Source organism: Quercus lobata, chromosome 11, assembly GCF_001633185.2.
Source record: "Quercus lobata isolate SW786 chromosome 11, ValleyOak3.0 Primary Assembly, whole genome shotgun sequence".
In the NCBI taxonomy this organism is placed as follows: domain Eukaryota; kingdom Viridiplantae; phylum Streptophyta; class Magnoliopsida; order Fagales; family Fagaceae; genus Quercus; species Quercus lobata.
In genome coordinates, this window is record NC_044914.1 from 19,212,295 (window position 1) to 19,281,675 (window position 69,381).

The 69,381-nt window shown below is 34.9% G+C and overlaps 3 protein-coding genes across 3 annotated transcripts; 1 reads left to right on the top strand and 2 right to left on the bottom strand.

The window, feature by feature from the left end:
* Window positions 1-29,867: 29,867 nt before the first annotated feature.
* LOC115967627 (mitogen-activated protein kinase kinase kinase 1-like) lies at window positions 29,868-44,692 on the top strand. Its single transcript, XM_031086768.1, has 8 exons — window positions 29,868-31,018; window positions 32,969-33,053; window positions 33,200-33,262; window positions 37,782-37,939; window positions 38,238-38,310; window positions 38,428-38,487; window positions 39,842-39,952; window positions 43,403-44,692. The coding sequence occupies exons 1-8, from the start codon at window positions 30,087-30,089 to the stop codon at window positions 43,607-43,609; spliced, it is 1,689 nt and encodes a 562-aa protein (XP_030942628.1). The 5' UTR covers window positions 29,868-30,086; the 3' UTR covers window positions 43,610-44,692.
* A 10,581-nt stretch (window positions 44,693-55,273) lies between these two features.
* LOC115969109 (NAC domain-containing protein 104-like) lies at window positions 55,274-56,796 on the bottom strand. Its single transcript, XM_031088678.1, has 3 exons — window positions 56,405-56,796; window positions 55,844-56,115; window positions 55,274-55,656 (listed from the first exon to the last, which is right to left on the bottom strand). The coding sequence occupies exons 1-3, from the start codon at window positions 56,565-56,567 to the stop codon at window positions 55,528-55,530; spliced, it is 564 nt and encodes a 187-aa protein (XP_030944538.1). The 5' UTR covers window positions 56,568-56,796; the 3' UTR covers window positions 55,274-55,527.
* Window positions 56,797-59,194: 2,398 nt separating this feature from the next.
* On the bottom strand, window positions 59,195-60,617 carry LOC115966529. The gene is made up of 2 exons (XM_031085747.1): window positions 59,594-60,617; window positions 59,195-59,292 (listed from the first exon to the last, which is right to left on the bottom strand). Exons 1-2 carry the CDS (start codon window positions 60,615-60,617, stop codon window positions 59,195-59,197), a joined length of 1,122 nt encoding a protein of 373 aa, XP_030941607.1.
* Window positions 60,618-69,381: the final 8,764 nt, after the last annotated feature.

Consider the following 69,381-nt stretch of genomic DNA (forward strand, 5'->3'; position numbering starts at 1 on the left):
GAGGCTTATGCACTTAAGTGTTCTCCAACACTGCCGATATATAAAGATACAAAGGCTCTGCATTTTAATGGTTTGATATTTTGCCAAAGCAAGAGTTGGCCTAAGATAGTATTTCAATATAATTGAACTCATGCAAGGAATTCTTATCATTTATTTATACAAAGAATGCAATCATAAGCCTACGCACAATACATGCCTGGGATTTTCTTTTGAGTTTTGGCTTCTGTATATATTGTGTTCATGCAGATTAATAAATTTGCTGTTCTGTGCTGAATTACTTTCTTATATTTAAGGATTAATTGTTTCAATGATGTAGCATATGTTGGAGGTAAGATTGAGTAGATGTAGCAGATGTTAAAACACCATGACTGTGAGATGGCTAAGACTTTTGACACTGACACACCTTTCTCAAATTTTACAGAACCAGAAATACCTATTAACACTCCAAATCTTCAAGGAAGCCAAATACAAGTACCCCAATTACTTGTGCGAATGTCCTGGAATCAGCTGCCATCTAATTGCAAAGATTGATGTCAAAGTTTTGAATCGAAGATTGCAAATTGTTTTATTCGGTTGTAAGTTTGCTGTGAGCTTTGAACATTGGTTCTAATGTGATATTGTGATGTACTTGTGTGGTTTGGAATACTTGTTTTAATTTGGAATTGTAATGTTTTTGGTTCATTAGAAGGTTGGTTGTATTGGCGGAAGTTAGTACTTAGTAGGTTAGTATTTGCAAATGATTTAGGGTTGATTTTGTTTTGATGTTTGGAATTTGAATTTCATTGTAAATTTTGTTTGTTTTGATATTAAAATTTCTCCTTTATCCAAATAAATAGGAAAAAGTTTGTCTATGGTTTATGTTGCCTGTAAAATGCTTTTAACAGGGCAGTTTGTCGTGACTGGTAATATCCTTAATTAGGACCTTAGCCATATTGGATTGTATTGAATATGGGTTCTGGGGATTAAAGCTAATTTGTGTTGTAAGTGAATAAGCTCCTATATATTATCCAATTTTGATGGATTCAAAGGAATAAGGTGCTAATTCATCTTGAAAATTAAAAAATAATTATAATAAAAACACTGTCATAGCAATGAAAACACCATAACATTAAAGTCATACATAAAGAATAAGGCTAGTGAATTGATTTGGCATTAAAAATATCACACTCACTTCACTAGCCTGTTATACAATGGGTAATGCGACATCAAAATTGTTCCTTTGAAGCAATTGCTCTATTGTTTATGATACTTTATGAACTTAAAGTTACATATTTTTTGGATTCTAGTTTATAGTTGTATTCCAATATTGTGATAGACTGATAATGTTTTCTGCAACTTTCATGGTTTTTTAAATTTTTATTTTTTATTTTTTTTTTATAATAATTTTATAAAAGCTTTCATAATAATTTGCTACAGGTTGTAATTAGCATTATATAGCTTAGCCACCAATTTGTCTGTAAACCATGGCTATGAGGTTTAAGGTTAATTGTACCTACTAACAGCATAGAAACAAGATCAGGTTAATATTGATTCACCACAAAGATACAGCTGTATTGAAAGAAAATCTTGGCATATATATTCACAACATTAATGCAACTCCATTAGACACTGCCACAACATTTTTTGAGAATTAGCAGCACAGTTACCACAGTACACTGCCACAATAAGTAATTTACCACTCATGATTTGTTTTAAAAGTATTGTGAAAAATGTTATGTATATCACTTTTTTTTCTTCATAATATCTTTATTTTTAGTTGTGATTGGTTTCAGTATGATATTTTATTATTTTATTTTGGCCTATAAGGAATTAACATCTCAACAATTATGAAAATATTGTGACAATTTGTTATGTTAATATTTTTTTTAGAGTAACAGTTCGTATGTACATTTAAAAAAAAATAAAATATAAAAAGCTTTTTCAATTGGTGATATTACACCAAAAAAAAAAAAAAAAAAGCCAATAAAAGAGTGAAAATTGAATGAACCAAACTTACTGTAGCTATGTCCCCCCCCCCCCCCCCCCCAAAAAAAAAAAAACCAGTAAAACAATGAAAATTGAATAAACCAAACTTACTGTAGCCATGTCCCTGTAGCTTTACGGATTGACTATTTTTAAGATAGAGTTTCTATTTGAAGAAGTATAAAATGCATGTCATGCATTGCTAATATCATTCCAATAAGAATTTTGATTACATACAAACTTAACGTAACTATTTAACATATGAATATCTATTTTAATACGACAGTTTTTTAAAAGCTATTTGACTAAAAAATTCTAAGAATGATAACAAATATCATCTTCCAACAATAAGCAACTGTGTTTTGCTAAGACATTATCATAATATTTGAATTTTCGTAATGAATGATATTAAGGAGAAAATTGAAACTCTTCATCAAATATCTACAACTATCCACAACAGAGATCTTTATTCATACTTCCTTCTTTATTGACTTACATTTTATGCATGTAACTATAGTGTTTAGCTTATTTAATTTTTAATAAACACCTTTTTAAGCAAGAAATATATATATAAATATATATATATATATTTTAAAGAAAAAAGAACAAGATAACAAAAGCCATATGTGTCGTCGAATTATATAAAATTATAAATTTAGAAATTTAAAACCTATTAAATTAGTGTTCTCTAAGTAACAAATAGAACACCCTATATAGTAGGGGTAGTTCAGACTATCATATAAAACTAAAAAATGTGAATGAAAATTTTGAGATATTAGTGGGGGTAGTTTAGATATTGCACACTGGAAATCATAACATTTCGTTAGGGTTTAATTGAAAGAGTAACCATAAAGGGTATTCGCTTGTTTCCAAAATATAAATAGAGAAATTGCTCAATTTTAAAGTTTAGGAGGAAAATTGTGAACTAGCTCAAACATAAAAGGGGAAAGTGGTTTTTTGGAGTAAAATTGTGTTGGTGCTTATTAAAATAAAACAAAAAGCCCGCCAAAGAAAACTGAGTAAAACATGCTTACCAAAATCGTCTAAACCAAAAACGTTTAGGGACATACCGAAATGTCAATATTTTCAAAAATAACTTTAATTTTAGTTGTGGTCAATCTCAGTTTGATAGTGTATTATTTTTATTTTTGATATATAAAAAGTAAAAACTTAGACCTCAGTAGTTTTGAAAATATGTGACAATAATAAAATGTCACAACATTTTCACAATACATTTATTTATAGTTGTGGGGGTTCCAATTTAATAATTTTTTATTTTATTTTATTTTGACCTATAAAAAACTTACACCACAGCCATTGTGAAAAAATTGTGGCAATAACAAAATTTCACATTTTCATAATACCTATATTTTAAGTTGTGGTGGTCCTGATATAATATTTTATTAATTTATTTTGACCTATAAGCTACTAATAGTCCTCAACAATTGTAAAAGTATTATAATAATAACAAAATCACCAACTACTCTTTTCCTTCATTGTCGAGAACTGCAAAGAAATGATAAAAACTGAATGCACAACAATAGTGCTAGTGCATATTTGCACAAGAACCATAGCTAAAATGCATTTTGCACAATAAATGCATAAACTGATGTAGGTGACTTTTGGGGTTGGTTGGGCAAAAATTGGCACTTCTGCCATTTTGTGTCAATAGATGAGAATATTTTGAAAATTTTACACTGTGAAAATATTATGACAATAACAAATGTCACATTTTTACAATTCCTTTATTTTAAGTTGGGGTACGTCTTCTCACCAAAAAAAAATATTTATCATCCATTGGAGCCTTTTGCTAGTAGTCTCATAACCAACAGCTGGCAACAGTTGGATGGCCAAAATGGGTAATTAGTCATAATTTTCTAACTATGTAGTTAGTAGTTCTAGTTTCTAAACTATATTTTTTACTAACATCTCGAGTCTAAGAGACTCGATTTAGGGTTTATAAATCGAGTTTTTGGAACTCGATTTTCATGGGTTGTTCACATCTAATGTGACACTTTTTCCACGTGGCATCTACATGGAAATCCAATCTTTAAACTCGATTTCTAACCCAAAAACAATATTATTAATGACCTAAAATGTAGAAATAGCAAAAAACGTAGAAAGAAAGAAAAAAAAGAAAAAAAGAGAAGAAGAAGAAATGGAGATGCAGCTCAGGCCGCGCAAGACCAGGTCGCGCCAAACCCAAGCTGCCGCGTGACCCAGGGCATCACGCGACCCAGGTTGCCGCGCGACCCCTATAATATCCCTGCAAGTCGAGGAATACATTTCATCCATCAAATATGCTATCCTTGAGGTATATTATCTATTCCTTTCTTTTGTTCCTTGAGGTAATTCAAGACATTGCATCTTAAATTACTAATGGACGAACCAAGCGATATTTTTCGGTGAACAGAACAACAATATTCAACCCCATGAAACCCTTGAGATCCATGGGCTTGTCTAATATAGGTGAAACTTCAAGAACCACAGAATACAAGTAAGAAGAAGATGTAGAAAGACGTTTGAAATAGGCGCTTCTCCTCCTATCAAAATCGCCATTGCCGTTGCCATCCTCTGTGTAGGAAGATTGAAGACTGAAGAAGTAGGCAGAATTTTTGATCTGCTAAATGGATAAGACCGCAGCAAGTTCATCCTCTAGAACTTCATTACATTCCCCCAAAAATTTCACTTCCAACATTCAGGCAGCCCTCAAACTACTGAACTAAAGATAATTTAAAAGCCTGAATAACCAAATGCTTGGTATAAGAGACTCGATTTAGGGTTTATAAATCGAGTTTTTGGAACTCGATTTTCATGGGTTGTTCACATCTAATGTGACACTTTTTCCACGTGGCATCTACATGGAAATCCAATCTTTAAACTCGATTTCTAACCCAAAAACAATATTATTAATGACCTAAAATGTAGAAATAGCAAAAAACGTAGAAAGAAAGAAAAAAAAGAAAGAAAGAGAAGAAGAAGAAATGGAGATGCAGCTCAGGCCGCGCAAGACCAGGTCGCGCCAAACCCAAGCTGCCGCGCGACCCAAGTCGCAGCGCGACCCAGGGCATCACGCGACCCAAGTTGCCGCGCGACCCCTGTAATATCCCTGCAAGTCGAGGCATACATTTCATCCGTCAAATATGCTATCCTTGAGGTATATTATCTATTCCTTTCTTTTGTTCCTTGAGGTAATTCAAGACATTGCATCTTAAATTACTAATGGACGAACCAAGCGATATTTTTCGGTGGACAGAACAACAATATTCAACCCCATGAAACCCTTGAGATCCATGGGCTTGTCTAATATAGGTGAAACTTCAAGAACCACAGAATACAAGTAAGAAGAAGATGTAGAAAGACGTTTGAAATAGGCGCTTCTCCTCCTATCAAAATCGCCATTGCCGTTGCCATCCTCTGTGTAGGAAGATTGAAGACTGAAGAAGTAGGCAGAATTTTTGATCTGCTAAATGGATAAGACCGCAGCAAGTTCATCCTCTAGAACTTCATTACATTCCCCCAAAAATTTCACTTCCAACATTCAGGCAGCCCTCAAACCACTGAACTAGAGATAATTTAAAAGCCTGAATAACCAAATGCTTGGTATAAGAGACTCGATTTAGGGTTTATAAATCGAGTTTTTGGAACTCGATTTTCATGGGTTGTTCACATCTAATGTGACACTTTTTCCACGTGGCATCTACATGGAAATCCAATCTTTAAACTCGATTTCTAACCCAAAAACAATATTATTAATGACCTAAAATGTAGAAATAGCAAAAAACGTAGAAAGAAAGAAAAAAAAGAAAGAAAGAGAAGAAGAAGAAATGGAGATGCAGCTCAAGCCGCGCAAGACCAGGTCGCGCCAAACCCAAGCTGCCGCGCGACCCAAGTCGCAGCGCGACCCAGGGCATCACGCGACCCAGGTTGCCGCGCGACCCCTGTAATATCCCTGCAAGTCGAGGCATACATTTCATCCATCAAATATGCTATCCTTGAGGTATATTATCTATTCCTTTCTTTTGTTCCTTGAGGTAATTCAAGACATTGCATCTTAAATTACTAATGGACGAACCAAGCGATATTTTTCGGTGGACAGAACAACAATATTCAACCCCATGAAACCCTTGAGATCCATGGGCTTGTCTAATATAGGTGAAACTTCAAGAACCACATAATACAAGTAAGAAGAAGATGTAGAAAGACGTTTGAAATAGGCGCTTCTCCTCCTATCAAAATCGCCATTGCCTTTGCCATCCTCTGTGTAGGAAGATTGAAGACTGAAGAAGTAGGCAGAATTTTTGATCTGCTAAATGGATAAGACCGCAGCAAGTTCATCCTCTAGAACTTCATTACATTCCCCCAAAAATTTCACTTCCAACATTCAGGCAGCCCTCAAACCACTGAACTAGAGATAATTTAAAAGCCTGAATAACCAAATGCTTGGTATAACAACCAACATGGTCAAAGGAAATCCTATACAACATGTCATCAACACTAATAGATTTAATCTTATGGGGTGCCAAATGAAAATCCACTTTAGATAGGTTGGACACAGGTGGAGCAGGAGACCAAATGCGGGTAAACATTTGGTAAATGTAAAAAAGAGAATCAACGTAGGAGGTAACAAGAATGTACCTGTTTTTAAGAAGGGCGGTCACCATCTCCCTAGGTTGATAGAATGGATTCATAAATGGAGGATTTGGGCTCATAAATGGAGGATTAGGCAAGGATTCCCAAGTTCCAATATCAGGGTCAAAAACCTCAATAAAAGCAGGTAATGGATATTTTGAACCATCTATAACATATAACTTACCAACCAGGACAATGATGTGAGGGGATTTTCTAGGATGCTTCATCCGCGGAGTGAGCTTCCAATCGCCATTGCCGGAGTTCTTGAACGTAAGTATTTTGTTGACTCCATCGTGAAAAATGACGATAGAAGTGCCCACTACCGCGAAGAAAGTTGTCGTTGGAAGTGTCAAGAACGCAAACGGAGAAAGAGTAGGAGGAGTATTTCTCTTTCGCTTTCTCAAAAGAGAAGATGATGAAGCAGAAGACAAAATACCCGAAGAAGGAGACAAAATACCCGAAGATGATGGTCCAGCACGGATCTCTGGAGCCAACATAGTAAACCAAGACATCATAGTCTTGCCATAATCATCATCTTTTGAGTAGACGAAAGGTTCATCACACATATGCCCACAGAAGAGGATCACTCGTTCATAAATAAATTTATTTCTTACCTATTATGTAATAAGGATATAATAGTCAATTTATATAAATTACTTTTTCTATCCTCCCACTTTTCTTTTCAACCAAATAAAAGAGTTTTCCATCCTCCCACTTTTCTATCCCTCCAACCAAATACACACGAGAGAAAACTAAATATTTTTCATCCTCTCACAATTTTCCATCCTCCCACTTTTCCACTCCTCCAACCAAACGGACCCTTAGGGCTTTTGGCTTTCGATTGAGAGGGAGAGCGGCGAGGGTTTAGGGACATACTGAAATGTCAATATTTTCAAAAATAACTTTAATTTTAGTTGTGGTCAATCTCAGTTTAATAGTGTATTATTTTTATTTTTGATATATAAAAGTAGAAACTTACTCCTCAGTAGTTTTGAAAATATGTGACAATAATAAAATATCACCACATTTTCACAATACATTTATTTATAGTTGTGGTGGGTTCCAATTTAATAATTTTTTATTTTAACCTATAAAAAACTTACACCTCAGCCATTGTGAAAATATTGTGCCAATAACAAAATGTCACATTTTCATAATACCTTTATTTTAAGTTGTGGTTGTCCCGATATAATATTTTATTAATTTATTTTGATCTATAAGCTACTAATAGTCCTCAACAATTGTAAAAATATTATGATAATAACAAAATCACCGACTACTCTTTTCCTTCATTGTCGAGAACTGCAAAGAAATAATAAAAACTGAATGCACAACAATAGTGCTTGTGCATATTTGCACAAGAACCATAGCTAAAATGCATTTTGCACAATAAATGCATAAACTGATGTAGGTGACTTTTGGGGTTGGTTGGGCAAAAATTGGCACTTATGCCATTTTGTATCAATAGATGAGAATGCTTTGAAAATTTTACACTGAAAATATTATGACCATAACAAATGTCACATTTTTACAATTCCTTTATTTTAAGTTGTGGTACGTCTTCTCACCCAAAAAAAAAAAAAAAAAAGGTTGTGGTACGACTTGATGTGGTAATTTATTATTTTATTTTGATTTATATACATCTAACACCTTAGTAATTGTAAAAAATTTTGTAACAACACCCAAATGTCATAATATTTTCACAAGAGCTTTATTTTCTGTTGTAATTAGTCTTGGTTTGATAGTTTATTATATTTTATTTTGATTTATAAAAAACTAATACCTCAACATTTGTAAAAATATTATTATGACAATTTATTGGCCGGTATAACAACTCCTAAAACCAAAATAATCTATCACCACATATAAATATTAAAAAAAAAAAAATGAAAACAAGCTCAAACGACACTTTTTATATAGTTAGTAGAAGTAGAAAATACAATTGACTCTTCTTCTAAATTTGTGTTTTCCACTCTAAATTCTGTTCAATTTCCATTCCCTTAATTCATTTCCTTATTTAACCATCCACTTTATAAAATGTTCTCAAACGTGACAAGGTTCCCACGATATCTTGACATCGGTTTCGGTTCCATGAAACTTGACTGTGTTTTTGGAATCCAACAGGTTTGTCAACTTGGAAGACACAAGTGCTCACCTAACCCTCACCAAGAATAGGATTGTGTTAAAATCTAATTAAGAAGTCTGAATACAAGAACACCATGCCTATCATAACAATTGCATGGCCCCTATCCTATCATAATAAATATGCATCTCGGCCCTGTCCTGTGCTATCATAATAAATGCATCCCGTGGCCCTATCCAGAAAATTACTGTGAAATGGTAAATGTTTTAAGATCCAGTTAATATGTGCCTTAAAGCTTTCTATTTTTGAAAATATTTTATCAATAATTGAAATTTTTTTTTTTAATTCTTCAAAAAATTATTTCCAAAAATAAAAATTAATGTGTGCCTGTAATAAAATCCAATGTTTTATGGGCTTTGTACTTGTCAACGCTGCAACACCTGTTAATGTGGTATAGAGCTGGATGTAAGTAGGAAAAAGCTGGATGTAACTTAGTGAGAGGGTCAATCAATTGCCTTGGAGGGGGCCGACTCTTCCAAAATTGCATAGGATTCTTAAATTTTACACAGTAGGGATGTACGCGGCTCTGCCTCGAGGGTATCATAGATACCAAGTTCAACAGGTGCAAACAACCATATATTATGTAAATCTGACTTGCTTCCTAAACTTTGATCAACAAGTACAAAGAAGCCTTTTGTTACGTGGACGCAGTGGCAGTTGCTAGAAAATGGCAGAATGGGATTGAACAGTGGCAGTTGCAGGAGGAATTGATCACGAAGTGAAAACCCAATCTGGAGAAATACTCTAGAGCCTAACCTAGGTCGCCAAATCTATTATAGAGAAAATGTGATATAAGCTAAGTTACAAGAATTCCAATACATGTAACTGTTGATTGAGCCCACATCTTCACAATAATTAGACACCACAAATCAATTGCCCACTGTAAAACCATATCTCTTGATTACTTCAAGGCTACCAGAAGATTTTTTTTGTCTTTATAGTTTCACAAAGCACTCCAATACACTAAGGATGTGATTTTAGTGTTTGGGTGGAAATTTCCTCTCAAGAATAGCCAACAAGTTCCATGAAAAACAAATTTGTTGTCTCACTTAAAAGTTCACTCAACTGAAAGAGAGGCAAACATAAGGCAAAATTATCTAGTGCAACTGATTTTCAAACTTGCTGATTTTACTCAACCGAGATGAAATTGGCTCTATCAAAATTCTTTAGACTTGCATATTGAACAACTTTTATCTGACTTGATCCTTAGTTATACCAAACAAATACAAGCAACATTAAAAATGAATAGATTGAAACTTTGTCATTACGAATGAAATTTTGTCAGGTAAATTAGCCAACACTAACTCAATCCTGACAGAGTAAACAATAAAACATTAGGCAAAAGACCTCTCCATTAAAAAATCAACATAGATTATGTTGTCTAAAAAATGAAAAAGACATAAATTATCAAACCATAAAAGACACTCTCATCTTTTCCTCCTTGTTAGGCAGCATAAGAAAGAAATAAAAGAGAGGATGATCCGACTACATTTTGGGAAAAGAGAAAAAAAAAAAATTAATGCAATAGATGACAATACTATAAGATAATAGAATGCAAAATATTGTTATGCTATTTTTTTTAAGGAGAAAACACTATTTTAGTCCCTATATTTTAGGGTTATAGTCAATTTGGTCTTTACATTTTGATAACAGTCAATTTGATCTATGTTATTTTCAACTTGCAGTCAATTTAGTCTCTACCGTTAATTCATTAATGGAAAATGCCCATGTGGCAAATGATGTGCATTGTTGTCATACTCGGAGCTTATGTGGCAACAAAAATAATAATAATAAATTTATATTAACATTAAACAATGACACATTAGCATCTGAATAATAAAAAAATAATTCATTTAATTTCAAAGAAAACAAAATCATGAATTCAGATTTGGTGTCTGGAACACATAGATCTTGAATATGAACTCAAAAAATATGAAACCCGAATCAAGCTTAGCAAATCATGAATTCCATTATTCAATCTTGGCCTATACTGACCACCGTGGCTTAACCATCTACAATTTCTCTTTGCTGTAATGGTACCAATTTCTCTTTCCCATCTCCATGTAGCAATCCACAGTCCAAAATCAACCATCTACAGTCTACAACCAGATAACCCCAAATCCAAAAATATTCAATCAAGTAATCAATCCTAAATGGGTGGGGAGAGAGAAACTAGCATATCTACTTCTATACAATTACACAAAGCCAAAACCTCAACATTGAAATTTAATTTTATCCATTAGCATATAACTGTTACCCACTCTAAGGTCTTGGTGCTTCTTGTTCTTGACCACCAACAGTAGCAGCTCCGAATATCATCAACGCTGTTGATGATGAAACTGATGAGGAAGAAGAGAGACCCATCAAGGCCTTAAAACTTTCTGTTGAGACCAAATTGACTATTACCAAAATGTAGTGACTAAAACGGTGTTTTCTTTTCTTTTCTTTTCTTTTCTTTTTTTATTAAATTCAATTTCTCAACTAAGCAATGAGATTAAAAACCTTTATTCAAAAGCTAATGCTTTGTGAGTATTGAAAAATAAATTTACTTAAAACATGCTGACTACCTTGATAAGTATGACTAATTTTTAGGGGATATGGATTAGACATTTTGTTTTTTGAGAGCAGAGTCGAGATTTTATGGGTCACTAATGTGTAACACTGTGCATATGCACGGGTACAATTAAAAACAATCACAATTACATGGTTCGAATTATACATTTTTTTAGAAGATATTATTCAAATTATACGTGATATTAGTTTACACATTTTTTAAATGATACATTTCTAAAATATGTAATGGTTTCTTATATATATATATATATGATTTAGAATTTGATTAGATTTGGACTCTTCAATTTTTATATTCAACTAGCATGTAACCTGTGCTTACGCACATGAATGATGAATTGTAGTGGTGTTATTAATGTTAGTTTTAGTTATTAAATATATAGGATATTAGTTCGACCAAGACATTTGGAGGTACTAAAATTATTTTTCCTTGCAATTTTAATGATATTAGTTATGCCAAGTTTCTCATTACACTGCTATTATGTATATAATTTTGAAAATTACTATTGGACATTACATATGTGGGGCCCAATAGCTTATGGGCCGGGCCCGTTTACTCATAGGGAGTCCGAAGGCCCAAACCGAAGAGAGCTATGGCCCAAGGCCAATAATGTAGAGTATAGGATAGTCTTAAGACACCGCCGAGGAGCGCTCAGTCCTCGGCAAACCCAAAGTCCCACCGAAGAGAGGGGCAAAAACGGTATAGGACTAACTTTGAAAGAAAATCTAAAATATCCGGGGAAAGCTGCCCTTACTGCCATTCAATGTTCTGTACCTGACAAAGCCGCATTCTTTGGCTTTTACAACCACCCCCAACGACTTTGGATATGGGCTGATGGGACAAGTATCAGTCTTGGAAAGTTTAACCCTACACGTGGACGAAGGACAGCGAACGCATGCCAGTATAAAAGGGAAAATAAGTTTCCTAGAGAAGAGGCTGGGAAAAATGGCCAGAAACAAGAGCCTCCCAGCCCGCCTCCAGGAAAAAGATTCCAGGGGTAAAGAAAACTTAACCATGTATGAACACCACGGAAAACCCACCGCCTGATGACCAAGGACTAGCCTTTCAAACCCACGCTCTACAAATGATATTGTATGGGCCTCCTTACGTACGAGCCCAACACCGGTACGGTTCGTCACGAATCGAGTCCTTACAATTGACGCCGTCTGTGGGGAAGGCTTGTGTGTTGGTATAGACGGTAGGTTGAGAGAGTTCCTTTACCATTTTTAACAACTGGTTATAGAGTTTTAGTGTAAAGCTCCGCTAAGGTCTATGATTCTTGACTAGGGGCTACGTTTATTAGCGTCGATCGCTTAGATAACTCTAGGGGCTTGGATGAGGAGCTGCCTCCCTTAAAGCCAGGGTCCCACGCAAAGAGAAAACTAGGTTTTGGACAAAACCAAGGCGTTGCATGGTTCTCGGACTCAAGCCTATGGGGAAACCAACTACCTGGATGATGAAAACTAGGTTTTGGACAGAACCAAGGCATTGCATAGTCCTCGGACTCAAGCCTATGGGGAAACCAACTACTTGGATGTGGAAAATTAGGTTTTGGACAGAACCAAGGCATTGCATAGTCCTCGGACTCAAGCCTACGAGGAAACCAACTACTAGGTTTTGGATAAAAGGTTTGCTAGGTTTTGCATGAAGCCTACCAACCCATATGGGGAAACCAACTACTTGCCTAAAGGGGGCATAGGTCGGTGGACCAGAACCAAGGCATTGCATGGTCTCGGACTCAAGCCTATGGGGAAACCAACTACTTGGATGAGGAAAACTAGGTTTTGGACAGAACCAAGGCATTGCATGGTCCTCGGACTCAAGCCTATGGGAAACCAACTACTTGGATGAGGAAAACTAGGTTTTGGACTAGACAGAACCAAGGCATTGCATGGTCCTCGGACTCAAGCCTATGGGGAAACCAACTACTTGGATGAGGAAAACTAGGTTTTGGACAGAACCAATGCATTGCATGGTCCTCGGACTCAAGCCTATGGGAAACCAACTACTTGGATGAGAAAAAGTTTGGGTTTCATAAGATTGGCTACTTGATAAAAATGCTAAGTTACTTAATCCTCGGCTTAAATACCGTAAAAGGTTAAGGCCAACAAAAGCGTAAGGAAGGTGGTGGAACACCCCAGTATTCAGTAGCCTAAGGGGGCTGGTCATTTGGTGGGTGATATGTCTTTAGATGGTTATTTCTCACCCGGCATCAAGCCTTCGGTTCTCACCTCGGCTAGTTTGGGGTAAGTATTATTTTTCACGGGTCGACCTTGTTATGCCAAGCAATTCTATTAAAGTTATGGTGATATCTTTTTCTTAGCGAATACTTCGGCCATGGTTGTTATTGATTCAAATGCTATATTATTGTGCCGAACAGCACTTGCAAATTCGTAAAGATGCCTTTTTCTTTGATAAGGGGGTAGGACCCCATGTATTGTGATCTAAGATCGGCGGTATTGTGCCCGGTCGACTCATTAAGCTCATTATAATGCCTTCTCTTTTCCAGTCTCATAAGAGTTTCAGCTTTGAATATTATTTGTTTAAGTCAGAATTATTAAGTCGGATTATTTTTGTAAGTACAGAGCAGGGTAGTATTTAACTGAATTATGGGTCTACGTATTGTGTCATCATTTCGGAGATAAAGAAATAGAACATGCGAAGTAAAGTAATGGCCATTTTTATTAATATGAAAATGTATTACAACATACAAAAAGGGGTTTAAACAAGCCTACACAAAAGATAAACTGTCGAAACAATAAAATAAAAAAAAAACAAAACCTCAACAATACAGATAGGTAAACAACCAGATGTCTTGTTAAAATTGTCTCCGAAGTCCTTTCAAAGTGCAAAAGGAAGCTTTGTGGGTTTCACTAGTTTGGTTTGACTCAACTTTCAACTTTGCCGTTCGTGGTTGTGGTCCTTTGGAGTTTGGAGAATGCACTACAGTTCAGCTGAATCTTAAATGAGATATATATATATATATATATATATATATTCATGGTTGTCTTTACTGATGAGTGATGACTCTTGATAGCCTTGGCCCTTGTGTAACGTGTTGTAGTAGGTAATTGGCATTGGCAAGCACAAAAGCTAGGCTAGCTAGCTCTTATCGGTACTTTTGATGATTTTTTTTTTCCTTGGTGATACTTTTGATGAATTAAATTGTCATTTTCTATAATATATTAATTATTAATTTTAGTACTTTATACTTTATGCACTTAGTATCAAAATGTAATTAAAATATTTTTTTAGTGAATTTTTATAACAGGTCAAGTCACGGGTTATCCGGATCAGGTCGGATTGACCCACAAAAAAATCGAATCATATCATAGGCCAACCTATTTTTGTTTTGGATAAAAAAAATGGATTCAGGTCGGATTAGGTCAGAAAATTCTGACCCGTATTTGACCGAAGAATTTTCTCTGGCTTATTGCAACAAACCTTCGTTATAATTCTGATCAACAGCGACGAAGTGACCTCACGGGTTCAGGTTGGGCAAATAGCCGAATAGGCACTCACAGGTTTGGGTAGGAGATGGGAGAAATGCCTCTGTGTAGCTCTTTTCAATTTATGTATAATCAGATGTCACGTCAAAAAAAAAATCGGCCACCTCATTGCCCCCATTAGCCAAGCACACACAAAAAATGAACAGAGCACAATAGAACGACCAAAAGTGCTCATTTTTTAAACAATAGGGACTAGAAGTGTTCAAAGTGCAAACTGCAGGAAGTAACGGTGTATTTGGCCTATACAGAACATAGAAAAATGATAGGCCTTCAATCTCTCCGGCATTTTCCTCCCATCCAAGTGATCGTAAAAACGCAGTCTCTTCCTCATCTAGATAAAGAGCCACATCAGGGCTTGAATGTTACTCTCTATTGCTTAAACATTTCAGAAACACATCACAGGCACTGCCATTGCGGTTCATCTCACCCCTACTTTCATTCAACAAGTCTGTAACTGGCTCATCTGATGAAATGGCATCCTCTGTATTCTGAAGAGTTATAGACGCGGTAGCGGCAGCTTCTGTGACTAATTTATCAGCATTCTCTGAAACGGGACAAGGAAGCTTGGCAAGGATCGGAAACAGCAGAAGGGAAGTTTGTAGGAGAGTTCTTCCTTGAAAGACTTTTGGAAGAAATCATTCCGGCTCTGGACTAGAGTTGATGGTTTCTTCTCCATAGTAGTCCGAAAAGCAGTTGGCCTGCGATCAGCAGTGGCAGCACTTAAATTGTTGCTTAACTTCCTCAAGGATGCAGACCCAGCACCTGATGGAGCGACACCAAGTGGACAATTAGCTAGTCTATACTTCCATTAGTAGGACTCAAGCCATCCTTAGCGGCTGAAGAGAAACCATTCAACACTCGCGACGGACTAAGGACATGGAGATTGCTCACAGATAACCTTGTAACATCAGATTTTGCAAAGACTTGGAGTTAGGGGCGACTCTGCTGCTCCTGTTTGCGGCAACTCCAGCTTTGACTCTACTGTTTAACCGCTGTGAATTTTTGTTTAAAACTTTGTGAAGGGACATGTTGTTTGTTGGGGGTAAAATAGGTTAATTGTACTTAATTTTTTTTAGTTTTATTATTGGTAATTTTTGTTATTGGACTAATGTTTTTAGCTTATATATTTTGTTTTAGATTTAATTTATTAATTTTTTATGACTTTTAAATTGTAGAAAATGTTAAAATTACAAAATTTTTACAAATTGTAAATGTGATAAATTGCTATTGGTAAGTGAAAAATGATGTAAGTATGTAAATTAATAAGAATTTATTACTTTAATAGTTTATAAAAATATTATAAAAAAGTTTGTGATTATAACACTATTTTCGAAAGAAGAGATGATATTATTAAAGAGGTAAAGTGTAATTTTGTTAAAAAAATGCTAAAATTTATAATTATTAATATACTAATTTTTTTTAAAAAAAATTGGGGAGCGGAAGTCAACATATAGCTCCGTCCATGTTTTGCAGGCCCTCCACGTGGACTGTTAAATTTTTTTTTTTTTTTTTGAAAGGCACGTGGACTGTTATTACCAAAGTGTGAAGATGAGAATGAATGCTGCTGTTGCCCAATTTTGGGTTTTGATTTCTCCGAAGGACTAGGCACCAGAATCAAATATAAATAACAACATTAAATTAATGTATCACATAAATACATGGGATCTCTCACACTTTGAAGCAGTGATTTTTAGGCTTTAGAATATTTAACCCCACAGCATGTACATTAACAAAGTTACGAGCGGTTAACTTTTCATATTGTTTAGAGAACAAAGTTTCTTTTCAAACTAGTTTGGAGAGAAACTCTTCAAACTTTTCATATATTTCTTTTTTGGGTGTGAATTTTGAAAATCTAACCGTTGAATTTCATGTTTCTTATGTTTTTAACATACATATCAAATTTCGTTCAAATTGGATATTATTTATTATTTGATCAATTAAGTTATTTTTTATATACAACTTTAGATCACAAAAACTTGAAATTATAACATTTATTTGATGACATAACAATTGATCTTTGATGTTCTTGAAATTTTGTAAGCATTAAGAATGTAATAAGAACATGCAATCTAACGGTTAAATTTTCAAAATTCACACTCAATATAAAGATATATGATGAGTTTGTAGGGTTTCTCTCCAAACTAGTTTTATATGTGTATAGATAGCAAAGTAACTATTCATTACACATTAACTTTTCATATTGTTTAGAATTTTGGTAATGTGTCATGAATAGTTACTTTGCTATCTATCCACATATAAAACAGTATCAATATGACCACCCTGTAAGCAAGCCAAGCCTCGTCCAAATAGTATATTAATAAAGTGGTCCAAGAAAACAATACAAGGATTTTCTCATTACCACCAGCATATATTTTCACTTTTCAGCTATGCTATCCTTGCAATGTTTTCACTTCAAATAAGAAACTCCATAGGTAAAAGTTCTCAGACGTTAGCGCTAGGGTTTCTACCTAGCTTGCATCTGTAGTAGTTCTGTTTCCTTTCTCTACGAGAAAGACGAATGAGTTCCCTATAGCAACAAGGTTACCACTAGGGCTTGGGTCCTGCCTTTGGGGGGTGGCGAAATAGTGAGAGTACAGGATGGATGAAATCGCATAAAGGTGCGATAACCTATCCCTGTCTGTAAGGGAGGAGAAAACAGTCATGTTATCAAAAAAGAGCCAGGTTGTGGAGTTCATATTAGCTGCAAAGTTCTGTACTAAGAGAGCTCTTAATGTGGAGGCAGTGGCTCGCACCTTTAGGCCTCTGTGGCACATCAAAGGTAACTTCCACATCACTAACGCCGAAAATAACACTGTTATTCAAATTTGAGTTAAAGATTGATGTGGATAAGGTCATCCCCGGTGAACCATGGCATATGATAGGCCCCTGGTAATCTTCCAACATTCTGGTGGAAGCAAAGCCTTGAAGGAAATAGAGTTTAAGTCCTGCTCTTTCTAGATACAAATACATGGTGTCCCTTTCAAGTTCCTGACATTGGAGATAGCGGTTGAGATTACGGAGACAATTGGGACGGTTAGCAAGCAGTGGGAAACCTCTGAAATAGTGGGGGGGGGGTGTGTTCTTAAGGGTGAGGGTAAATGTAGACATTTCAAGGCCTCTCTGCCAGGGAAGGAGAGTAACTTTCGACGAAGGGTTAGATAGGTGGGTATCATTCCAATATGAACGGCTCCCTAACATATGTTTTTGGCATGGAATGCTATTGCACGATGAAAAAGAATGTGAAGGTTGGTTAAAGAGTAAGGGCACGCTGTTTGGGGAACACAAACAGTTTGGGCATTAGATTAGGGCATCTCCATTTAGACTAGGTCGAAGACAAGTGATTGAGGTTAAGGGCTTCGATTCTTCGATGACACCACACTCCACTCTTAGGAGTGGTCAAACTAAGGGTGCTACTCAGGGGGACGAAGATACGACCCACCCTCCACGACTAGGCTATGATGAAGAGATGGGTGGAGAAGGGGGTGAGGATTAACCGACGACGGAATGGGCACAACAAACAGAGCAGACGCAGGAAAGGGGCACATTGAACCAAGGCGTGACTTATGGACCACCAAAGGAAGGAAAAAACCCTACAAACTTCGAAGCAAGCATAGTGGATATTGACAGAGAGTTAGCGAACACAAAACAAATCCCAAACCCTATAGTGAAGGGTATTATCCAAGAGATTATGGGTAATAGCTCAAAACCCAACAACCACAGGCCTTTAGATGACCTCACTAAGGGCTCAGAAGGTCAAACTGAGGAGCAGAAATCACAGAAAGGTGGCGCGTAGGCCTGGAAGAATGGGAAGAAGTGTTTTACGATGGGTTGGGTGGATAGTAGGGAGAAAAAGGAAGGCACGAAAGCTGGGAAAGGAAAGACTACAGAGGTGGCTGTTACCCAAGACAAAAGTGATGAGGAGCTTTCCTTAAATAAATAGAGGAAAAAGGGCCAATGGACCCAAGTAACAAATAGGTCCAATAAAGATATGAATGCGGACAACCTAGAGGAGGTGGAAGGCCCAAAACGAAGGAACAGGATGTGCAGTTAGGGAGAAGTGACTGCAGAAAAAGCAAAAAAGATGAAGGTAGATAACGAAACAAATAAATTAAGTGTACTTTTTGCGACACATTTGGGATTGGCGGAGTAGCCTCGTCAGGTCCAATGAGTCTCTTGAGTTGGAACTGTCGAGGACTTGGGAACCTTCAGACAGTAAATGCCTTAAAAAAGGTAATTAGGATAGAAGATTCCATAATTGTCTTTCTGATGGAAACTAAATCCAATGAAGACTGGATGAAAATGGTACGTGATCAATGTGGTTTTAAACAAAGCTTTGTGGTTCCTAATATTGGTCTTAGTGGCGGGTTGGCGTTGTTTGGAAGGACAGAATCAAAATGGAGATAAACAAATTAGCCCTGTCTTATATTGATGCAATAGTGAAAGGGGAAGGCAAATTTGTTCAATGGCACCTAACTAGGTTTTACGGTAACCTAGACATAGCTCAACGGGTCGAATCTTGGGAGTTGTTATTGGGCCTTAGTGGGCTTAACTCCTTACTGTGGCTCATTATAGGAGATTTTAATGAGATTCTATATGCTAATGAGAAGGAAGGGGGTGTTGTGAGGCCCATTAGACAGATGGCCTAGTTCAAAGAGGCCATTGATTTTTGTTGCCTAAGAGAGGTGGGTTTTTTGGGACCAAAATACACGTGTCTGTACCAGAAACATGATGGATCCCAAATTAGAGAAAGACTTGATAGGGTGCTAGCTACACAAGACTGGCTCACTTTGTTATCAGTGAAGCTATTCCACAAATCCTCCTCTGTCTCTGACCACAGCCCTCTATTTCTATCATTCCTTCACAAGCCGAAGAAGAAAAAGCAAAAGAAGCCCTTTAGATTCGAGTCCATGTGGCTGAAGGATGCTCGGTGTGATCAAGTGGTCTTCGACGCGTGGAATGAAAGGCTAATTTCAAGCGTCGACTTCCCAATAGTGCGATGTTTAGAGGAGTGCAAGGCGAAATTGGAAGATTGGAACCTTAATGTTTTCGGGCATGTGGGGAAAAAAATAGCTCAGTTGCAGAAGGAGCTCGAGTGGTTAGAGAGACAACCATAATCCCCAATTATAAACAAAAATCTCAGGGAGACAAGGGTAGAGCTTAATTGCTGGTTGGATAAAGAAAGCGCAATGTGGATATAGCGGGCTAGATCGAATTGGTTCTAGGCTGGAGACCACAACAGTGGGTTTTTCCACACCAAAGCTTCCTCATGGTTTCAAAAAAATTGGATTGAAGGGGTTTGTGACGCAAATGAGGTTTGGCAAGAAGAAGGTGAGAACATAGAAAAGGTGTTTGTGGATTATTATGAGGAGCTATTCACATCATCAAACCCATCGAATTTTTTTGAAGTAATGGAGGTAGTTCAACCAAAAGAATCTGAGGCTATAAATGCAAGGCTGATCAGGGAGTTTCAAGTGGAGGAGGTACACATGGCGCTCAAGCAAATGTACCCGTTAAAAGCTCCAGGCCTCAACGGTATGCCACCCCTTTTCTTTCAACATTTCTGGCCGGTGGTGGGTAGGACAATCACTAAAACTGCTTAAGAATTCTTAAACTTAGGGATCATTCCTTCGAAATTTAATGATACTCATATTGTATTGATTCCTAAGACTAAGAATCCTAGGAAAGTGACTGAATACAAGCCAATTAGCTTATGCAATATAGTTTATAAACTGGCATCTAAAACCTTGGCAAATAGGCTCAAAAAGATTCTGCCTTCCATTATTAGTGAATCCCAGAGTGCTTTTGTTAATGGAAGGCTTATCACAGACAATGTGTTTATGGCTTTTGAGACGATGCACCACATTAACCAGAAAAAAGGAGGGGTCAAAGGTGAGATGGTGCTGAAGCTCGACATGAGCAAAGCCTATGACAGGGTGGAATGGAGGTGTCTGGATAAGATCATGGAGAAACTAGGCTTTAACCCTAGATGGAAAAGTCTAATGTCATAATGTATATCCACGGTCACCTACTCTATCAGAATTAATGGCAAGCAGTATGGTGAAATTGCCCCAACTCATGGCATCCGTCAAGATGACCCCCTCTCTTCCTATTTCTTCCTATTGTGTGCTGAAGGTTTATCGGCAATGATTAAAAAAGCTGTGGAGATGGGTAAAATGGAAGGCATTTGCATTTGCCAAGGGGGGTCCTAGTGTCTCCTACCTTTTTTTCGCAAACGATAACGTCATTTTTGGCAAGGTGACCACTGAGGAATGTGATGCCCTACAGTGGATTCTGAATGTGTATGAGAATTCATCAAGTGATAAAACAGAACGAAAAGTACTTGGGGCTCCCCTATTTAATACGACAAAACAAAAAGAAGTCATTGAAAGAAATAAAAGAGAAGTTGGAGGGGAAGTTGATGGGATGTAAAGAAAAGCTATTTTCAAAAGCCGGGAAGGAAGCTTTGATTAAGGCAATAGCACAAGCTATTCCCCCATATGCCATGAGTTGATTCAAGATCCCTGATTCCCTTTGTGACTAGATGACCAGTCTGATAAAAAACTTTTGGTGGGGGCAGTGCAAAGAGGAGCGTAAGACTGCTTGGATCAATTGGGAAAAATTTTGTGTGCCTAAGGCCAGTGGAGGTATGGGATTCAAGCAACTTAAACAATTCAATTTGGCATTGCTGGCCAAGCAAGGATGGAGGCTGCAAATAGGCCGAGAATCTCTAATGTACAGGGTATTCAAAGCAAGATACTTCCCAAATTGTGACTTTGTTCATGTGGGCATGGGGTCCACTCCTTCCTTTGCTTGGAGAAGCTTGATGGCTACGCAGAAAGTGGTGAAAAAGGGGGTTAGATGGCAGGTGGGTAATGGCCAAGACATACGGATTTGGGAAGACAAATGGTTACCTTGTCAGTCTACTTATAAGGTAGTATCTCCACCCACAAACTTATCTTCAAATGCTACGGTGGATACACTAATTAATTCCGAAGAGGTGACTAAGAATACGGAGCTCATCCAATAATTATTTATGCCCCATGAAGTGGACATAATTCAAGGAATTGCTTTAAGCACCAAATTGTCAGAAGATAGGTTGGTATGGACCCTTACAAAAAATGGGATGTTCATAGTGAGGAGCGCATAAAAGATTGCTATGGAGATGCATGTGGGGGTTGCCTTAGGAACTGTGTTAGATGATAGCAATTTAAGGAAATTCTGGAAGTACATTTGGCAAGTAAACGTTCCACACAAAGTCTACCATTTCACTTGGAGATCATGTAGGAACATTTTGCCCACCAAGGACAACATAATGAGAAGAAAGATCGTGTCAGATAGTTGTTGTGAGGAATGTCAAGAGGATGTGAAGTCATCGGGACACTTGTTTTGGGAATGCATAAGGGCAAGAGAGATATGGGCATTATCAAACTTATTCCCTGCAACGAAGGACATCCAGTTTCACTCATTCATGGACTTACTGTGTTATTCAGTGATGGTGGCAAAATGGGATCGGGAGACTATTGAGAAAATAATTATGATCTCTTGGAAGCTTTGGATGCACAAGAACGAGGTTAGGAATGGTGGAGCGAGGAAAAATGGAAGGGCACTCATCGTAGGATCGCTGGACTACTTAGGGGAATACCAATCATGTGTGGCTGTCACGACAAGGCAAGAAGAGAAGAGGCAGGCCATATGGGCTTCACCCCCCCCCCCCAACAAACTTGTATAAAATCAATGTAGATAGGGCGGTCTTTGCTGCGCAGAGAGCAGCTGGTGCGGGGGTTCTCATACGCGATGCAAGTGGTAGCATGATTGGGGCTTATAGCAAGAAGTTCCTGGCACCTCTTGGAGCAATTGAGGCTGAAGCTAAAACTACTAAGCTGGCTATGCAAATGGCTAAGGACCTTCTTATCCAGGAATTCATTTTGGAATCAGACTCCCTGACCTTGGCAAATGCCCTAAAGGAGAGCTCGCCACCCCTATTGTTGTTGCTGCAGTGGTTTACAACTCTCTTGCTGCATCACATGAATTTTGCCATGTCGAATTTAACCATGTAGGGAGGCAGGGCAATAAGTCTGCACACTTACTAGCTAAACATGCCTTTGGCATTGAAGATTTTTCTGTATGGATCGAAGAGACTTCTTGCTTTATTGAGCAAGCTCTTCTCCATGATGTATCACTTGCTTTCAATTCGTTATAAAATCTTTCTGTAGTTTCCATTCAAAAAAAAGAAAAAAAAAAAAGAAAAAAAAAGAAAAGAAAGAAACTCCATAGGTGCTAGATAGCAATCATTGAAAAGGCCAACCTGTGCCAGCTTAACTCTTCCATACTTTTCTCTGACTTCAAAAGGCTACTAAAATGCTAATATCCTTAAGTAGGTGGTGGAATATACTCCACTTGACAAGGCAGCGTGAAGAATATAATCTCTTAATCAAAATGCCTACCTTGATGTCATGTCCCTCACCATGGGGTCCATGGTGAGAATTATACTAAATATTTCAATTTTTGCAAATTTTTATAGCCTATTAATGCTATCTTATAAGAGCACTAGCAATAATGGTGCTAAATAGCTATTTTTAGCACTATTAAAACTCCAATAGTGGAGCCAAAACAATATTTTTTGGCTCCATAGTTACAGTGCACATCTATTTTTGGCTGTACACTATAGTTGAAAGATAAATTTTATTTATTTATTTTGCGTTCATACTACTTTTCTTATTTTTTATTCTTTCTTCTCCATTTCATTTTGCATTCACACCATTTTTTCTCTTTGTGCAGTAATTTCTTTGCATATCATTTTACGTTCAGACTACTTTTCCTCTCTTCGTGTCTCAAAAGTAATATTGCTTTTGACCCTCCTTCATTATTCTTACACTTTTTTCTAAAATAATATGATGGAAAAATCATTTCTTGTTGGTGGTTAGAGGGCATGGTTTTACCTAGCAAACCAAGGTCATCCTCACCTGGGGTTTCCAAACCATGTCTACTATAAAAGGAATACCAAAGCATAGCAAAAGGACGAGAGAAAGAAAGAATAAAACAAGAGAGTCAAGGAGGAGGACTTCGTCCCATATCCTTGATATCCTTCAAAATATCATTTAGTCTCCAAAGAAACATATACAAAAGCATGCATACATCAGATATCACTCTCTCCCACAAAATCCTTCTCCCTTGACTGCCTTGGAAGGGAATGTTCAAGCAATGCTACTTGGACTTGAGTTCCAAATCACACAAGTCTTGTGCAAAAGCGCTAAGTCTGTGAGAATTAGGGCCAATGACCTTATAGCTAACTCATTTATATGAAGTTCATTTACATATATGTATATGCTTTAGAATGTATATCCTAACACAAGGAACTAACAATTATTTGAGGATACGTGTATTGTATAGTAGTTCTTATGCGGACCTATAGAGGTAAAGGGAAAAGGGAAAAAATTATTGCATATTAAGAATGGAGAAAAATCCTATGGTTGAAGGAACCAGCATTTTAGATTCCTAGATTAAAGGCCCCATGGTTCTAGGATCCACGAACCCATGTCCTGGGCCACTGGTAGAGGAACCACTGCAACATCATTTCCATGTCCTGAGAATCGCTGGTGGAGGAACTACTGCAACATCTTTCCCAAGGAATCATCATGGAGAAACCAAGTGAAGAAACTCTTTTTAAATATTCACACAATAAAAGATAAGCTTTAAATATTCTATTTTAATCTCTTTCTCATTATGAACATTATGAATAATTCTTTTACTCATCTCTTTGTCATCGTGAGCATCATGAATAATTATTTTACTCATTTCGTAAGAGCAAAAGGTCATTTTACGACATTAAAACACTTACAATGATATTTTATTATTTAAGTGAAAATCACATTTTTGTTTTGTGGAGCTCTATGTAACTTGCGCACAAACCGGTTCATATAAAGACCCCAATAAACCACGGAGAACTAGACCCAATCCAACCAACAATCAATCATCCATCTTTGGAGGCCGAAGATCCTTCGTCATCATTGGGCCTAGGTACCATCCAAGACAAGAACCTACACCAGTACAAGTGACTCAGAGCTCTTTTTTATGATCTTAGGGTATTTGGATGAAAAATGATGATGGTTGGCAACATTATGCTCATGTACTTGGTTTGTGCATTGACTTGGGAAAGAAAATGAGATTTCATACTCCTTAATTAAGACTTGGTTAATAAGGCTTGACCCATGGTTATCAGCTTAAGCAATTCAACGAATTTTTATAATCACTCTATAACTTGGAGCAATAAAGTTCCTCATGAATGTGCTAACTGCTAAGTTTATGTCAATTTCTATTTGTACTTTGGCTTAGATTTTTCTTTGGTAAACTTACAAGTTTGTAGCTAGTGGCAAGTAAACTTTTTTTTCTTTTTTGTTGAGAATCCTAGTGACAAGCAACTTACCTTCATTTCATTTGATGTCTACTGATAATTGGTTGAATAGCTTTGGAATTGTATATAATTGCCAAGGACCAAAGAAGACACTTACAAGTTACAAATATTTATTAAGGCACAACCATTTGTTCAATTAATTTCACATTACATTAACTTGTGTGATTGTAAGTAGTGGACATTTTTTGCTTACTGCTAATTATATGAACCCGCCACTTTTCACTAATTACTCACAAATCAGCATGTTGAGCAACTTAACTTGTTTGACAACCGCACACTTTTGGTGTAATAATCACTTTATAAGTAAAAATGCATGTGAGGTATGGGAGGAAATGGCTAGTATTCAAATCTCTAGAAAGAAGTTTCACATACATATACACTTAGGTTATACTATAATAGAATTTCTATCTTGTAAAAAAAAAAAAAAAAAAAAAAAAAACTTATTTGAACACTTAGGACGGTTTTCATTTTGAAAGATTATGTTCTTGAAGGATCAAAGTGCCTCTCCATCAACCAAAAAAAAAAAAGTTGTGCCTCTTGCTAAATCATTTGAGCGGCTAGTCATAGAAGTGTGACTATGTCTTCCACAGTATCCGTCCACGTGTCTCGGTATATACGCATGTTACTGGAATAGTCAACAGTAGTCAACCCATATCTATTATACAACATTTTGCAACATATTTATAAACTCACAGCACGTCAGCACCTAAAATAGAGCAGTAGCAGTGTCTTGAATTTCAAAGTGATATGAGCACAGCACAACTGGAGGCATGAGGAGTCTTTGAGTTTCAAGCTGTTGATAATGGGTTTGCAAATTGCAATGGCATTCAAATAGTAACTTCGTGGATTTTTTTTATTTTTATTTTGGCTCTTCCCACATAATCACCTCGCCTCCCCGTAGCACAACAGCTTTAGGGCAATTTGGTATGGCATTTTAAATAATAAATTTTCAGTTTTTAAATAGCATTAAACATATTTTTATATATTTTTCATCCACATGTATTTTTAAAAAATAAACAACATTACTAGAACAACATTACCAAACATGCCCTAATATTTATGTAGGTGCCAATTCCCAGTTCTCTCTTCTTTCTTTTTTAGTTTAGTGACAGTTCATCAAAACAATTGTCCAAGATTGCTAGATCAGCACGCGACGCGCATAGTCTTAAGTTCATTAAATTTCAACTTCCTTGCCTTCCCTTTTCAGGGATCTCCTTGTTCTCTTCCCAGGGATTAAAAGTAGGAAAACAAGAGAAGCGAAAACGGAAGATAAAACGAGCTTTGATGCTATGTATGAAAATTCTTAGGTATTTTTAGACTATAGAGAAATGATATTTTCTCGTCTCATTTATAATAGATTACACAATAAATTTAATGAATATATTTTACTATAAATGAGAGAAAAATAAACACTACTCTCCATAGTTTGAGAATACCTAAAAATTACTATTACGTATGCAACAAATTTTGTAACGTTTTCACAGCCATAAAAGTGTGTCAATTGCTGGCAAGTCGGAATAAAATAAATTAATATTAAACAAAAATTTTAATATTAATATTAAACAAATAAATAAATAAATAAACAAATGAGAACAAAAATATTATGATATTTTGTTATGTTACTTTCTCTTCAGATTACTATACCCAACGGCCAGCCCCTGACAATAAATTGATAAACCATAAGTTTTTTTCCTTTATTTTTTTTTTGTTTGTTTTTTTGGACTGAATGGAATTATATTTGTCAGACTGTCACAATTGGATTATTCGTGGGTACATTATTTGAACCTGTCTGGACTTGATTGTCTAATCCAACAATCCCACACGTTATCTATTCTGTCTCCCATGAACCTGCCAGGTGGCATTGCGTCGGTCTTTGCCTCTTCCCTTCTCGTCCTTTCCCCGTTTTCCAACTCGAATAAATACACAAATAATTATATTCTATTAAAGTTTTATATAGTTATAACTATTAACTATGCTTTTGCTAACTTAACAAATAATTCTTCTCAAAAAGAAAATAAAAATTAGTCCTCAAGTATTTTTATATAATTGATTCGGTTCAATTTTATCCTTTCCTCATCACACTAATATAATTTGTTGCAAGAGGTCCGATCAATCTAATTTAAGGCCTAAAGCAATAAATTTAAATGGAACATTTTATATTTAAATATTAATTAAATAAATTTTTTAACACTAACCAATCAAATTCAATTTGATGAATTACTATTAACTAACAAAGGTTAATTTCATATCCATAATAAATTTTCATTTAACAAACATAAATGAAAATTTATTATTATTATTATTATTTAAAAAAATATGTGCGCTTTATCTTAGATACAAGTTAATGCATGATTAAGTAAAATTATAATTTAGTTTTTTATTTTATATTTTAGTGTTAAGAGATTGAAAGAGATTGTTTGGTGTGCAACAAATGTTGACAATTTACCGTGTAGGATATTGACTTACGAAAATTTAAATCTGAACTTATTAAGGAAGATGATGATCTAGCACATTTTCAACAAATCTTTTTTTGCCAAACAATTTAGGGTTTCAATTAGGTTAGGTTTCTCTTAGTGTTCATTTAGGAACAGTTTATTTAGCTGAAATTGAAAATTTTTTACTGAAAGTACTATAGATAAAAGTAAAAGTTAACCGAATAGTATAGTGAAACCCATGAATAGTACCAAAAAGTATAGTGAGACCCATGAATAATAGCAAAAATAAATTGAAATTGCAAATAGGCTGAAATTTTCAGTTTGTCCTAAACGCACACTTAGTCTAGTATTTTGCAGCCCTTATTAGATATGAAAAACATAAAATGCTAAAGCTACTACAAAATATTTATAAATTAATGTGGTAATAATATGTGTGTGTATATATATTTAAAGTCAAAACTAAGAGAAACTCCAATTAGATTTTAAATTGGAGTCAAATTTTGTGCCAAGTGAGTTATTTGGTGCAAAAATCAATTAGTTCAAATTCAATTATATTTTAAATTGAATTTTAATTTGCTCCAATTTTGGCACATGTTCCATCTAATTTTTTAATTTTCATGGTAAATGAATTTTTGGCCTTTTTAGAATAGAGGTGAGGCCTCTTTTACGAAGGAGTAGATAAATTTTTTAGTGGGGACCTTAAGCCTAGGCATTAGGGGCTATTTGGTAGTCGATTTCAAGTATTGTTGTTCAAAATGATGTGAAAACTGTGGTCTAGAAAGTGTTGTAAAAATACATTTTTAAAGTACTCATAATGTAAAAAATTGTTTGGTACCATATTTCAAACAACATGTTTCGTTGTGAGTTGTGTGTTTGGTATGCATGTTTTTTATTAAAAAAAAAATGACAAAGTTGTATCATTTTATAAATTTTTATTTGAATACACTAAGTAAAGAGAGACTGATGTGGGAGAGAGGAGAAAATACATACTGTTTCTGTTGTATGTATCCTCCCCCTTACATGGGGGTGGACCCCACACGGAAACAACATATACAGCCTCCTCAGAGAGAGAGGGATATGTGGTGTTGTTACATCTATATGGGCTCAACGGATTTGCAATTATTTACGAACATGCCATTGGAGTACATTATTTAAAAGCTAAAAACAATTATGAGGAGCCCTCTCAAATTATATTTTAAACACCAATATTTAAGCAACTTTTTTTCTAACACACTTAAAAAAACCATTCTACCAAACATGTTTTTTTTTTGGAACAACAATTTTTGGTGTTTAAATATTGAAAACTGTTGTTTAAACTCACAAATCAAAGATCCCCTAGGTCAGCCTTGATTTGTTGATATGCCAAAAGGATTGCTTGTGAGTGTGTGTTTGGGTGTTGATGAAAAATGGAAATTATTTCACTATTTAGCTTAGTTTTGCTATTATTTATGGGTCTCACTGCATTTTTTGCCCCTGTTCATGACCCCACTGTATTATTTCAACTAACTTTTACCTTTATCTACAGTACTTTTAGTAATAATTTTTCAGTTTCAGCAAAATAAGCAATATCTTAACACACACTCAATTAAAAAAATGTTAAAATTACTACAAATTTTACTTCAAAAGATGCGATAATAAATATAATTGCTACCATTTAAACAAGACAATAAATGAGTCTTCAATTTTTTTTTTTTTTTTTGGTTATTGGGGAACATTAGTTTATTAAACTTATGCAATAAATTGTTTACCATCCTTAATATCACTTAAAAAAAAAAAGCCACCTCTGGCATTTATGATTCTATTTTTCTTTTGTTTCTTTTAATTTATTACTTTTTTTTTCTCTCACCAATGAACCTCCTCTCTCTCTCAATGTCGATAACATTAACATCTCCTGTTCTTCTTCTTCTTCTTCTTCCTTCGCAACATTTAACTTTGAATCCTCCACTCAACCATTACACAACCTTTGATTCAGAGAGGTTAGGGGGCTTGGCTGCAGGGCCATATGTCTTCTCAGACGAGTAGTGTTTTTTTTTTTCTTGCCAGATGTCTAAAAAAAGATTCTTCCTTCTAGTGTGATGAAGACATTTCTTTGTACTCGTGCCACGTATGTGTTTTAATACTCGTGCCAAGTATCAATCAACTTTAGTCCAAAAGACCAAAAGCAAAAAGGTTGTCAAAGAGCTGGAGAGAGAGAGAGAGAGAGAGAGAGAGAGAGAGAGATAGAGCTCACCACAATTCGTATGAATTCGTCCACGTAATAGTAGATCCTTCAGCGCTCGCAAACAAAGACCAATCTTAGTCAAGTCATGCCGACGCTTTTAAAATCTCTCTCCCTTTCTCTCCTCTCTCTATCTCCTTCGTCGTAGCAAGTAGCAACTCGCAACTTGCAAGCAAGTTAGCAAATAGAGGCAAACCGATTGAAATGGACGCAAAGCAAAAGCGAAACTCGAGGCCGAAGCTCGATCGCCGGAACGCCTTAAAGAACGTCGAATACAACGCTTCGTCCACCACCTCTTCTTCTTTACATCCTTCTTCCTCGTTCCACGTCGTCGCCTCCGCCGACGACGACGACAACGACGACTTGTTGTCTATAGGCGGCCCTCGAAGTCGCTCGCTCGACCTTCCTCCGTCTCTTCACAACCAAAAGAGCTTCAGAATCAAAGGCACAGACGGCGAATTCGACCTCATTTGTCGCTCCTTGGGCCTTTCCGGGATCGACGACTTCTCTATCCCCACCGCCGATTGGGAAGCCCACCGCTCCAACTCCGACCTCGCCACTCGCCTCCGCAACAATCTCGCTTCTTCTACTTCTGCTCCTGCTCCTTCGCGGCTCAAACCGGCTCAACCGGAAAAGCTCGATGAAGTTAGGGTTAGGGTGGGTTCTGTCACTGCGGGACCTAGTCAAGGAATCAAAGGTGCTCGGCCGCCGGTCCTCGCTCCGCCGCCTGTGGCGGGGCGGTCGGTGGCGTATGATCACAGCTCAACTTGGGAGCTTTTGAAGTCCTTTGCTCCACTTGAAGACGAAGTCGTAGCTCCTAACCCTACGCGTTTGGGAGGATACGCTGAAACGACAAGCTCTTCTTCTCCTTCTTCGGCTTCTTCGGAAGAAGAGGATAAGAAGCAGAACGAAGTTCCTTTGGAATCAACATCGAATCGTAATGAGAATGAGACTGAAAATGAGAACGAGAACGAGAACGAGATCGAGAATGATATCGGGATTGTTCGCGCAACGAATGTGATTCCGGTGTATAGTTTTTCGCCGAGAGGGAAATTGAGACGGAGTATTAGTTCGTGGCAAAAGGGTGAGCTTCTTGGAAGTGGCTCTTTCGGAACCGTCTATGAGGGCTACACTGAGTAAGCTATCTTTATATCAATTTTTATATTTTGATGAAAAAATTCACTGCATAAAATTAATTTGAGGTAATGAAAGTTGTTTATATATTTTACCTAACATATGTTGATCAACGTTTAAGGTTTTTTTTTTTTTTTGGATGGGTAATAATACTTTTATTGAATGAAATGAACACTCTGAACATGAGAGTATGTATATGTTTATTTAAGCAATTTTAAATAGTGTTGTTTAAAGTACTGTTATAGCTTCAAATTTTAAGCATACTATCAGTCTCAAGTACTGTCTTGTAGATACGGAAAATATTGGAGGGGACCAAATTTGAATGCTAAAAAGTGTGGAGGCTAGTGGGTATAATAAAGTCACTAGTATAAGATTCATCATGGTAATCATAGGGTACAGTGACATTGAACTGAGGATAATTGGAGTTGTGATGACTTATGTCTTTATTTGAAAGACCCTAACATGGGACCAACTTTGAATCTGCTAAGTGGAATCAAAGTAAGAAAATGATTGAGATAATGCTATCCAAGAAATAGTTTTAACTGAAATTTAGAAAAAACTTGTTACAGAGTTTATTTATTTATTATATTTTTATTTTTTGCCTATCAAAAAAAAGAAAAGTAATCAGTGCTGGAGTTTTGTTGTTGTAAGATATGGGATATTAGGTGCTTCCAAGTAGCTACGTCCCATATGGTCAATGAGCTCTAGAAATAGCACCTCCTTCCCTTGTAAGAGCGAGGTTGAGGTTGTGGGTTCAAGCACCCACTAGGGGTGTATGTAACTTACTATGTCTCTTATTATGATTAGTTACTTGAGATTATTTCGCCAACTTCCTGAAAAGAAAATTAGGACCTGTTATCTAAGAAATCTCCTTGAATAGATAATCCAAAATTGTTGGTGCTCGCCATTTTTTCTTGTTTTTCATTGATTGTTTTGCAAATGAATTTTCTTCTCCTCTGTTTCTAATGTTATTTTTTATTAGATACAACTTGTTACTAACAGAAAAGAATAAACTGCTTACAACTTTTTGAGGTTGCATGGACAACATCAGAAATTTTTAAAAAGATGGGGTATGGAGGGTTGAAAATAGGTCCAGCTGGAGTATTTCTAATCAACCATTATTCTTCATTTTTATTTTTTGGCAAAAAAACCATTTTGGTCCTCAAGTTTTCATACCTTTCATTTTGACCCATATATTTTTAAACTTGCTGTCAGTTTGTGGTGGGAATCAAGATCAATTGATTGAGAACTTGAACTAGAATTGCATTAAAATTAAGAATTAAAGCTGGAATTACAGAGAAACTGGAGAAACAAGTTTCTGTCCAGGTCTGAAACTGAATTATATTCACATCAAAAACTGATTTTACTCTTACATAGCTAGCCTATTTATAATCTTTAACTATTAGGAAATAAAGTAGCTAATAGTTACATAAGTCAAAGCTGTAGTTAATGAGCATACATAGCAGATATGAGAAGTCAAAATAAGGGGCTGCTGGCAGTCCTAAGAGGTCAGAAAGTTTGGCTGGCTGGTTGTCAGTCCTAATGGTAGAGGAGGGGTACATGGCAGATATGAGAAGTCAAAATAAGGGGCTGCTGGCAGTCCTAAGAGGCCAGAAAGGTTGGCTGGCTAGTTGTCAGTCCTAAGGATAGAGGGTGGCTGCATCAGTTTGGTCCCTTCCATCATCTCACTTACAGAAAACATTATTTTTAAACTAGCAGTGTAGTCCATTAGCCATGTAGGGTTTTCCATTAGTGGGATGATGGCATGGTCCAAAATGATAAGAAGTTTAAAAATATAAGGACCAAAAAATGAAAGCTATGAAAACTTGAGGACCAAATTGAGAATAGGGCCAGGATATCGGGACCAAAAAGGTGTTTCTGCCTTAATTTTTTCTCCTGCTCTCTCTCTGTGTGTCTGTTTGTCTTTAATGTCTTTGTTTTTTTTTCTGCAGGGATGGCTACTTTTTTGCTGTAAAGGAGGTTTCGTTGCTGGATCAAGGAAGCCAGGGCAAGCAGAACATTTCCTACCTTGAGCAGGTGAAAAAGAGTCACACTTGTTTATTATTCCTCATTTTGATTTCCACATCAAACAGTCAAAACTTAACTCAATTCCATACTTTAATTTGCCAAAGCTATTTGGATAATGAGATTCCTTTTCCTGATACCCTAATTATTTTGTGTAGGAGATTTCACTTTTAAAGCAATTTGAACATGAGAATATAGTTCAGTATCTTGGCACAGAAAAGGTATGGATCTTACTTAAGATTTGAGTTTTCTTGTTTGTTCCTAGAAAGTACAATTGTTGAATTAGAATTTTAATTGTGTAGTTATAATACACTTCTTCACTACAGCATTTCTTCTATGCTTACCACAAAAACTTTGCCAACAAAATAGGTCACCAATCACCCTCTTTGGCATCACCCATTGCACTCCAAGCATAGTAGAAATAAAAGCCCATAATCCACGAGCAACTGTGCTATGAACTAGAAAATGGTCCACTGTCTCACTATTATACCTGCATGGGCAACAACAAACTTCCAAAATGATAGCACATTTGGTCAAATTATCCAGTGTTAGATTTTTTCCTAAAGCTGCTGTCCCCCCAAAAAAATGCAACTCTTACAAGGAAAACTCATATCGTTAGAACCTCAAAGGACTTGATAGCAGGATTTGACATCAAACTAATAATTACCTTTGGTCTCCACCTCGGATGTTGGAGTAAATAGTGTCGAAAAAAGAGTTGATTGATTCCAATTCCCAGTCCTTTAAAATTATGTACAAACATGATATTCTATTGTGAAGGCCCTTCTCCAACCAGTTTCACCAAAGAAGAGTAAACAGAAGCATCTCTGTCCCCTGAAGTTGAGTACAAATATGGATATAGCTCCTTCAATGCATAATTGCTACACTGAATGTCATGCCATAATTTTACCCTTGCACTGCCCCCAACCACATAACTGATACGAATCTGTTCCATCCCCATCCTGCTCTTATGCTCTTCCACACACCACCCATGAATAGTTCTATCTTTGCAACACAATATATTGGTCAAAACATTTATATATTCCACTTCTCCCACTGGAATAATTTCACTGTTGCCCAAAATTATTTTTATATCTTCCACTTTGCTGTGTCTAAATCCTTTGGAGTGTTTGAAAATCCTTAAGTTCTACCATTAGTTAATACAGAAAAATGTACGGTAGTAATTCAAAATTGAATCCAACCTCCCCACCTATCACCAGACCCCATTCAATTCAATAAGTTGAGGAAACACTCTTTGTTGACTTGATCACATGCCTTCTTGACACCCAATTTACTTATCAGGAGTTGGAGTCTTTTTCTGCTTTAATGGATTTAATCTATTCCACCTTTGTGAAAGGTGAGGGCCTTGATAAACTTTGTTGGAGGCTATACAAGAGTCGGGGTTTTGAGGTGTGTGGGTACTACCTTTCCCTTTCCTTGTCTATTGGCATGTCATTTCCTTGAAAGTTGGTGTGGTGATCAAAGGTTCCTCCTAGAGTAGCTTTCTTTTCATGGATTGCTGCCTTAGGGAAGATTTGTCCTTTGATAATTTATATATCAGAGAGGTATTATTGTTGTAGAATGGTGTTATATTTGTAAATGAAGTGGAGAGTCTGTGGATCATCTTCTTCTTCATTGTCCCATAGTGTCTGAGTTATGGACAATGTGTGGAGTTTGTTTGGTCTTCATTGGGTTGCGCCACATAGGGTTCTTGATTTGTTAGCATCTTGGCAAGGTACCTTTGGTAGATGCCGAAATATATCTTTTTGAAGGGATGTGCTGCATTGCATTATGTGTTCTCTTTGGCAGGAATGGATGTGAGATGCTTTGAGGGATGTGAACGGTCTGTTCTTGAGATTAAATCTCTCTTTTTCCATACCTTGCTGCATTGGAGTGTTGCTTTTAATCTTTTTCTCTGTTCTAATTTTCTAGATATACTTAACATTGTAATTTGAAATATCATTTGCACTGCTCCCCGAGTACACCCTTGGTGTCCACAGGTGCTTCCTTTTTTGATCAATAAAAGTTTTGTTACTTATCATCAAAAAAAAAAAAAAAAAAAAAAAAAAAAATCCAATTTACAAATCACACCTTGCTGGCAGCTTTGAGCATTTATATCAAAGAACTCATTGGCAACTAGTACTAAATCCAAGATTGCTCTCTTGGACTGACTACATCCCAACAAAGCCACTAATTCCCCCATGTTAGGCACATCCCCAGCTGGTACCAACTCTGACTTACTTAAATTAATCTTCAACCTAGACACTGCTTCAAAATAAGATAGGATATGACTCAATTTGACTATTTAGCTAGGAACAACATCACAAAACATTAAAGTGTCATCTGCAAAAAGCAAATGATACACTGTTAGAGGTGTGTTAGTCGTGGTGCCAATGGAAAAGCCAGACATTTGCCCGGCAGGGGTAACTCCATCTAACAGACGACTCAATGCCTTCATAATAATAGAAAAAAGCAATGGGGAAAGAGGGTCTCCTTGGCGCAGTCCCCTAGAATTCCCAAAGAAATCTCTAGGGCTACCATTGATCAAGATGGAAAACCTCACCATGGATATACTGAACATAATCCACTTTATCCGTTTCTCTGAAAATCCACAACGCTACTGCATATATATAAGGAAATCCCAACAAACTTGATCAAAAGCTTTAGTACTAGTTGCCAATGAAAGGTGAGAACTTGATATCCTTTGTTGGAAGCCAGTCAAGAGCCAGGGTTTTGAAGTGCATGGGTGCTACCTTTCCCTTTCCTCAACTATCGGCATGTCTTTTCCTTGGAAGTTGGTGAGGTGATTGAAGGTCCCTCCTAGATAGCTTTCTTCTCATGGACTGCTGCCTTAGGGAAGATTTTGTCCTTCGACAATTTACAGGAAAAAAGAATTATCATTGTAGATTGGGAAGTCAGTGGACCATCTCCTTCTTCACTGTCCCATAGTCTATGAGCAATGGACAATGGTGTGGAGTTTGTTTGGTCTTTGTTGGGTTATGCCATAAAGGGTTCTTGATATGCTTATAGCATGGCAAGGTACCTTTGGAAAACTCCGTAATATAGCTTTTTAGAGGGCAGTGCCACATTGCATCTTGTGGTGTCTTTGGAGGGGAACAGAAAGCAAGATGTTTTGAGGGATGTGAATTGTCTATGCCTGAGATCAAATCTCTCTTTTTTCATACTTTGTTGGTTTGGAGTGTAGCTTTTAAATCTAACATACTAGATATGCGTGAGCACTGTTATTTGAAAGATTGATTGTACTGCTCCCTAAGCACCATTAGTGTTCATAGGTGTTTCCTTTTTCCTCAATAAAATACTGTTACTAATAAAAAAAATCCTAGATCTCTCTCTCTCACCAATAAAGGCATTTTGAGATTCAGATGTTATATTATCCAAATACCATTTTTGACCAGTTGGCAAACACTTTGCCAAAAGCCTTTAAATGCTTTTTACCAAGTTTAATGGTGTGGACTCAAGATATAGCCATATAGGCCTCCAATTATACATAATTATGGGCAGAGAAGCAAAAAAGAAGATGGCCCAACTTGTGGCCTTATTGATGGAGCCTGCTAATAATTGGGCTTGAAGACCTACCAAGCCCATTCATTTAATAAATAGGTTATTAGGGTTTCTTTATGCATTTTGTTATTTTCTATTTAAGCACAATTTTCAATTTTGTCTGACAGCTTGGAGATTGAGAATAAAGTTTTTCTTTGGTTTTATTCTTGGTGCTAACTCCAAGCAACCCAAGGTGCTAACTTCTAGGTTTTATCCCTTCTTTTTCCTATAGTTTAATTTTCCATTCATATTGTTTAGTTGTCCTGCATCACTTAGAGGCTGAAAGTCTTAACACTTTTAGCATTATCATTCTTAGGGATTAATGCAATAAAGGATGTGTTAGGATACCATTTAAACCTGCAACTATCATGAAACCCCTTGAAGAAAGCGTTGGTGTCACCCTCTACGACCTTCCAGCAATGTTGAAAGAAAGTCATTTTGAGGCCATTTGGACAAGTGATTTATCTTCCTCCTCCTTTAGAGCACCTAACACTTCCTCTCAAAATCTCTCTTAAGATTGGCCTTTATCTGATTCCTTAAGAGGGTCAATTGCATCTCTTCCACATTAGGTCTCCACTTTTGATTCTTTATATATGGTTTAGTAGAACCTTACAATTTGGTCTCCAATCTTTGCTTCTTCATTATAAACCTCCTGTCACAAAACTCTTAATTATTCTATATAATTATTTTGCTTATGTGAATTCACTACGCAATGAAAAATTTATTATTACTAATTTTGGACTACAAGTTCAAGTGAGGGGATCTTTGGGACTTCTTCTTCTTTGTTTTGATTTGTTTTTTAATTTTGGTTTTTTCTATTTAATATTTCGATATATAAGATTTGGCTCATATTGTCTGCGTTATTCAGGTTTTTTCTATGGGGTTTTGGGGCTGCATTTTTTCCTCGATTTATTACTATTCATGTAAAATAAAAGCAAATCGCCACTTTTCATTGACTGTTTACACAACTTTATCTTGTTATTGCTTTATTGATCAATGTTCATTATTAAAATTCCTTTGGATAATGAGTAAATGTACTGATAAAAAATAAGAGAGTAAATATATTTTATATGGGTTGTCTTTGTTTCTTTACTTCTTTCGTTTCTCGCTGTAATACAAATAGAAAATTTTATTTAAGTGTATTAAGCTTTTAATTTCTTGCTTATAAAATGATAATTCCAGGATGAAAGTAGAATTTATATCTTCCTTGAGCTCGTAACAAAAGGGTCACTTGCCAGTCTTTATCAAAAGTATCGCTTGAGGGATTCTCAAGTCTCTGCTTACACAAGACAGATTTTGAATGGATTGAAGTATCTTCATGATAAGAAAGTGATCCACAGGTGATACAAAAGATCTTACTACTTAATTTATGTATAAGTATATATGTGTATATGTATACATACGTACATTACACAAATGCTCCTCTTTGTCCAGCATTGTTTATAGAGATTTCGAGTTTTTGGAAAAAGCAACCATATTGTCATCATTAATGTTGATGTTTGAATTAGAACATGGAAGAATCACATGAAAACTTGTTTTCCTCAGTTTGAATAGTACACGGATTGCTTAGCAAAAAAAGAATAGTACACGGATTTGCTTTGTGCTAAAACTTGTCTTTTTTCTATTCCAATTTTCAAGGGACATCAAATGTTCTAATATATTGGTGGATGCAAGTGGATCTGTAAAACTTGCAGATTTTGGGTTAGCAAAGGTAGCTCTGTTCAGCAGAATTACTTTTTTGTTCTCTCTCTTTCTCTCTCTTTCATTTCATAGAACTACTAATTCTAAAACGCTTAATGCAATGCTATGCTTGTTTCTTTTTTCTCAGGTAACCAAATTGAATGATATTAAGTCTTGCAAAGGGACTCCATTCTGGATGGCACCTGAGGTTTGCCTCCTTTCTATTGAAATCTAAATTTCTGTTATGCATATTTATGCAATAGAGGCCTTCTTATCTGTAAACCAAACTGCTCTTGTGAGGATGACTCACTCAATACCTGTTGTGTTGATCCAGTTTGATCAATGGTAATAGATTTAAGGATTTTTTTGGGAAGTGATTAAGCTGTTTATTGACATAAATCTGAGCATTAAATATTAAAAAAAAAAAACCTTAAATACTAGAATTTATTAAATTTTTATTTAGAATGCTTGCAATAGTCTTTTAAAGGTACTAGAGTTGCTTCAAAGAGGACTTTAAATGGAATTCAACTAATTGGGCTTCGCTATTGGGTAATTCATTTCTTGGGTGGAATAGATAAGTTAAAACCATTATTACTGTTGGGGTAAAGTACACTTTTGGTCCTCCAACTTCCATTAGTGTTTGTATTTCATTGTTGTCTTTCCAATTGCAAGAATATTTCCTTAGACCATCCTTTTAGGTCAGCAGCATGTGGGGGTGATTGTGTCATGCTCATTAGCTTAAAATCAAGTGGATTTGTATGGAGGGACAACACTGAAAGTTTGAGGGCAACATTGTTGCAATTGGAATGACAAGGACAAAATAGAAACATGAATAAAAGTTTGAGGATCAAATGTGTATTTCATTGTTGAATTTGTTTTAAATTGATGATTTGAGGTTGGTACACACTTGACTGTGTCAGGTTTTAGCATTTCGCTGCTGATGCCATCAATGTTTTCATGCTTCCATTGCAATACTTTCACATTTATGCTTGTTTAAAATGAACACACAGTATGCTTGTTTGTATCTTTACTATCATATAAACTGTTCATTTGAGATGGTGTGGCCTGTTCTAATGCAGTGACTTGTTAGCATACATAAAATACCCAAATTAATTTTAACTAACATTTTGTTTTTTCCCATTAATTATGCCTTCTTTATCCATCTCTCAAGTTTGGTCTTTTCTCCTTACTCAATTGGTTGGTGTCAGTGTCATACAACTCAGTCACTTGGCATACATCAAATACTGAAGTTCTTTTTAACTTCTTATTTGGTTTTTATTATTTCTTTATCCATCTCTCAAGTTTGGTCTCTCTTTCTTACCCATCTAGCCATGCAGATAGCCTTTTTTAATTTTCTTTTTATTTATTTGCAAGTGCGTCTCCCACTTTTGGTAACTCTCTCTCTCATCTAGCCATGTGGAGTGCTATTGTATCTATACCTGTTAATGAGTCCTAAATCTTTTATTAGGTGGGTTACAATTATATGCTTTGGCCTAGCATGCTCCAAGCACTCTTGTTTATATTTGATTCTCTGCATTAACTAATTAGCCTTTAAATTGTAGGTTGTTAATTTAAAGAACCGTTTCTACGGGCTTGCAGCTGATATATGGAGCCTTGGATGTACTGTGCTGGAGATGTTAACGCGTCAACATCCATACTCTCACTTGGAAGGCGTATGTATAACCTTTTATACATGTTGAACACTGTTTTATTCTTCCCATGTTTTCCTTGTTTCGTCTGCTCATAAATTAGGCCTCTCTTTCGTTGACTTCCTTATCTATCTATTTACGGAAGCCAGTAAGTGGTCAAATTGGGTCCAAACCTGCTAACCTTGACCAATAGGAGTCAAGTTAAAATCTCATCATGAACCTCCTGTTTACCAAGAAGTTCAAAAAATTCTGCACTTGTTTTTCTTTTTCTTTCATTAAAAAAAAAGGTAGAGAACATAACAGGACTGTCAAGATGTTAATCCTATTTATCTTCTGGTAATCATTGACACATGGGCTTATTTGAATGGATTATTACCCAAAAGCAGCATGTTGCATAAAACATCGTCCCAAAACTATTGATTTTTGTGATAAAGTGGCAGTTATTTGTGTGGCATTGTTATTTCATGCAATATTAATGAAACATCATTTCAAAATTTGGTAGCGGAAGAAGAATACTGTGCCATACACCTTTTCCCATTGATTAATGAAGTTAACATTTTAGTGAAAATTTTAGCCATGCTTTGGGATTGTATGTGACTTTAAGGCTATGCTTATTTTGGTGTAATATAATTTTTGGAAAATGTTTTCTGTGTTTTCCAACATTTGGTGTGACCGAAAATTGCTAGTAAATGGAAAATGTGTTTATAGTTGATGGAAAATTTATCCAAAATGACAGAAGTGTAAACTATTTTCTAGGCTTGCCTGTGCCTACTTTACCATTGCACCACAACCACAACCATGACCACGACCACCTTTGACATAGGATGGATTGGGGAATCTATTTACATTTGCTTATGGTAGGCTCAGAGTTAGGAGAATTTATGGATTTAGAGTTGAGGGTTCAAGAATGACTCGGGTTTTGGTAAGGAAGGAAAAAGATTTATATATTAAAAAAGGGAAAGGAAAATATTTGATACAGTGTTGTAAAAGAGGAGAAGAAACTAAGATAAAATCTAGTTCCAAGTGGCAGCATGAACATTGTGTGTGCCCAGAAATTTAAACCGTGTGAACACTGAACAGTGATGTGAATAGTAAGAAGATCTGAAAGAGAAGAGAAAGGGAGAAAGAACACGTTAAGACCAACATACCTCAGTACTTAGAACACTCAAATTTTTTATTCATAAACTCCAATTCTTTGAGCACATGAGCACAAATTTATAAGGATTCTTCCTTGTACTAGTACCATTTGGAATCCTAATTTGACTAGTAAACTAAAAACTAACAAGGAATAAATAATTAGACTCGAAGGAAATAAATCTATGATATTAATTAGACTCAAAGGAAATAAATCTATAATACTTTTCCTAGATAATTCTATAATTAAACTCAATTACCAAACTATCCTCAACTTATAGGAATTGCAGAAATTTTGGTTTGCCCTGATTACAAAACTAATCATAACTTGGAAAATAAAACCCAAATTAAAATCTATTTTAACCCCAAAATACTTATAACTAGACCTACAAAACCATACAACTTTTACTTCAATTTGGCTTTACATTTTGACCCAATAAAATGAATTTTGAATGTACAAAATTTCTGAAGTAATAACAAATTAATCTCTCATGGTAATTTGTTATTAACAAAAAACTATGACTCTACCTCTGGCACCACCATGTTCCTCTCATTCATAACCTCCACTCATGCTACCACAACCATCTTTGTCCCACTCAAGGAAAATCATCTTATGAGACAGTCTCATGAGATACCCTCTCCCATCCAAACTCCACCACAGCTACTACTGTCCATTGACTTTTTGTGGGTTTTAATTGCGTTTAACGTAGAGATTTCTGTGCAACTTAATATTAGAAAATTATATTAGGGTCTGAATCAAACAATAGAAAACAAAGTAATTTTCTTCTAACTGAAAGAATTATGGTCAATAAATGTTTTATGTCGAAACAAAATGGAGCCTAAGTACTATAGTTATCACATATGGTGATACTCCTATGCCAAAATGCAACATCTTGTTTAGATCCTTAGTCTTTTTATAGTGGGCAATAGAATACCTAGCATTAGAGACTTCTGATTTTTTTAGCATTTGAGGTTGTGCACCAATATTTAGACTGGAATAGTTCCCATGACAAAGAAACTTATAAATGTATAGATAATTGAAAAGGGGGATTTTTTTTTTTTTTTTTTAATGGAGTTGCAAAAAAAAAAAAAAAAAAACAAGGGCTCTCTCTTGGAATCATAAAAATACTCACTCACGATAGAATCGTTCATTTGTGTTTTGGTTGAAGGAATGAAAGAGTGGAAGGATAGAAAATGAATATATCATTTTCTTTGTTTGGTAGAGGTAAAAGAGAAGGATAGAAATGATATTTTGGTGTGAATTAATATTCTACCCTATTATATGAGAAGCTAGTTTTTTAAATTATTTTAATGGTAATGAGGGCGATTTTGACATTTTGCCTTCCTCAAGTTTTCTCTCCCTTTTGGAGAAAAAAGATTTGTGGGCCCGGAGAGAAAAACTCCCCCAAATCTAATTTTTCTTTTGCCCTCTTTCTTCCTTACCAAACAGAAGAAAATGGTAATCTCTCCTCTTTTTTTTTTAATAAGTAAAAGTTTATTGATATCAAAAAAGGGGAACACCCTAGTACACAGGAAGTGTACAAGGGGTCAAACAATCAAGAACAAAAATTACAAGCATCTAAGAAATCAAGAAAAGATAAAAATGATTGGTTCCACAAAGCAGCCAACCAATCCATTAAAGTTCTAAAGAAAAATAGCTTCATGTCTAATATGGATCTCTCCTTATGTTCAAAGCATCAACTATTTCTCTTCCTCCAAAGGCACCATAAAAAGCAATGAGGAACCATCAACCATATGTACCCATTTCGATGACGGCCAAATCTGCCTTGCCAACATGCTAGAAGCCCCGCTACAGATTGCGGCATAACCCAGCTCACTCCAAACAAACCAAACACCATAGCCCACATATCCATTGCAACCGGACAATGAAGAAAAAGATGATCAACCGATTCACCATTACACTTGCACATGTAGCACCAATCCAATATCCAAACCTTCCTTTTTTGTAAATTGTCAATTGTTATGCATTTCCCTAAAGCAGCAGTCCAAACAAAGAAAGCTACTTGAGAAGGAATCTTCTGTTTCCAAATGCTTTTCCAAGGAAAGCAATAGTCATTAGAGCCCACTAAGAGATTGTAATAATCCTTAACTGTGAAGCCCTTCTTTCTATCATATTCAACACATCTCTCCTCTTTTTCTTCTCCAATTTTCCATCCTCGTTAAGACACCCCCAACCAGAGGGTTAATTCCATTTGTAGTCCTTAAAATCCTGGTTGAATTTAAAGTTATGTTAATTTTACTAAAAACAACTGCATATTTCAATTGTATCTAAAAATGGATCTTGAAAGTGTTGGTAATAAAATTTTTGTTACATGACAGATGCAAGCATTGTTTATGATTGGCAAGGGTAAACCTCCTCTAGTTCCTGATTCCTTGTCAAGAGATGCCCGAGATTTCATCCTCAAATGCCTACAAGTTAACCCAAATGATCGGCCTACAGCAACTCAGCTATTGGATCATCCATTTGTGACTAGACCTCAAAATTCCTTTGGACCTGCTTCTCCTCACAACAGCATACAGTTATAAAAGCTTATGAACGATCTTTGATGTTTGTATGTATGTTTTGGTAAGCAAGTACCACTGATCCCGCCACTCACTGCAGTTCTTATGTACATAAAGAAATACATGTCACATGGATTTTGTGATTATGGAAATTTCAGAAAAAGTTGTTGAAGATGTTTGTAGAATATTCACTGAGGCTTGGTGCTACACTCTTTAGCTTCTTATATCTCCAATCACTCAAACTAAAGGGATTGGTTTTTAAGGTGTGGTGAATTGTGACCTGAAGCGTATTTTCAAATAGATCAAGGTAGTTTACCAACTCACCTCATTTGCAGTGTTGTGAAAGATTGGAAGAGCTACCTGATGCTGCCATGTGGCTGAGTATTATGGTGACCCATGAACTGGAGACACTAAGGTCAGGGAGGAGATTAACCCTTTTAATATTGATTTTGGACTTAGAATTCTTGTGAATTGCTTTATCTGCATCCTCCAGCATTAACACGTCATAACCAGTTCATTCATGAACCGGTTGGTTCTCATGCTACTGCCAGTAATTTGCTTTTCAAGAAAGCTTCGATAATGATGTGATTATTCAGTTGCCTTATGGTCTTCGGTAGGATCATTCCCTGGAGTTTTGATGTTTTGTCCTAGTTTTGCACCAAACTAAATGTGGCAAGGCATGTTGATAGTAGCCTACTAATTACTGAATATTTGTGAGGCACATAGCTGCTGGTTCTATTCACGCCAGGCATGTGGTTGTTACTGTATTTGCCTCTGGACAAAATCTTCATATCAAGGAGCAACTTGGTGAACATCAATTTAGTCAGGTATTTGATAATTTTGAGTGTATGATTGTTTGGTGTGTAATATGCTAGCATCATACAATCACCAATGTCTCTAAAATATTATCATGTTATTTGTATGTTAACCCTTTTTACCTTTTTTGTTTATTTTGTTGTGTTTTTTTTTTTTTTTTTGGTTTGTTTGTGAAACACTGAGGGGATTAGGGGATTTTGTCTGTATGATTAGTTGTAAATTTAGTCTGATGTATGTAATTGTTTGGAAAAGAGAATTTTTTCCCAATGAAATGTATATATTCTGGTTTTTTGTTGTGCGTTTGTGGCAAGTTATGGGCTATGGCTAAGTTATACAAATATACATCAGGTAAAAACTCTTGTTCTTCAGAATATTGAGCTAGCCAACAAATTGGTTTGGGATTTTTAGGAGTCTTGAGTATACAAGACTAAAATTCCAGCATGAGATTTGCTACACTTACCTTTCTGTGCAACAACCATAAAATTGTTATGATAGATGATTTGCAGGAGGAGGAATTATTTATCAATTGGCATTGATTTTACAAATTATTGATGCTGTTTCCACCTGTTGCAATAAATGTTAGGGAAAGCATTCAAGTATTGTTGCTATTTCGCTCGTGTCTGTGTATTAACTCCAATATGTTTGTTCAGCATGTGAACACATTCTTAGTCTTGTTAGATGGGCAATACAAACTGTAAAAGCAGCATGTCAAAGCTACCCATTATACTGTTGTAGCAAAAGTAGTGAATCCCGAAGGTAAAATTATACTGTTGTAGCAAAAGTAATGAATGCTGTAATAAACAGGATTTATTATTTATTTATTTATTTAATTTGTTCTACTTACGATGAGTTATGTTACCGATGAGTTAAAACTTACATCAGGATAACTTTTACTTCATATTTCTCAATAAATAAGTGCTGGTTTCAATCTTCAAATAACGTTTAATTGATGTTACAACTTTATTGGAAAGCAGTTTTATCCTTCAGAAAAAATCTCAAATTATCTCATAGGTTTTACAAACAATTTACAATCATCCCAAAGGTAGGAAGTGTACCTTGTGAATTTGCTTAAGAAGAAGGTTGGGCTTGGACACCAAACAAAATGCGCCGTAGTGTTCCTTGTTTCTCTGCTTAAGAAGTGTTCCTTGTTTCTTTGCTTAAGGAGATTTAGTCCAATTGGAGTTTTCCAAAATCAGTGTCTACAGTTATAAGCTTTTTATTTAAACAGTTGGAAGTCTGGAATACAAAACCTTAGTTCCAAAAGTTTGAGGTCAATTATGGATCTTTAACAAACTAGTCAGGCTCCATTAACATGTCCATTTTTTTAACTACTACCAATGGGTTTTTTTTTTTTTTTTTTAGGAATACTACTACCAATGTTAATTGAAGTCTTCTACCTTTATTTTTCCTTTCAACTTGAATCAATTCACTCTTCCTCTATGGTGCATTAGGCCGCTCTCTTTTGCACATGATCAAATTATCACAATCAACTCTCCTTCATATTTTCAGCAATAAAGATTGCTCCAATGTTTAAGTGACTTTCTTGTGTTCCACTTATCCGTATCTTCAAAATGATATGCTACTCCACTATCTCACAAGTCTAATAGCTTAGAGATTAGTAAATGCATTTCTAGTTGTAATTTCTGTTGTATTAGTAGAATTTGCAATGCTGCGCTTCCGCAAGCTGGCTGTTAGACTTAGGAATTCCTTCTCTTGTAATAAGCTGGCTGCAACCTCTCATGCTTGTAGGGCTGATTGTTTTGCTGCTGGTATTTTGTTGGTTTAATGAAATGAATTGATGTAGTTTATAAAGAAAAAAAGAAAAAGAAAAGACTAGTCTAATATATTCCCATTCTGTCAAGAGCATTACATTGAGGCTGCTGATCCTCACCATTCTTACTCCATGAAACCACCAATCGGTTATAATGGTTCAGGACAACTTCCAAGTGTAACATTGGAGCCTTCATAAATGTCCTTATTTCTAAATGTACAACTGACCATATCGTGTGACGTAAGAGGATTGCGTTTCAGGATCCAAAAAAAAGCTAATTCTTAATCAAGTCCTTGACAGATCGAGTGTGCAATAAATTTGTTCTTAAAGCTTAGCTTGAACCAAACCAAATCACTGTTGAAAGAGGACATGTCAAGAATAGGTGATGCAATGTTTCTTCCTCGTCTAGGCATAAGATACATCTAGCATCATCATGTATGTTTAGCTTGGTTAACTTAGTTTTCACAGGCAGATCATCCTTTTTAAGGTCTTTCATAACAAGATAATCATCTTCATTCATACTTTAATTTTCACAGCTTCATCCAGCATCAATTGTTCAAATTATAAGAATCACTTAGAATAGGATCAGAATCTTAACTACGAAATAGCATCCAGAATGCTTTTTTCACATTATACTCCCGTGTCTTGGAGGAAGGCCAAACTAATTTAACTGAGCTCCAAAGAAAGAGATGGGTAAAGACAAAATTTCATTAGCATCTCTAGGACTGTAAAGTTTCCTATCAGAGTCTTATTCCACCCACATTGTAATTATTTCCCATCAGTTAAGTCACTTAGAACACATGCAAAATCATGAATTTAACTCCATATATTCTCAATGGGCTGAAACCAGCAGGGATGGTCTATAGGAATTGAGTTACCACTTCCCAAACACCACTAGCCTGGATAAGAATAGATTTCCTTCCTGCCTTAGTACTCTTCCAAACTCAGAAAGCATTACTCCTCACTGAAGCCAATTGGGGTGACACATTTCTAAGATATTTTGTCTTAGAGCTTCAAATCCCCATGTTTCTTTGGATTACATAGGTTGTCCCAACTAGTCAAATGGAGTTTCTTAAGATTAACATCCTAATCCCATCAGAACCTATATGCCAGGGAGTTAATTTTGTTACAAATGTTCTTTGGAATAAGGAAACAGGATAGGGGACAGATATAGCTAGCCTATGAAACTGATTTAATTAGTGTAAGTCTAACCACTGGGTTAATGGTTTTGCTTTCCATCCTTGTAACTTTCTTCTTCTTCTTCTTCTTTTTTCCCCACTCAAGTGAAGACTCTAGAGAAAAGATTTGATTTCTTTTGCATCAAATCCATCCCCAACCCAAGATAAGTTTCAGGGTTTTCCACCAGTTTTAACTCCTAGCATACCGGAAAGCCTACTTCTTAGCTCTAGAGATGCATTAGGACTACAGATAGCTCAAACTTATCTACATTGATAAATTGCTAGAAAGTGAACAAATACCAATCCAAATTCTCTTTTAACTTCTAGAATACTTGAGGTGTTGTATGAGAAAATAACAATTTGTCATCTACAAACTTGAGATGACTAAGAGACAGACAGATAGGGTACCCTGAGCAAATTTAATTCTCTTAATTAGTTCTTGAGGGCTTTGAGAAGAGCAGTAGAATGCACGTTAGCTTTAACAGGAGCCCCGCTTGTAAGTACATTGTGCGAAACAGCTCTGATGCATTGGGAGATCAAATGAATCCAGTGTGGACTAAAACCTATTGTAGTCAGCACAACAATAATAAAATCCCAGCAAAGCCTATAATAGATCTGCTCATGTCCAATTTCAAGGCACACATTACCTATCCACTCCACACCCCCCCCCCCCCCCCCCCTTTTTTTTTTCCTTGATAAAAGAAAAAAACCTCACTGCCATATAGCACTTTGAAGTGATGTGATTATCAACTTGAGACTAGGCTTAAGTCGATTCACCAGGACTTTTTTTTTTTTGATAAACTTCACCAGGACTTTTATAGCAACTTAATAGGTTACATAACAAAAACTAATGGGGTCTAAAGTCTAAATTCCATATGAGAAAACCTAGGACTACAAACTTTTTTTTTACCACAAATTTGCTGTAACTATAATGTGGCAGAATGTAAATGGTAGAGAAAAAATGATGGCTTTATGTGAAAATGATAGGCAACTGTTCACAGTTTGCCACGTTAAAATTGTAGCAAAAAAAGTTGTGATCTTAGAACTACTCAAAATTAGTAGGCCCCTCGAGGTGCTTTTTAATTATAAAAATAATGAAAGTAGAGTTGATTTCATTCAATGGAAAATCAATGCGAGGATTTGAAAGTGTAGCATTGCTTAAGAATTTTCCCATGATGCTTTAGAACTTAGATAAAATAACACTGGAAAGCCAATTGGACCTTTAAAAGGTTGTCTTTTGAAAGAGGGCATGGTGCACTTCTTCTGCTATGAACTTAGCATTTAAGATGTTTTGCTTGTTGATGTCAAGTAAGTGCATATTGATTGCTTAAAGTTGACTCAAGATCTCATTAACAAAAAAGGTATTTGGTACTCCATAGATTCCACTGAAGTGATTCACTTTCACTTGTTCAATCTTGTCCCCAGACACTCCAATGCATTGCCCATATGCTAGCTTGTGTCCTGATATTCTGTTATTTGGGTAAATACTAGTACAAACCGCTTTTTGCACACAACCATACGCACACTTTTTGCACTAAAATCATGATGATTGTGTGCTACAACTGGTGTAAAATAAACATTGTCTATGTTATTTATTCTTCTTTTCTTCACCAGCATATGGAAGTATTTGTTTTATAGGGTTTTGACTTAAATTAACACAATCCTATTTACCATGCAAATAGCACAATTCAGATCACTAAGAGCATTCCCATTAAGTCTTGTATATGCTAAAAGATGCTTTTTTTTTAGCATTTTTAACCCAAAAGCTTGCTCCATCAAGGGTTTTAAATGCTATAATTTTTGGCATTGATGAATAGTGCAATCTCATATTTGAGACCGCACTGTTCACCAATTGTAAAATTTATATTATTTTTTTTATTTAGGTGGGGCCCACTTTCTTTTCTTCTTTGTCTTTCTCATTTTCGTTTCTTTCCTGTCTTACCATTTCTTTGCTCTCTCTCTCTCCCTCTGCTCGACGTCTCTACCTCCCTCTCCGACGAAACCTAGGCCGGAGCATCAAGCCAACTCGATGTGTGTGTGTGTGTGTGTGTTTTTATATATTTATTTATTTATTTTTTATAATTCACTTAACGCTCTCTCTTTGCTCTATCTTTCTCTTTCCTCTCTCACTTCTTTCTTCTCTCTTCTCACTTTGTGCTTCGTCGATGTGGTTCGCTGATGAGTGGGCTTCGCCGATGATTGTGCTCCGGCGATTGTGGGATGCCGATGGTTGTGGTTTGGTGATTGTGGTCATGGATCGTGGGTCTAATGGCTGTGGTCTGGTGGCAGCGATGGAGGTTTTTTTTTTTTTTTGGTTCTGCGGGGTTTTTCTTGGGTTCGATTGGGCTCTGATCGTGCGAGGCCGACACAAAACGACATGCTATCAAATCTTTGATTTGATTTTGGGTCTTGATTTGGTTTTGGGATTTTGAGTCTTGATTTGGTTGGGGTGGGTCTTGATTTGATTTACAGGTGCGAAGGAGGACGTCAAGCCGTGCCGTGGAAGAAGATGATGATGGGGAGGGAAGTGGTGTCTGTGTCTTGTGGGTTTTGGTTTGGCGTGATGGGTCTGCTGGTGGAGGGTTTTTTTTTTTTTCTCTTCTTGTTGTGGTTGGTGGTGGTGAGTGGATGTGGTGGTTGTGGGTGGATGTGAATGTGGATGTGGAGGTTTCTTTCTGCTGTGATTTTTTTTTTCATTTTTTGTTAGTGGTGGTTGTGGTATGGGTGGTGGGTTTTTGGTGGGTGGTTGGTAGTGTGGTGCCGGTGGTGCTATGAGAAAGAGAGAGACAGAGGAGAGAGAGAAAAAGGAGAGAGAGGAAAAATAAAAAATTATTGAAAAATAATAAAGAAACATTATTTAAATGAAATGGTAAAAAAAAAAATAGAAGTTTTGATATAGGTTGTATTGTAAAGTGGTGTGTTATATGTTATAAAATTGAGTTTTGAGAAGGTAAATGCTAAATTTTTTAGAATAGTTGATGAGAATGCTCTAACTCTCTATCTGTCATCTATATTAAGGCTACATGGTTCTTTTAATTCAGCCTAGAGTCATGCATGCCAACTTTTTTAAATTGTGACTTGAAGTTACAATTTACAAGGAAATTGTGAGTTGTGTATGCTATACATAAACTTAAGCGTGTAATAGATAGCATTCTTAATAAAATGACACTCCATGATACAAAATTACTTATTATTTTTTTGGTCAATAAATGATCAATATATCAAATCGTAGCAGATCAATATGTTTGATAAGGGGAAAAAATGAAATGAAGTTAAGTTCGCTAATGGCTAGTCTTGAATGGTTGCCTAGAATCCTAGATAGTCTATTACCAAGAGGTAATAATAATTCAAAGAAAGAAAGAAAGAAAGCCTACTCGTGTAGGCATTTTAACACATGTGGAAGCTTGCATCATATGTGACTCATTGCTTCCCTAAGCAGAAACCCATTTAGAAAAGATAAAAAAAAAAAAGAAATGACTCCTTAGTTTTGTGACACAAGGAAAGTACCAAATACCCATCCAAAGTAGAAAAAGCTAAAAAGGCAGAGTAGGAATAAAAATTATAATGCTCATCATCAATATTGGAGAGCTGCAGCAGCAACAGCAGCAATCTTACATTACACTTACAGTGCTCACTGGGCTCCACGGCAACCCTTCCTCTCACTTCTATCCTTTCCTCTTAATAATCCCTGCACGTGAAAAACCTCAACTATGGAGAAAAGTGGGAAGAGAAAATTACTACTCATTTTTCCATGGAACAGAGGTCAACCTAGTGACACATGACATCATTTTCCACACTTTTTGTGATCAACATTAATAAGAGTTTCATCCACGAGTTTTTTTAGTATTTTTTTTGGAGTAAATATATATTGAAAATGTTAATGGATGTTTAAGGCCAATGGTTTAGTAGCTATTTAAAAAAACTTTTACGGAAAAAGAAGAAAGTAATTAATTATTTTGATGGCTTTTTATATTTTTATAAAAATGATGTCAAATTTTTTCTAAAATGATTTATTAACTATTATGCTAAGTTCTTACCAACCGATTTTTCGAGAGTACAAGAGTTATCAAACTCTATTAAAAAAAAATAATAATCGACAGAGTTTGATACAGACTTGAGACTTACAGTTGCCGTTTAGCTCAATCACCACCAAATTACAGAGTGCGATAGATAGTAATGGATGCATGGTCATTATTAGCTCATTTGCCCCACAACTATTATTTTTTATATTGACATTATGCATGTTCACTCTCGCTACGAAGGAATTGGTTGAGACGTTTCATTGATCTTACATTACATTGCACCAAATAAGCGAATAATAATTTTTATCGGTTATTATTTCCTAAGAGGTCAGATCAAGTGGGATGGGTTGCCTACGTTACTACTTTGTAACTTAACATCTGAACATAGATAATAGATTTGTGGATGAATGTTAGAATACTAGTCTTTGTAATTCTAATTTCATTAGATAGTAACTAGAAAAATAAACCATGCAAAATTTTCTTTTTTCACAAAAAAGAAATAGAAACCATGCAATTTCAATTTTCTTTAGATTGTACTCTTTAACACCAAAGTTCTTTAACATTTTTCTTGAAATTGATGTACTATTTTATGGTTAAATTAAATTTCAAGATAATTCTTAGTTTTTCTGGTTTTAAATTAAATTAAGTGGTGACTTAATGCAATTCCTTTAATATAGGAGAAAAAAATATCCGTAATTGTGTCTTCATTAATTATAAAACTCATTATCAAGGGATACTAACTTAGTTTTTACCACCAAAAACTCAAAAAATGTGAAGCCTACCGAAACTCAACTTATTTGGACTAATTTTTGAGTTAAGTTTTCATAACTCGAAACTCAAAAATTTGAGTTTGAGTCATGGAAACTCAAAACACAATTTGGATGTTTTTGAGTTTTGAGTTATAGGTTTCAATGACCCCATCACTTTATGTAAAAATTTAAGTATAAAGAAGAGATATGCACTAAGATATGAAACCAAACAAGTTATTTCTAGAGTGAAAAAATAGAGTTAAAGAAATGAGTTATGAAAATTGAATTTGAGTTACAGGTGATGATGCTCAATCCAAACAGGCTATATATATTTTGATCCCCACACGTCGTAGTTCTCACATCACCTGACGACAGTAAGAGGATTACAACAAAGACAATAATGGTGACAAACATTGGACAATGAACAAGGTAACATGTGTGTGCTTAATTTGGAGAAAAAAGAAAAGAAAATATGTAATATTAGTGTTAGTGAGGTCAGAAGAGATGATGTAATGACACGTGGGAAGGGTGTAAAAATGGGAGTGGTATGTGTTGTAGTTGTAGACTTATTGATTGGAGAAAGACACATTTAGGCATGTCTAGGGTTTTGTCAAGACACTATTAACGACATGATATAAATCATGTAGTTAGGCCTAGGAATGTTTGAAATTCCATGATTTTTGATTCATGAAACCTTTGATCTAATTGTGTAAACCCTATAGCGTGGCTAACAATGGTGGTTAGAATTTAGAAAATAGTGGTGAAGATTACTTGGCTACAAAGATGTGGTTCTAATATCTTGTTAGAATATAAAAAGGATAGATAAAATATAGTTATATTCTCGAGGTTTGGTCTAATGTCAGTAAAGTCCAAGATATTTTAAAACTAACTAATTCAGTCTCTAATTATCATGAAAAAGGAGAAAATGAGTAATGGTTTAGGGATCGAGTTGATTTTAGTGACCAAATTGGCCAATTTTGAAATGTTTTGAATTTGATTGACATTTGCCCAAATATCAAGAATATTAATTGTATTTTACCCAATATAAAAATATTAGGAAGAAAGAATAGACAATGGGATGATAAAGAAATAACTCAACGAATTGATGTGATTTGACTTTAGTAGTCTACTAGTCGTAGACTTATACGATGTGTGAGAAAATGTTACATAATTATAATAGAGTATAATATAAATTTTATAGGTTAAATCGTTAAATAGTGCATGTGTTATTTTAAAAAAGTATTTTTGCATTGGGGAAATTACATTCCTCTCCCTTGAGGTTTGGGAGAATGACATTCCACCCTAAGCATGAAGGGATAAAACACTCCCCTGTTTTGAGATTTGAAAAAAATTAAAACTCACCCCCTTCTATTTATATTAGTAACGAAATATTTAAATTTTTTATGAGAATCTCTTTACAAAAGTTTAACCATGGTTAGTAAAAATGCAACTGATGAATTTAGAATAAAAATTTATCAAGCACCAAAACACTTGCAACAACAAATATCTCCATAATCCGTTAAAAAAAGAAAAAAGAAAAAAAAAAGGATCAAAGGTCATATTTAATATTTTAAAATGTACTTTAATTAAAAATTTAAAAAAATTGGTCAAACAGATGTCAAAGGGGGAAAATATTTTTTCCTTTTAAGTTTGGGGTGGAGTGTTATCTCCCTAAATCTCAAGGGGGAGAACATACATTCAAGCAAAGACAATGTCTTGAGGGACCAAAAGGATTCATAACACCAAGTGGGTAGAGATTGTCTATGGTCTCGTCATTTACAAATTGTGCAAGCGCTTCTATAACGATGACAACATTTTGTTGAGAACCTCACGACAAATATCCAAGGCTTAAAACTTGATAATTTCGTGGGGGCTTCTTTATGGGAAAGATTGGATTATGCATTGGCATAGGTTAGGCTAGTAGGCTCTTAATCTATGGAGGAAGAGAAAATTGCAGATATATATAAGGAAAATAATCAGTGGGTGTTTTATTTCTAATAGGCAACAATTGAATGTTTTGAAAAACCTCTTGATCAAGAATAGGAAGAATAACCAACAATCAAGACACAAATTAAAAGATTTGCTGAATTAATGCTAAATTTGTTTTAATGGAAAGGTAAAAATAAGAAAATGTTTTGGAGTAAATGAGAAACATTAATTGAGAGAGAAGAGACAGAGTTGGAAAAGTTCAAGCAAATATAAAGTTTTATTTTATTTTATTTTTTTAAAATTGAAATGGGAAGTTTTATTTTTTATTTTAATTTTTATACAAGATAGAATTTCTACTCTAGCATAATCTAAGTGTATATGTGTGTGAAGCTTCCTCCTGGAGACTTGAACCACAACCCTTACCCCCTACACCCAATAAGCATTTATACTTGTGGAGTGATCACCGCACAAAGGGTGCGCAGTGGTGAAATCGGAAGTTGAAAGAACTCAAAGAAGAGCAAAATGTTAATTACAAAAGGAAGGGTATGGGATAAAAAAAAAAGGAAAAAAATGAAAAGAAAAATGTGACCAATGATGTGGCTCAACTAGCGCGTAGCAATAATAAATATTACGCTCTAACTTTTAGATATAAATATAGATAGATAATCACACCACAAAATTCTAAAGAGTTACATCCTTACAAATTAACTTTATATGTGTATTGTACCCATTAAAGGGTACACAATATGCCTAATATGACTATAACTTAAAATCATCATGGTATATTACAAATTACAATACCGTGGTGGTGGATAGTATTATACAAAATCATGATTCCAGGAACCTACAGTCTTCATATAGTATTCTAACAATGAGTAATGGGTTGTTCCACACTCTCTTAAAAATTGTTATGGTTTTTGAGTGAAATTTGTGGTGTGTCTTTGTGTTAAAACTTATTTCTCTCTTCCTTGTGTGTGTGTTTGTTTCATTAAAAAAAAAAAAAAAAAGAGTAATGGGTTGAACTTTAAATTTAAATTTAGTTAATTAATTTTGTAATAAATTTTGAAGGCAATCTTCAGTGAGATCAATTATTTTGGTTTTTCACAATTAAAAATTGAGTTAAGTAGTTTAGTTAAGCTTGAGTCAATAATAATCGTTTTAAGTCGAAAGTTATTTGAATAATCCTTTATCAAACCAATCACTAGAAAAAGAAAGGCGTAGGATTGGAATTTAATCCATTATATATATATCTTGTAGTCAAACAAATAGAAGACTAAAATACAGTGGTAATGGCTGTGATTCATCAGAACATAATGCCACCTTTTGTTTTTGGTCTTTTTGAGTGACATGTGGACATAGTGCAACTAGAAGTGATAGTGGTAATTTCTACACCATCTTACAGGTTAGCAATAATGGAGTTCTATATACATATTTGGATTGGACAAAGCTTTGTAATGGATCACAATTTGATTGGATCTTAAATTGGCAGGCTAATCTCATCAAGATCATCCAATGATAAGAAAACTTCGTCCAAGCATGACAGCTCTGTCCCGTCGTCATCATCATCTCGTTCGTACACTCGGCATATTACCCAAGTACTATAATCCTGCAAATTTTTTGAAAAATAATAGAATTAGTATTTGTTTTTAATAATTCGAGCGAATGAGATTTGAATTTTGAAAGTTTTCATTAAAAACATAAAGAAGTGTTAAAAAGTGTCACTTGAACTATATGTAATTGGCAGAATTAGCATTATTATACTTCCATTAAAAAAAAAAAAAATGCTACATAACTATTTTTGGATGGCCTCTTCTCTTGGATGATCTACTAGTAGAACCAGCTGAATCGGAGAGACGATATTCTTGCATTATCCAATTGGTTTTGATGCCAGAGGGTGCTTCACCGGTGTAAAACACCAAAATTTTCTTCATTCCAACACTCTTGCTAGAGCTATTCATTACAGTTTCCTCATTTCCCATTGCCTTCCAATAACCATTACATGTCACTCTATTTTGTGTCCTCCGGCTATAGAAGTACCACTTGTTTCCCTCAGCCAAAGCTTTTCCTACAAACTCCAAAAATTTATGGACATATTAAACATAAGCGCAAAACTTAGTACACTCACAAACAATATTGATTTTTTTACTAAGTACAGTATCGTATTATTGAATTTAATTGGAAAATCTAAATCACGCACTGGAAAAATTATACTCAACATTTGGTACTAACCAATATGTTTCTGTTTAAGTAATTAAATGCAAGAACCTAGAGAGAACAAAGAATAGAAGTAGAATATGAAGAGAAAATATATATATATATATATATATATATATACAGCTTACAAAATATAGTACCATCAAGGTCCCATGGATCATATGGATAAAGATCGAGATCGGGAATGACGTCGGGGTGGCATGGTAAGAGACTGGCCTTACGATGAAGGAAATGAACTACAAGCTCTTCATCCGTAGGGCAAAATCTGAAACCTGGGGGTAGGTTAACATTGTTATCTCCCATTGTCTATAACTAGTAGAAGAAGAAGAAGAAGAAGAAGAAAAAGAAGAAGTTGTACTTGTAAATTGTACTAATAAGAATAGAATGGAGTAGTGGTGGTAGTGTTAAGGTTGGATTTGGCTATCGATGATACTTATATAGCACTTTATATAGCATGAGAGAGAGAGAGAGAGAGAGAGAGAGAGATATGACGTGAGATAGAAGTTGGGTGTGATCAGAAATGACAAATGGGGTTAATGAGCTCAATTTTCATGAATTGCGTGCAAGGCGGCGGAGTAACGGAATAACGGAGAACGTGTTTAAATACTTTACAAGCAACGGGATTCGTTGGGATAAGAGGGAGCTAAGCTAAAAGCTAATTATAGTGTTTTTTTTTTTCCTAATTGATTTATATTATATATTAGATAATTACGTGGTTCATCATCACACTTCATGCTTATATCATCCAAACGACTCCTTCCATCCACGTGTGCACACATGTATATATGGGTTTGGTCGTGGACCATTTGTATTGAATTCCATGGCCCCCACCTCTTGGAGTGTGCCTATATGCCAATAATGCTTTTAATTTTTTTTTTTTTTGTTTTTAAATACGTTGGACCTTTTCTACTTTTTTTCCTTTTATATTCATCTTTCCTGAAGTTGTAATCAATGTTGAATGTGACATCTATCTAGTCTTTTTAAAAAAAAGAAAAGAAAAAAGAGTAAGACATTTTAGATCCAAACAAACATCCCACATAAAAACAGCAATCATGTAATCAACCATTTCTTAGCATTGAAAGTTCAACTGATTTGCCTGCTCACTTCACTACAGTGGACCTAACAACATAGGCCCCCCATTTTTTAAATAATTAATCAATTATTAGATCTTAGGCTACTTTGCTTAGAACTTTTCTAAGCTCATTTTATTGTTGTTCTAGAGCTATATTGGTATTATATATATATATATATATATATTTTTTTTTTTCCTTGTCTTTTGGGTTCATACATACATGTGTATATATGTATCTCTCTCCTAACATATATATGAGAAACACTAATTTCCATAATAACATAATAATAATGAGTTGAGAAACAAAGAGATACTTTGCTTTCTCTATATATCTTGATATGCTTCTCCATTTTCTCTCTGTTCCTTTCTCATGCCACACCAGCTGCTAATGCTGACTCCTTCGCACTATCAGATATATGAAGTCCACCAAAATTTTTATGTTTCCTTTTTTATTATTATTATTATTATCATTATTACAGCAACCGCTACCTATAATCTTTAAAATGAAGCTATCTTTCGGGGCCTATTAATGTTCTCTATACTGAAAAGGACCTGTGCGGTTAAGTGATCAAGTGCATACGATCAGTGTAGTAGATTTGAACGACGTTCAAAGCTTCAATTCATTGAATGAAACCTAAACTAATAATGAGATATGTCAAGAGTCAAAGTCTTGTAGCTCGACTGATATTTTTTAGTATTTTCAATGAAGAGATTCAAGGTTTAAATCTTCCCACCCCAACTACTTAATATATAATAATAAAAAAAAAAAACTTGAATGCGATCCGTATTCAATTTTAGTGTTCCGTCCAATGAATCGCTAGACAGGACATAGAAGAACAAGTGCACATAGAGAAGGTAAGGGTTTTATCTTGTTATATACATTAAAAAAAATTGAATTAGTTAACGAAAAAAAAAAATTACAGTGAGAAAATATTATAGGATATACGTTCATTCTACTAGAGAACCTCGAAGTGCAACATATTTTACTCTTTAAGCTTCGAAAATTGAACAAAACTTGAATACATAACAAGTTTTAGACAGGCCTTTCAAAGCATACTTGATCGGGCCGACATCAATCATCCTGACAACTCAGAAGAAGGTCCTTTTAAGTTTGAATAAAATTTAGTTAAAGTATATTAGCCTTATTTGGTTCTACAATTAAATCAGATACATAATTCAATCAAATAAATAGTTAAATTGATTAAATGAAGCAAAAACAATGTTATTTCTTTTAAGGAAAATAAAAAATTCAATACAATTACATATTTGAATTTAATTAAGAAACTTATATATATATTATATCTAAGAAATTGTACTAACTTTTACTCTTTAAGTTACAACTATGTATGTAGGGATCTAATCTTTTTTTTAAGAGAACTAATCCACAAATTGCTACAACTCCTATTTAAAAAAAAATAATAAAACTATATATTTTAAAAATCTAGCCGTTGGGTTGCTAGTTCTTTATATCTTAACACTGTAACACATATGTTAAATTTCGTGCCAACTTGATTTTATTTACTATTTGATTTATAAACTTATTTTTTAAACATAATTTTAGAATATAATAACTTGAGATTTAAATATTTAATTGATGATATAAATTTTGATTTTTGATCTTCTGAAATTTTTGTACGCATGAAAGATATAAGAAAAAATGTAATTCAATGGTGTATTTTTTCAACTGGTTGTAGCCATTGGCTAAAAACTAGTCTGCCTTTAAAACCACATCTTAAATTTTAATTGCCTCCACACATTGTCATTATTAGTACTAGAGAAGAGTTATGTCCACAACATTTTCACAACAAATCATAGATAATTAGTTGTTATTAGTTCGGATTTGAACTTACCACTGAAATTACTTAATTGCCTCCACTAAAACTCGGTACTGTCCATAACATGTATGAATGGCAATCTTAAGAATATCTTCCTTCTTAACTTTGAGTTGATGGTAACCTGATTTAAGGACAATCTTGGGTAATCGATATTTATTCCTCACAGTCATCCTATTTCATAACCTATTGTCAATGCATAATATCCTTTCCATAAGGAAATACACTATTGAATACAACCCTTATCTAGAACTCAAAAATCATGCTAACCAATCTACACTATGTAATATCAAAGTCTCAAATCTTAAAGAGAAAAAAAAAAATCAGCCATTACTTCCTTGTCTACTATCATAACCATACAATACTTACATAAACTCAGCAACCATTGTTTCACTTAATAAGAAAAAAAAATAAGGAGATGATACCTGACTTAGTTTCCTCATCACTTTGCCCAGTAATAGCAAACACTCGTCCTTGGATTTTTGGCCTTTGATTCATATCATTAAGCTTAACCATCGGCTCAGTCTTCAAAGCTGGGCAATCTTTGATACGATGACCCATTTTTCCACACTTAAAACATGCCCCACTTTCACGATAGCAAACACCGTTATGCTTTTTACCACACTTTGAACAATTCTCTATTACATGTTGCACCACCTTAGGTTCTAGTTCTATTGTAGTCTTCTTTTTGAATGGTTTGTCATTTTCATTTTCTTTTTGAGATTCTTCAGGCTTGGATCTCTTTTTATTTTGATCTCGAATCCTCTGATAGTCTTCACATTCCCTCTCAACAACTTTTGCAGTTTCTACTACCTCAGAATAAGCCTTCAATCGTAAGGCTGCCATCCTAGTTCTAATACTTGGTCGTAGACCCCTTTGAAATTTCTTAGCCTTCCTAACATCATCAGACACAATATGAGGGGCAAATCGAGCCAACTCAGTAAATTTAGCCTCACACTGTAATACCGTTTTGTTCCCTTGAATGAGCTCCATAAACTCCACTTCTTTCTCATCCCGTATACTTTCTGGAAAATATTTCTCATAAAAAGCATCAAGGAAAATAGTCCAAGTCAATATCTCATCTTTCTCAAGTGGCAAAGTCTTTTTAGTGGATCTCCACCAATGCTCTGCTTCCCCTTTCAGCATAAAGGAAGCAAAAGAGACTTTTTGCACTTCAGTACAACCAACCACATCAAATATTTTCTCCATTTGCATTATCCAAGTCTCTGCTTCTGTAGGATCAGGGTTTCCCAAAAATGAAGGAGGACCCATTTTCCTGAATTGCTCAATGGTACATCCTTCAATCTCAGCATCTTTGGGCTTAGCTGTTCCACTAGTACTAACATGTTTTTCCACCACCTCAGCAAGACTTCTAATAGCATTAAAAACACCCTCAAGGTTTTCAGGATTTAGCTCAGAACTAGAAGGGGTAGAATTGCGGGGTGGCATTTTCCTATAACCAAACAAACAACACTTTAGAGTTGGATAAACCTAAAAGAAAAATCATAGTATACAAGAGATACTAAAGCTTTTACTATTCTCATGACTCAAAGCATACAGACACACAGCTCCTAACAATTATCAAACCTATAAAATACCCATTGATTATCCAATGATTCAAGCCTATTCTTCCACATCCTATACAAAAACATCAAAAGTCCTAATTGTCTACAGAATCATAACCTGGCTCTGATACCATATGTAACGACCCAAGGAAAAAGCGCTAGCCACATCTGCACTATACCTCAAAAGGACTAGTCACAATTGAGGCTCCTTGTAGCTGTTAATAAATCCCAGTTCAACCCAATAAATACCCGATGTGGGACTCATTACACACCCACACATATCACACAGTCAATCAAATTGGGGCATCACATAATATATATTTAAAATAAATATAATTTATTTTCATTGATTATTCATTTACCCCTTTTTGTAATATAAAATGGAAACCCAAACCTATTTCCTCATTTCAACTCTTTTTAGTCTCTCACTTCACTCTCTCCCTAGTTAGAATTTGTGTATATATGGTGGTGCTACTACATAAAATTTTAAGAAAATGGGAGGGGGTAGCAAACAATTGTAATATTGTTGCTATTATATTTTTTTCTTAACTGAGTTATCAATCCAAACTGATACATGGTTAACAAGTTAGGGCCATTCTCCTCCTCCTTAGTGACGATAATGTATATTTGAGCCCACTCTTGTTATAACGAGAGTGGGCTCAAAAGTACATTGTTGCAAATCCATCAGAGGTGGAATTTCATTTAGACAACCATCGATTCTACTTCATCCAAGCTCTTATTGCACCAAATGGTAATCGACAAGTCAAATCCTCTGAATAAGGAGACGTGGTGACTTTTCCAATTACATGTTTCACAAATTAGTTATCATAATTTTATATACTCTGTTTGTAGTGGGAAGAATTGTATAATTCAATTTCGAAACTAGATTCTGTCCGAAAATACCTCTACAACATCGCTAATAATTTTTTAAGCTATTAATCGAAACTAATACGTGATTTACAAGTTAGGGTCATTCTCCTACTCCCTAGTGAAAATAATGTATTTTTTGAGCCCACTCTTTTTAGACAAAATCAAAATGAAGCATATCCACTAGAGGTGGAATTTCATTTAGAAGACGACTGAATCTACTTCATCCAAACTCTTATTGCATCCAACAGCATTCAACAAGTTGAGTCCTTGGAACAAGGAGAAGTGGTGACTTTTCCAAGACACGTTTCACAAATTAGTTCTCTTAACTACATATACTTTGTTTGTTAGGGGGGGGGGGGGAATTGATATAATTCAATTTTGAACCTAGATTTGGTCTCAAAATGCCTGTGTGAGATCATGTGATAAATATTTTATTTAACTTATCAATCAAAACAAATACGTGGTTAACAAGTTAGGGCTATTCTTCTACTCTCATGTGACAATAATATATTTTTGAGCTCAGTCATGTTGGACACAATCAAAATGAAGTATATCTATCAAAGGTGGAATGTCAGTTAGATGACAATTGATTCTACTTAATCCAACTCTTATTGCACCCAAGGGCAATCATGCGACAAGTCGAATTCTCAAAATTAAGAGACTTCAAGACTTTTCGATTGGAAAGCACCTAGACCTAATGGGATTCTAGCCTTGTTCTTCTAGGAATTCTAGTATATTGTCAAGGACTCAATCATGCAAAATGTTTTCACATAAATCTTTATCTTCTTATGTGTAATAGATATCTAGACTTGGTAATTTTGGTGAAAATATTTTTTTCTTCTAAGATTGGTTAAAATTCTTAATTAATTTTCTTAATTCACACAAGACTAGATTGTAGCCCAACCGTGTGCATGTGACATGTTTTCTATTCCTAGCTCAAATAATCCCACTAAGAACATTAATGGAAAACCGAGAAACTATGATGAATTTGATTTGATTTTGAGAATTAAAAAATAAAATTGACACGATCAATAATTAATGTACCAAATTCAATTTTGCTAATAGTGGGGTGAACAACATAGTATTTTAATTTAAATATAATTGTGTCTGATTCACCTAATTGTTTTTCTTTTTAAGGAATCAAATAATAAAGAAACATTAAAATGTGTAAAATTTAGTACTACTAATAACGTTTATTTCTCCACTAAGCATAAGTAGATTTTTTTTTTTTTTTTTTTTAAGTTTATCTATTATTTTGGTTTTAATTATTTTAAAAAAAATTATTTTAGATGGTGTGTACAAATTAGACATAATATAGTGGGGGTAATAATGAGATAGGACAGTAAAGTCGAAATAAGGACAAAGACCCCATAGCATCATCTTACTCCTAGAGGCCCTTTTCTAAGAAAATTACTGGTTATTTGCAGCACACAGAGAAAGAAGATCTTCGCCTATATATTCGTGGTAGCTCCAAATCTATTCGGATTTCGGATATGTCCTACCACCAATGGCCGCAAAATTGACACATCTCTTCATCCTTATTGGTAACTATATATATATATATATATATATATATATTGCTTGCCCTTACCTATATTTATCCGAAAATATTCAACTATATTGATCATCATGTTATTTGCGAGATTTACGTTTTTTCTATTTTATAATAGTAAAGTTATTAAGCCGCTCCCTCCTATTTGAGGGATTTAAATATTGCAAATGGAATCAACGTGTAAGTTATATCAGTTGACAAGGGATAATCATTTTATGAAACTAAGTGGTAGGTACTAGGTAGTATATAGAATAGGGTTGGCAAGTTTGGTATATGTTTTGATGAAGGTCTCTCCCACCATCTTCATCTCCATCCAAAGAAAACAACATTTTGTTTTCCCTTGTGTCAACATCTTTGGCAATTATCAAGAACAAAAAAAGCCAAAATATTACTGTTCACCTCTAAATTTTAGAGCTTTTTACTTCTTGATGTTCTTTTAAATAAGACTTTTTATTTATTTAAATTTTAAAATCAACCCTATTGGTCCATTCGTCTAATTCCATTAGTTTTCTTGTCTATTTGCTTAATGGAACTACAAATATGTGCTAAGGGGAAAAAAAACGTTTTCACGGAAAATATGCAAAAATGGGTATAAAATGTAAATCTTGTAACTCAACTTATCGATACATTCTGAAAAATTTTAATTTTAATTCGACTACAATCGTAGACCACGAACTGTCCCTTCGGCATATATATAATAGAGTCAACAATTACATATTTAGTCTGAACAAGTATTAGAGCATTAGCATTGGAGAATGCTAATGCTATATCTAAGGAAAATTTAGCATTTGTAGACTTAAAATCACCTGCATCAGAAAATTCTAAAACCAACTATTGTAAATTTTTTCCAATACTTGCTACAGTGCAATTCTATCTTTAGAATTGTACTGTAGCAGTATTCTTAAAAAAAAATTAATATTTTATCTCTACTCTCTCTCCTCTGTCTCTCATCTTTCTCATTTTTTCCTGATCTCTTCTCTCTCTTCCGTCTCTGCTTCTCTATGCTCTCTCGGCTCTACTCTCCATCTGCTCTCTCATCTCTCTCATTTTTTTGAATGGGTTTGCTCTACTCTCCATCTGCTTCTCTATGCTCTCCGGTGATGATTTTTTTTTAATGGATTTGCTCTGGAGGCTCCGGTATCTCTACTCTCTCTTCTCCGTCTCTCATCTCTCTCATTTTTTCTGTTCTCTTCTCTCTCTTCTGTTTCTGCTTCTCCATTTGCTCTCCATCTGCTCTCTCATTTTTTTGAATGGGTTTGCTTCGGTGGCTCCGGTGATATTTTTTTTGAATGGGTTTGCTCTAGTGGCTCCGGTGATGATGTTTTTTGAATGGGTTTGAATGGGTTTGTTCCGGTGATGATTTGTTTTGAATGGGTTTGATCCGGTGGCTCCAGTGATGATTTTTTTTGAATGGGTTTGAATGGGTTTGCTCTGGAGATTATTTTTTTTGGATGGGTTTGCTCCGGTGATGATTTTTTTTTGAATGGGTTTGAATGGGCTTGCTCCGGTGATGATTTTTTTGATCGGTGGCCTGGGTTTTAAATCGGCGGCGTGGGTTTCAGATTGGTGGCTTGGGTTTGCTGATCGGTGGACTGGTTTGATGGTTTGTGAGTGTGGCTCTGTTGATGGTTTGTGTTTGTGTGTGGCTCCTTGTTGCTGGTTTGATGTTTGTGTGTGGCACTTTGTTGCTGTTTTGATGTTTGTGTTTGTGTTTGTGTGTGTGGGTGTGGTGATGGGTTTGGGTAGGATGATCGGTGTATGTGTGCATGTTGTGTGTTGAACCGGTGCTAGAGGTTGAGAGAGAGGAATAAAAATTGCTGTTGGAAAGCCTAGGAAAGCCCAGGAAAACGGTTGGAAACAAAATAATAAAGAAAGGTAAAAAAATAATATTTTAATAAAAATAGAGTTTTGGGATGTGAAGGAATTGTAAAATGGTATGGTATATTGATAAAGTAGTGTTTTAGAATGGTAAAATAGAATAGCATTGGAATTTTCCAATGCTAATGCTCTTATAGCCTACTGGAAAAGTTCAAGTGTAATTCAACTACAATCGTAGACCACAAACTGTCCCCTTGGCATATGATAGAGTCAACAATGACATTTTCACTGATTGAATTGACACCAACTTTCTCTCACACATGGTCTACAAGTTTTATCAGTAGGTCACAAACTCCCTCTTTCCTCTCTGTTGTGTGCGCCTCCAAGTGATGTGATGAATGACACCCTATACAAGGAAATATTATTTTATCTATAGGGTATATATAACGTCTTCTCATGTAGGCGTAGATCCTACAAGTATGAGACTTATCTTTATGTGAGAGTAGTGTTATATATGCTTGATGTATCAAATACCTTCTCATACATGAAAGAGTGAAAATTTCACTAAATTTTAAGGTCTCTACTTTTATAACAAAACTCTTGAATTTTTCATGAGATTATAAAAAAAGAAAACGGATAATGATTGTCCTTTTTATCATCAGGCTAAAATATCAATCAATTTTTTGTATAAGCGGGAGATTGAACTTCAGATTTTTTATTCAACTTTTAGAAATTTTATTAGTTGAGCTAGTTAAAACTTACAAGTCAGTGGACGAAATTGATTGCATAAAGTTTGTCATCTCTAATTTCCTTAGCTCTACTCGCGGAGTGGGGGTCTCATTTTTTCATTTTTATGGATTATTTTTTCATTTTCTTTTTGATGTTTGATTTATGTGATTTGACCAAAGAAATAGATCTCTATCGTGAAAGAGTGAAAATTTCACTAAATTTTAAGGTCTCTAGTTTTATAACAAAACTCTTGAATTTTTCATGAGATTATAAAAGAAGAAAACGGATAATGATTGTCCTTTTTATCATCAGGCTAAAATATCAATCAATTTTTTGTATAAGCAGGGGACTGAACTTCAGATCTCTTATTCAACTTTTAGAAATTTTATTAGTTGAGCTAGTTAAAACTTACAAGTCAATGGACGGAATTGATTGCATAAAGTTTGTCATCTCTAATTTCCTTGGCTCTACTTGCGAAGTGGGGGTCTCATTTTTTCATTTTTATGGATTATTTTTTCTTTTTCTTTTTGATGTCTGATTTATGTGATTTGACCAAAGAAATTGATCTCTATCGTGAAAGAGTGAAAATTTCACTAAATTTTAAGGTCTCTAGTTTTATAACAAAACTCTTGAATTTTTCATGAGATTATAAAAGAAGAAAACGGATAATAATTTTCCTTTTTATCATTAGTTTAAAATATCAATCAATTTTTTGTATAAACAAGGGATTAAACTTTAGATCTCTTATTCAACTTTTAGAAATTTTATTAGTTGAGTTAGTTAAAACTTACAAGTCAATGGACGGAATTGATTGCATAAAGTTTGTCATCTCTAATTTCCTTGGCTCTACTTGAGGAGTGGGGGTCTCATTTTTTCATTTTTATGGATTATTTTTTCTTTTTCTTTTTGATGTCTGATTTATGTGATTTGACCAAAGAAATTGATCTCTATCGTGAAAGAGTGAAAATTTCACTAAATTTTAAGGTCTCTAGTTTTATAACAAAACTCTTGAATTTTTCACGAGATTATAAAAGAAGAAAACGGATAATGATTGTCCTTTTTATCATCAGGCTAAAATATCAATCAATTTTTTGTATAAGCGGGAGATTGAACTTCAGATCTCTTATTCAACTTTTAGAAATTTTATTAGTTGAGCTAGTTAAAACTTACAAGTCAATGGACGGAATTGATTGCATAAAGTTTGTCATCTCTAATTTCCTTGGCTCTACTTGCGGAGTGGGGGTCTCATTTTTTCATTTTTATGGATTATTTTTTCTTTTTCTTTTTGATGTCTGATTTATGTGATTTGACCAAAGAAATTGATCTCTATCGTGAAAGAGTGAAAATTTCACTAAATTTTAAGGTCTCTAGTTTTATAACAAAACTCTTGAATTTTTCATGAGATTATAAAAGAAAAAAACGGATAATGATTGTCCTTTTTATCATCAGGCTAAAATATCAATCAATTTTTTGTATAAACAGGAGATTGAATTTCAGATCTCTTATTCAACTTTTAGAAATTTTATTAGTTGAGCTAGTTAAAACTTACAAGTCAGTGGACGGAATTGATTGGATAAAGTTTGTCATCTCTAATTTCCTTAGCTATACTTGCGGAGTGGGGGTCTCATTTTTTCATTTTTATGGATTATTTTTTCATTTTCTTTTTGATGTTTGATTTATGTGATTTGACCAAAGAAATTGATCTCTATCGTGAAAGAGTGAAAATTTCACTAAATTTTAAGGTCTCTAGTTTTATAACAAAACTCTTGAATTTTTCACGAGATTATAAAAGAAGAAAACAGGTAATGATTGTCATTTTTATCATCAGGCTAAAATATCAATCAATTTTTTGTATAAGCGAGGGATTTAACTTCAGATCTCCTATTCAACTTTTAGAAATTTTATTAGTTGAGCTAGTTAAAACTTACAAGTCAATGGATGGAATTGATTGCATAAAGTTTGTCATCTCTAATTTCCTTGGCTCTACTTGCGGAGTGGGGGTCTCATTTTTACATTTTCTTTTTGATGTTTGATTTATGTGATTTGACCAAAGAAATTGATCTCTATCGTGAAAGAGTGAAAATTTCACTAAATTTTAAGGTCTCTAGTTTTATAACAGAACTCTTGAATTTTTCACGAGATTATAAAAGAAGAAAACGGATAATGATTGTCCTTTTTTATCATCAGGCTAAAATATCAATCAATTTTTTGTATAAGCGGGGGATTGAATTTCAGATCTCTTATTCAACTTTTAGAAATTTTATTAGTTGAGCTAGTTAAAACTTACAAGTCAGTGGACAGAATTGATTGCATAAAGTTTGTCATCTCTAATTTCCTTGGCTCTACTTGCGGAGTGGGGGTCTCATTTTTTCATTTTTATGGATTATTTTTTCTTTTTCTTTTTGATGTCTGATTTATGTGATTTGACCAAAGAAATTGATCTCTATCGTGCCTACTTCTTTCACAGAAAAGAGGTTATCATTTTTATCCGCTAATCCAAAGCTAATTCTTGATGATTGACAGGGAGGAAGCGATGCTTATCTATTATAGACTCAATAATAGAAATGAGAGCACGTTTTTCTTTTTACGATGAAAGCAATTGAACAGACATGGTCTTGCGGCTTTCGATTTCAGGTGTGCGAGCATGTCCAATCTTTTGATTGATACATACCAGCCAGACTCTTCACTCTTGTAGTATCGGGGATACAGTGTTCCTTAATAATTTATTTTTTGCCTTGTCGGCATGATAAGATGGAGTTTTGGTAAATATTAACGAACATGGTTCAAAAATAGGACAAACAAACAACTGTTCCAAAAAAAAAAAGAAAAAAAAAGAATAGGACAAACAAGGATATAGAGTTTGACCACTTAACATAGGTTAGTTACTTTAACCTTTTGTAAGTCCTAGTGTTATAAGTTTTTTCTTCTCACTCCCTCTTTCCCCATCCCCTATGTCTTTTGTCTATATTAAAAAAAAAGAAAGAAAAAAAAAAGAAAAAGAAAAAAGAAGAAGATAAGTGGTCTAAAATATTACATCGGTCAGTTAGTGAGTGAGTTTTTGGTTTATAAGCCTCGTTATAAAGTACTTATAAAGGTTAAGCCATTTTGTGAGTGCTAGTGTTGTAAGTCTTGTCTTCCCACTCCCTCTTTCTCCATCCCCTATGTCTTTTGTCTATATTATCTCAAAAAAAAAAAAAAAAAAAAAAAAAAACCAACACAGAGGTTAGTGATGCTAGATATTTGTATTAAAGATGTAATAAAAAAAAGGTATTATAGACAAAGAAACCCAATGATTAGTGTTAGGGTTTTAAGGGGAAGAAACAAAATGTGTTTAAAGAAGAATTAATCAAAGAAGAAAAGTGGAATTTAGACCAAAAATAAAATAAAATATTGATAAAATGTGGAATGAAATGACCAATTCCATTAAATGAATGACTAAACACATATATACTTGAAAAATCTAAAAAAAATGTGAGCAATCGACTAAGGAAAGTTGGTGGTGGAATAAGAAGGTTCTAGTAGCAATCTATATAGATGCCAAAAGTTTTATAGTTTAATTGACACCTCTCAATGTACAAAATGTTTGGAGTTCTAGTGGAGAAATGGTTTGAATTGTGGAGTTAGCAGCATATTGTTATTATTTAGAATGATATGGGCAAATAGCGCCACATGGCAAGTA

What these genes read in the sequence shown, in the direction of transcription:
- LOC115967627 (XM_031086768.1), top strand. Translation starts at nt 30,087, where the DNA reads ATGGACGCAAAGCAAAAGCGAAACTCGAGGCCGAAGCTCGATCGCCGG. An exon ending in GATAAGAAAGTGATCCACAG is followed by an intron (nt 37,940 to 38,237) that starts GTGATACAAAAG and finishes CCAATTTTCAAG; the next exon opens with GGACATCAAATGTTCTAATA. An exon ending in CATACTCTCACTTGGAAGGC is followed by an intron (nt 39,953 to 43,402) that starts GTATGTATAACC and finishes GTTACATGACAG; the next exon opens with ATGCAAGCATTGTTTATGAT.
- LOC115969109 (XM_031088678.1), bottom strand. Translation starts at nt 56,567, where the DNA reads ATGGGAGATAACAATGTTAACCTACCCCCAGGTTTCAGATTTTGCCCT. An exon ending in TGATCCATGGGACCTTGATG is followed by an intron (nt 56,116 to 56,404) that starts GTACTATATTTT and finishes TGGAGTTTGTAG; the next exon opens with GAAAAGCTTTGGCTGAGGGA. An exon ending in GAAGAGGCCATCCAAAAATA is followed by an intron (nt 55,657 to 55,843) that starts GTTATGTAGCAT and finishes AAAAATTTGCAG; the next exon opens with GATTATAGTACTTGGGTAAT.
- LOC115966529 (XM_031085747.1), bottom strand. Translation starts at nt 60,617, where the DNA reads ATGCCACCCCGCAATTCTACCCCTTCTAGTTCTGAGCTAAATCCTGAA. An exon ending in TGATGAGGAAACTAAGTCAG is followed by an intron (nt 59,293 to 59,593) that starts GTATCATCTCCT and finishes TCCTTAAATCAG; the next exon opens with GTTACCATCAACTCAAAGTT.